Here is a 72,089-nt window from a genome sequence, read left to right on the forward strand (position 1 = left end):
GTCACTTGAAACATAGCAGCACTCAAAAGGAAAAAAGAAATCACTTTACAACAAGGATGTTGTTAAACGGAGATTGCTTTCCCATATGAGGTGAAGGCTCTCTCTATAGCCATTAGTAAATGAGGTTGCATACATTTACATTGCAAGTTGTGTTCAATTCCAAAGTGGGACTCAAATTGGATTTTCTGGATGATTTCTCATGTGTTCTAGGATGAAACTCACTTTATGTCACAAACACATGTAGCCACATACGTCTGTCTGCACTGTTGCTGCTATTGCCTTCAGACTGTCCAGTTGAGGCAACTCAAGGCATCTCACACACTGATCGTGTCAGCGTTCCCTTTATTGCTGTATCTTGTGCGGATAGGGTTTTGCTTAATGTGCGTCTTCCATCATTGCACCACTGGCTCAGGCCATCTGCTGTGCTACCAAACCCAGAATATTCTCATGTGAATGAAACAAGATTTATGTGTTGTCATTCCACCTGTGAAAATTCAGTCAGATTTGTAGTATCCTGCATACCTAAATCAAATACTTTTAATTCAAGAAAGGTCATTAAGAATGGTTTCAAAACTATACTAGTCAAGAGCCATCTGCACCTTTTGTTTAGGTTTTTGAATTTAAAGTATTGTAAATTTATTCTGTAAATGCTCTTCTAACTTGTGTTTATGTTTAAATTCATGTATCATAAGCAAAATCATCCAGATACATTCATAATTTTTTTTTCTCTTATCTGGCATTCACTTAGGCGCTTTAAGGACCTTTATTTACCTTATTGTCATAAATCATAAATTCTTCATCAAATTTAGAGGTTCTCATCTCTGAAGTTACCAAGCAAAATAGCTTTTATAACACTTTATAAAAACAATATAAATAATAATAGAATTTTGTGTGACTGAGTATGTCTGTTACATCTCTAGCAAATTTTAAAGTGTTCAAAATTATGTCTTGATTTATTATTATTATTGTAATTATTTTAGATATTATATTCTTTTTTACTGTACATGTTTTTTGTTTTTTGATGTTGTATTGCTTTATGTTGTATTTTTTTAACGATTGGTTGAAATGAAGGGGAGGACTTTGTACGGGAACTTCTGTGCAACTAAACCAAACTAAACTAGAGCTTGCTGGCTGTATCTTGCACAGAACTGCAAGAACTTGTAACTTCGAACTGACCTACCTACCTACCTGCCAAAGTACTCAAAATCCCTCTGTAGAAGTTCCCTCTACTGTGTCTCCAGGACGACTTTGCCATGATGACGCACACACAAGGTGAAAACAATACCAATATCTGGGCTGTGAGGAAGATTTGGACACTTTAGCTGCACTATGGAAGTGAATCTACTTTTATCATCCTCTGCTGCAGTGTTTGCCCATGAGAATTTTTATTTCTCCTTTGGGCCACACACATAAACATGCAGGCTGTTTAAATCGGCAAGTGGGTCATTTTGACACATCTGAAGCTCGATACAAAGCAATTAAATTCATGAGATCAAAACTGCTATTCATGGGTGCATATTTAGCATTTTCACTCAGTTCCTGGAATGAGGCCTTTATGTCAAACTGTCTGTGTAAAATGGTGACAGCAGCCTGCCAACTGGTGTCCTGTCTCATTATCTCACACCTTCCTTGAACTCATGTTGATAAAGAAAACTACCTGACATCCCCAAAGTCAGATGAAGGGACTTTACTGTTGGATATGTAGTCGAAAGATCCGAAAAAGATTTACAGGATTTAAACAACATGTTCTCACTCCCAACTCGTCATATACAGGCGCCTGGTCAGGACCCCTTGGTGTCAGAGTCCTTAAAAAAAATTGCAGGGAGGAACAGTGTAGGAACCACAAGAGTTGTGATTGGTGAGCATGGGCTGCATGTATTTTCCAACACATTTCTAATGCTGGTAGAGATTATACAGATGGAAGACTGTGTGAATCATTTAGAGAAAAGGCTCAGCTGTCTTCTCCTGTTCAGTAACACACATCCGACAAGGCTATTTCCACTGCAAACCTTTGCCTAACGGCATCCCCCACTCATTATTCATGAATGAAACAAGGTAAATTGGGCAACCACACAGAAAAGACTCTTATTTGGTAATGAAACAAGGCAGACTTTCCCATTGTACCTCATATCACTAAGTGAAGGAAACGATGTAAATGAAATGAAGGCAAAATATGTCCCCTTTCTCGTATGATGCACCCATTTAGAGGTGCAGAGGGCATAAATACACCTGAAATACAATGCTGAACTATACATATAGATAAAATTACAACTATCAATCAAAGACTGTGCAGTAGGTGTCAACCGTGGAAGTCCCAGCAGCCAGGCTAACCACTCTGTGAAGCTGTACTCGGGCACAGTGGTTCTTTTAGTTCACAATGCTCACAATTAAAGTGTTGGTGTTTAGCAGGTTATATTTACCATGATCTCCATCTCAATTTAGCATAAAGCTAATTAACACCAAATGCAACTTAAAGCCTAGGCTGATGGGAATGTCATTAGTTGTTAAGCAGGTATTTGGCCAGAAACTAAAGTTCTATACAAATTCTCTTGGGGCTATTAATGTTTGCTTGCAAACTTTCAAGGCTATCTGTTGTTGAGGTATTTCAGTCTGGACCAAAGTGGTGGACTGACCGACACTTCCATAAAGCCAAGCAGCTAGCTAAAATTATGTTGCAGGAGGTCAAAAAACTTAAGAATCTAATGGACCGTAAACATTTTTATCCTTTAGCACCAAGGTTACAATTCAGTTTTAGCTTCAGGTTTAGTTTTTGTTTTGATAGATAGTAGGGGAGCTTATAGTTTGCCCTGCAATATTCAGGTGTTCAGCCGTGTGTCCTTTAGCAACATGGTGTGAACCTACCTGTGTCATACCTGTCATATTAGCCCATGTGTCTTCATGTAAAAAGTCCTTGGAGGGCTAAAAGTTATTTCGCTCAGTCAACCTTTGTTCTTTCTCTCTCCACCTCATCCAGTGCTTGGGGGTGGGGGGTACATTTTGAAGAGAAAGTTAGAGATGTGAAGTGGAGCATTCAGCCATTGTCAGTTTGTCACTGTCAGCTGGGCCACCAGAGAGTGTCACCCTGCATGGCGAGAGGGGGTTGACACAAGGAGGTCGAGGTATTTCTAGTTTCTCATCTCCCATAGGAGAAGGCATCATGTCAGGAAACCGCATGAGCAGAGAGACAAGCAAGGAGACGCTCTGTGGGTGTAAACGATGCATTTTTCATCACACAGCGTTTATGGTGGCCCTGTTAAGCTCTGTGGGAAGAACGCATCAGTGCAGGAATTTACACCTGTGTTTGCCCACTATTTCCAAGAGGTCCCTGAGGAGGTGGACTTCATCCCCATTCTAAGAGGGGTTAAAGCAGTTGTTTGTACACCTGCAAAACAGTCAGAGACTTTAACTTGGCACTTTTTTTTTTCACAAGATTACATTTAGAGCATTGGAAGGGTCAGATTTGTCTTCCATGTTATTACAATTTGTTTTCCTACCTGCGAGCATATTTATACAGGAATACTCTCCAGATTGTGAGGGGGTTGTGAGTGCACATGTGCATGCAGTGATGCGTGCGTCTCACACTTGTCTGAGACACGACTTCCCACATCTAGGCGGTTGCTATGGAAACAGTCCCACAAGTGTAAGAAACACTCCATCACTAAAGTGATTTGGTGCAGATAGAGAGCAGCTCTGAAAAACACACTGGTTTTTCTTCATGCTTATATTTCACCAGACTCTCGGGAAGCAACAGTTCATCAGTCAGTCACACTCGGAGTATACACAGTTAGAGGTTAGGGGCAATGACAGATAGTAGGGAAATGCAGTGGCTGATACAGTTAGTACTACAGCTGTTGGCATCATGTAGATACAGTAACTCCACATGACAAGACTGTAATTTGAAAAAGTTCAGAGTGAGCTCAGCTGAGGGAAGGAGCAGCATCACTGAATGATTCATCTATTCAAAGAAGAATACACAATATTCAATAACTGTTAATACTGTGATATGTGTAGTCACTTTAAATGAATAGAAGATCAAAATGACTGTCTGGATACACCAATATTCAGATTAATCAATTAATATTTTAGAATTTCTCTTAGAGTGGTAGATACATGGGATATTTTACATGGATGACTTAAACTTTCTCTCAAAATTACAGAAATGTTGCCGTATTTTAACCCAAAACGTGTTTTTATAATGTACAATATAGAGTAGTTAGACTTAAAATTAATAAAGTTAAATTCTGGTACGTTTACGCAGGAAAAACACATATAAAGACAATGAGTACCATTTGAAAATATTGCATATTGGTGAATATAGCTGAATGGTGATAACCTGTACGCAACAATCCTAAACAACAACATATAGTTGTCACTGCCTTTGAACACCACCTATATAACCGGTGGTAAATCTTGCACATTTTGGTTTCTGGCACTAAAACTTCTTTGTTAAGGTTACGGAAGATTGGTGGTCACAGTTCAAAGAAGCAAACATTTACCACTGGAGACAGAACGCAAACCACAGTCTCCAACAACTGCAGATCTCTTAACGTAAACAAAGGTTGTTACATTTGAACAAATGACCTATGTCATCATTTTCTAAAAACTGTCATCACCTAAAGGTGAATCAAGGGATTCCAATTTACAGTGTGCTGTTCTGCATTCAAATTAAATTAATATGTGCTCACTAATGGGGTTTTAAAGCCCAGTGTAAATCAATAGGGAGACTTTATGTACACATCACATAACAGATACTGCAACAATTCTATTTCTTTTTAAATGTCTATATTCATCTGTACTACAGCATTGCTAAACTGGCTTAATTTCATCTCAAGGCCCCTTAAATTGTGGTCTTACTGTGTCTGACAGTCTGCTCCGCCCTCCTGTTGTTTTGTAACATTACTCTCATCCAACCACTAGATGGTAGCAGAGTAGCTCTCTTAAAATGGCCCTACATCCTTCTCAGAGCTCCAGGTGCTGCCACTGAATTCTCCTCATTAATAAACCACTGCTTCTACTGAAGCAGCTTCTGTGAGTTTGTTCAGCTTCCACTGGGACATTCCTGTAGCGACTGACTGGAGCGGATCATTTTACTCTGCCACATACCGATGTTGAGCTCCTTTTGCTCACGTGTTCAGGGTCAGTGGTATGCAGCAACATTGGATATATATCTAATGTGGCTGCAGGATATTTTAAGCTCTACAACCACTGTCAGCCTGAAATGTGATATTTTCATAGACAGCTGTAAATACAGTGAAAAGAGGTAAAAACAAAATTTAATTTAATGATTCTAATGCTTCTAATGGTTTGAAGATTGAGATCAGTCAGGTCTTAGGTGATCAAACAGAGCTGTGCAGCCACAGTGATGTTCTTACCTTGATGTTCTGTTTTAATTTCTCTAGATGGCACTGTTTTCTTGTTTATGGTGGATATTGGTGCTCATACTGTAGAGGACTATGCTTTGTAGTGTAGAATAAAATGTATTTTTCTCTTTCTGTTAAATAAAACAATGTATAATGTGTGAGGAGTTGAATTTTTACGTTTTTCACAGAAACTGACCAAGCCTCTGTGTTTGTGCTAAGGCTAAAAAGTGTATGTCCCAGGACTCCTGTACTGCACACGCATAACTATGAAGTTGTTATTGTTCATTTTAAAGTGGGGAAGACACAACAAGCTTTCTTCTTGAAATTATATCAATGAATAAAACTGTTTTACACTAAGTATCTCTGCTGATACCTCCATGCCAAACACAAATTTTTGCAGCCTCCTCCTATTAGTAAAGCTTATTGGTTTTATTAACTTTAACAACATTTGACATGTCCAGCTTTCTTAAAATCTTTCATAGTTTTTAATTTGAATCTTTAATTTGTAGCTATAATAGCAGATGTGAGATCACTGTGACAAGAGAGGTTAAGAATCCATTAAGGCTTAGAACGTGACTCCTAATTAATGATTAAAAAATGTATTAAAAAATAAATCATTTGATGCAAATGAACACAAGCAAAGTAAGAGACTCACAAAAGGAATAAAGCAAATACACAGTCAAAAATCACCTGACAATGAAAAAAGTCAAATTAAAACCAGGTGGAAAATGAAAACCAGGGGGAGAGCATCTTCCTGCCGGGGCCTGAAGACACAGCAGCTCTGATCCAGACAGTTGTGAATTTGAAAAAGGAAGTCTGCATTTCCTCAGAACTTTTGTAGTTGATGTTGTAAGAATAAAATCAATGTTACAAGTGGCATTTTTGTGGAGGTTTTAGATGTTGCTACCCAATAGGGAGCATACTAAGGGTGCAGCATCTGAGATGTCAGATGTCATAGGTTTCAGATGGGACTTTTGAAACAAGGAGTAGGTGCCACTCACGGGAAATTTTGGGGTTGGGAAGCCTTGGCTGAGCGGGCATCCACCAGTGATCAAACACTGAGATGGATCAAAAAGCCTGGGGCAGAATCATTCCTAAACAAATGCTGTTTAAATACAGGACAACCCATGGAACAAAAAGATTAAAGCTGGTGTAGCCTTACCTGGTTAAGGTCCTTCTAACTTATTTGTGTGAGGTTTTTGGACTGCCGCACTGTAACGTTCATCCCTGCCTGCTCTCCCAACATAGGTGAGGTTCACTGTGTGTGAATGTGTGTGTGTACATGCGCTTGCTGTGCCCACTCGGGCACCATGGGGTAACTTCACTGCGAGTTATTTTCCCTTACCGTTGCTGCTCTGCTTGCGTTTTGAGACTTTTACAGTGTGTAATTATTGTCCCCGCTCTCTCACAGCAGCAGGTACATTACATGAGAGGAGTGCTTTCACCCAGACCATTCGTATTGGGCTTGGAGGAGGAAAAGGCTATGGTGCAGTTTATTTTATCTCTAAATCAGTAGATAGCAACGCTGTCCGTTTCAATTTCAACTTCATATTCATGATAATAAATATGCAATTCAATTAGATGCTAATCTGCTTGAGAAAGAAAAAGGAAAACATTCAGTTACAATAACCATCCCCTTATAATGATAAGTTTGACCCAGAGAGATGTGATCACGAGGAGTGGTTTCCACTGCAGTTATAACAGCAGTGAATAAATACTGGAGGCACTTCTTTGGACCTGTTTCAGTGATATTTAGCAGTTTTAATAGCGCTGCTGATAGTTTGGCATTTTCTTAATGCTGAGGTTAATGAGTGTCTGTGCTGCCCAGAATTTCATGCTACGAAAGATTCACACTGACATTCTCTCTCTTGGCCTGAAGTGTGCAATGAAACTTGTATAATTAAGAAAAAAAATTAAGTATTAATTAAAATGATTATACTAACATGGTCAGGGCATTTATAAGTGAACGTCTCAAATTAATAACACCTGCTCTTCTGTACAAAAATGACAGAGACTGTTTGTAATGTAGAGACATCAGACACACAGAAGAACAGCAACCTGATTTTTAATTGGGAGGAGGGTGTGTGTGTAAAGATATTAATCAACAGCTGATTGCATGATACAGAACAGAAATTGATTTAATTTCAGTTTGAAATAATAAAGTGTTATAAAATTATTATCATTCTCATAAGAATATTGTAATGAAAAAATCAGAGCCGAGGGCACCAACATGTCCAGAGACAACCCTGATGATTGATTCCTTGATGTATGTGACTGAAGCAAACAGATAAGCAAACATAACCTAAGATGACATAGAAGTGTATAAAAAGTTGCAGTAAGCTTCTGTCAGCCACTGTTTAGGAGTCAGTGAAACATTTTCTGAAAACACAACCCAACTGTTTGTGGTTTTTTTGGGCTCGTGATGCCAGGGAGGCTGGAGACTACTGGGCATAACCATTTGATTGAACCCACCGCACCCTAAGGCTGGTCTCAGTCATTTCCTTTCTGGCCCGCTCTGTGTGCCTGCGCAGCCCAGTCCAGGCTGTTCCTGTTTGGATTCCTGCAGGAATGGGTAACATTGACCATGGAAGATTTTGTTTGGAGGCTTGCCTCAGCCACGGCGGTGCCACATTCCTTCCTCTTCCTCCTTCACACAGACTGAAGAGGTAAAACCCTGTCTGGAGATTCATATGAAGAGGAAAGAGCTCTTTTAGATAGGAAAGCAAACATGCTGGTGGAAACTTATTCCATCATGTTTCAAAAGCATTTATCTGCTCTGTGAAGCACTGCCTGTATAGAGTCACTGTCTGAAATCACCTGGAAAATTTGTGTTTTTCAAAGAGAAACAGAAAACATCTCTTTTACATAATAAACTATTGCTGGCACCAGGCTGGTGTAACCAAGCCAAGTCACTCTTGGCCAGTTGTTAATGTCTTATGTGGTAGTCTGTTATTTTATTGTCAGCATTTATTTTTTACAACTAAAGGGTTGCAAGGGCAGTGTACAGTGTTTTCCACAAAAATAGCAGCTTTGATCCAGTTGCTGTGACTCAAAGTCACACTGACCTGAAGAATAGAAGCAAAATTATTTATTTCTTCCTCTCAGACTAATCACACTAATTCATTTCATTCTGACCTCGGCTCCATTTCTGCCATTAAAACTTGATTTGTATCTCCACCACATCACGTCCCTCTATTAGTGACATTTCCTTTGAAACAGTCCTGTCATCTTTGCAGGGAAGTTTGCAGGATGCTAAGAGTTTCTGGCAGGTTCAAATTTATAGCCATTTCACTTGTAAAAGAATTGTACTTCGACTAAGGCCAAGGCTCCCCACTGATCATTTTATGCTCATGGCCATTCCTCTATGCAGCACCAAAATAGCATCTCCTTCAAAAGGAATGGCAGGACTAACTTTATTGCTTTAGCTGTTATCTTGGACGTTAAGACCTCAATAAATAAATCATCCCCATCAGAGCACTGTGTAACTTAAAGTATTAACAGGAAACATTTTCCGCATAAATAAATGCCTGTTTTGTTGCACCTGGTGTTATAAGACTTTTATTACAAGTTCATGGACTATAACAGTTCTACATGGGCTTATGAACATTTTCTGTCTAAACACCTACAATAAGGGGGGGATTAACTCGCTAAGATGATGAATGATGAATGAATATATATGATAATGAATTTTACATTTGCTGAAGCAAAAAGATGGTATTTTGAAACTAGAAAGGATTATACAGTATCAAACCCATAAGATGCAACAGTCTGTGGTCACAGGCTTTAACATCAAAGGAATGATGGTCACCAAAGTTGTTCCCTAATAAAAACAATGATAATAGTGATAATGAAGAAAGATGCAAACTTTCATTGCATAGCATTTAGATGAACACAAAACTTTGAGACAGCCAGTGTTTGTGTTTCCCTCCCAGTGTGTTGTAAGACATTGAACTCTAAAAGTGATTTGTATAGTATATTATAGATCTGGCAGCAGGACGAGGACAACAATACTTTTTTTTTTCAAGTTAATGCAACTGAAATTGGCCTAATTTTACCCAAGAGGATCTGTTTCCTTGTCATCAAGGGTACTGCTCATTTTGACCAGTATTTCTTAAATCTTACAAGTTCCCCAACTTTATGGAAGTGCCACACTAAATCACTGAAGTAGCATCATTGCCAGGTGGTAGGAGACAGAAGACGAAACACCATCTCATCCCCGCCATGAGGAGATGAATGAATGCCTAAGAAGCACCTTCAGTAATCGTTTTATCATTCTAATATATTCGAAAGAACACTTCAAGCGTTCCTTTGTACCAATACCATTTTCAAACTCATCAAACCATTTAGTGACGCATTGTGCACTATGGAATCATTGTGTCAAGGGATTCATTGTCACATCCTGGAAGAGGCCACTTCCGTGAGGATATGAAAGTTTCATCATGGGATAAAGGTGATCACTCAGAACAACTTTTAATGGATTTTCAGTGACCCTTCCCCCTAAGGGGACAAGTCAAACCATGCTAGCATAATGCCCCCCACTGGATCCCCTCTCTGTAGGGATCAAGTATTCAGGCCTTTACAGGCTGTCACTGTTCCTATGGAAACACTATCTAGTTGAGCATCTTTGTGTCAATGTCAGTTAGATTTTTTCCTCTTGCCATCTTGATACAGAATCAGAATCAATGGCCTGCATGATTGGATGTTAATTGCTTAATCGTACCATTGTGGAAGCCTCTGCATTCGTTATGTTTCTCTACTCATCCAGGTTTCTCCTTTAATTTATCCCCTGTTTGCATCCTATATATTTTTATCAGAATGTTTTCATTCAACAATCATTTATTGTATTCCTGATCTATTCCTTATTTGTTATTCATTTACTATTCCTTTTACACATATCTGCTGCTGTGAGACAGAAACTTCCCCACAGGGATCAGTCAAGAGATATCTATCCATGGTTTACTGTACACCTATTCATCCAACCTGACCTCCTTCCTCCTGGCTGTTTCTTTCTGTTGAAGGAGGTTTTCCTGCTGTATATGAGTATACAATTTGAAAGTAGGGTAGGCTGTCACAGTCAGCAGGTCTTCATTCCAACCAACCTAAAATCAGCCGAACGGGAGAAAATGCGATATTTCCTGCTGTCGTATTTGGATAGACTGAAAAACTGCAGCCACACAAGCTACTCTCCCAAGACATGCCATGTTTTCCTTTCCCTGGTATAGAATATACAGTAAATGCCTCCTGTATGACTTGAGATCTTTCTATAGCTCATGGGTGAGGCCCAGTCAAGTTCAAAGTACTGCTGCTGTGACAGTTTTGACCCCAGATAGACAAGTCAGTAATGGTGCAGGAGAGGAATGTTTGGTGCCTCTCTCTTCAGGCTGTTTACGCCTTCAACCAGAAGTAGCTCCACATGGTTGTGTCAGGTTCATAGAGTGGCTTCCGTTAGCCTGGTTTACACTGTCAGAATTGTTTAGCCTTTTCCTCTCCTCTGGGTCCTCGTTTGTTTTTGCTGGGATGTTTTCCACCAGAGATGACTGGTGGATGGATGATCACCAACAGTAGTCATTTACAGCTCAGCCTCCAGGGCTCAAAGTGGGATGCTACTCAAACTGTACACCCAACAGTACATGCACTGAAACACATGCACATGTATGACAGCATTTAATATTTCCATTCCACCAAAAACTGAAAAATAACCCGATGTTGCCTTTGGGTTATTTTGTACCGGGTCTGTATATGCATATACTAACACTTACTCTAAACATTTCTGACTCAGAAAACAACTATTGAGAGAAGTGGTAGTTGAGGACATTCACTAGACTCTTGTGACCTGTTATTTTGGTTTGAAATTAAGGCTTTGTCTGCCAGTTGCAGATATTTTAGAGAATTGGACATCACATGCTCATGAAATGCTGCCAAGTAGAGCAGAGCTCCCAACTGCAAGGAAAAAAAAGTTTCAGTCACCACGCTGTGATACACACAGCCTTTTACTGTGCAGCAGAAAAAAACAGTTTGTAATACTCAACAAGTGACTCCTTAAGGAGATATAATCAGATCTGAAGCTATTAAAACAGTTTTCCCATCATGTGATTCATTGGCAGCTAATGTCTGGAATCATATGAGTAATCATCCTCAGTGGTCTCAGACGTTCAGGGTCTGCTGCGTGCTCTGCATGCCACACCTCTCTCATCACAAGATCTCTAAATATAGAATGTGACATATTCAGCCCACAACTGTTTGATTGCCCCATATATATCTGGGAGCAGATGTTTGAGATGCCGGTCCACAGAGATGCCTTACCCCAGTTTTTATTATGTGCACTCACCCCTTCAATCTCACATCATAGCTGCTCTGGTTACGCTTCAAGTGTGTATGAGTGGTTCAAATTTTTTATTGGTTCTTTTCATTTTACTTTTACTTTCAGTTAATTTTAGTCAAATATTAGTGTCTGATGCTTGACTTCATTCAACAAGTCCTTTATATATTGATCAGTTTTACTTTCTGTCCTTCAGGTCTTCAAGGGTTAGCGAGCAGACAAAGTGGGCCGCTGCCCTGGAGCCCCAGAGAGGGACCCTGAAAGCTCCAGGTTCATTGTGTGTCAGTTAGTTTGAGGCAATTTAATATATTACTATTTGAACTGAGCCACTAAAGCAGTCCTGTAGAGGGATTTCACCCTAGGGTTAAAATCTAGTTTTAAGCCCTTTTTATTATTTCAATTATATTGTGCATGTTGCTCAATAAAGTTGTACAAAGAGTGGGATTTAGTACACTTGTTGCAGAGACATACTATATGTTGTTGCAGTTAACATTTAAGGCGTAAATCAAAGTCTACATTAAGCGTTCAGTGGATTCATGTATCAAAGCCAACATGCAATATAGTGTGTAGGTGAAGATCAAGACTTTTTGGAGGTGAAGTTTGTTGTTGCACAAAACTGCTTTTATCTCAGCTGCAGCTGAATTGACTGTGTTGAGGTCTTGGTGCAGTAAAAAACCTTGCTTCTCTTTGGGTCAGCCATTATCATCATCAGATTCTACCAGGGAAATTATTCCTCTAAAACTCTACAGATACAAAACAAAAGCAGATCAGACATGTGGTTGGAGAGGCTGCCATGTTCCGGACACCTGGATCGATCCCTCCTCACTTTAGCTGTCCTGCTCAAAGCAATACAGTGAATCTGAACCAGCTCCAGGGGAAATGTTCTGCCACTGACCATGCCCCTGACCTGCAGGCCTCCCCTAGAATGAGAAGATTGAAAAGTAAGTGGGAAACAGTGAGCTTAGGGCTGGGTACATGCCACGGGGGAATAATTTATCCATGCAGCTGGCAGGAGCCTCTGCGCTGCGCTTGTCTTCCCTATAATCCAATCATAGATGTGATCAGAGATGCACATCATTGCACTAATTGAGACTGCTCACGCCTTCCTCTTTGTCCATCACAGATGAGCCCAAAGCTATTTACTCTCACCTCTTCAAATACTGTATACAGTATCTCACCCCACAAGAATTTTAAAATCAAAACGATCAACCGGAATCTGAGTTTGTTATTATTTCAGCTTTAAGGTCAAGTTGTTTCTTGACCCACCGCTTTCATTAAATCGTATTTGAAAGATAACTCGTACTTAGTGTCCGTACGCTGCCTCAGGCTATTTCATTTGGCCGCATTCTTACCTGACATAGAGCCTTCTGCTTGAACAGACCTCCTCTCAGTCTGAGCTGCAGGTATGGCTTTAAGTGAACCTTTGGAGGTATTATTCACTTACTTGTGCATTTATCACGTAAAAAAGAAACACAATACCTGCCCTAGGTGAATAAGCTTAAAATTTTTCTAAAATCAGCATTACTACAGCATTAAAACTGTAGCTATAGCACAGGTCGAAGCTTATATGGTTTAGGTGAAACAAACAATCACTATGCCCTCAAGCAGAAACATGCGTTAAAAATGAATGAAAACCAGAAACAACACTTTTGAAGGAAGTATATTTCAGAGATGATACAGAGATCAGATTTATTAGAGGAGGTGGGTGATGACACACGCAAGGGGTGAGAGGTAAGATTTGTAGATGAGATATTTTCAGTCAGGACAGCTGAGTTAAATCCAGCCTCAGACTTTGCTTTTTTTCACAAGGTGAGGTTAAAAGATCCTGGAAGCACGCCAAAGCCTGCAAGAGATGTTTCTACACGCAGCTAAAGATGTAAAAAAAAAAAGACTCTTATTCACCGTGTGCTCTGATTCCATAAATCTTCAAGCTCTGAATTATGTGGCCTTTTAGTGAAACAAGCAAGCTTTGACATGACTTTATCTGACACATGTTGACATTCTTTCAATTTCTCCTGTAAAGTCCTTATCAGCATGAAGAGAGCTTCCTGCAGCAGTGTTTGAGGCAGCATGGCAGGCCATTTTGTTGTGTCTGGTGGCTTTTGTGCTCAAGGAGACAAAAAGGCGTCATTTTGGGTTTTTTTGTTGTTATCCTTCCATGTAATCCGCCAGTGACCCCACACACGTGCTGTGTTGTTGAAACACTCCAGGAGACTCTTGGCAGTGAAAGGAAATGTGTTGTTCTACATTGAAGTTGTAACAGAGTTGTTAAAGCCTTTTAAGAAAACAGTATGACCTGTAAGCTTAGAAGAAATATGAAAGCTGCTTGGGGTAAAAAAGAAAACATTACTCATCAGAAAATTGTAACTACAACTGAGAAAAAGTCAGACTACCCCGAACTGATAACCAATAGATGTACTTTTTAAAAAATAAATAAATAGATAACTTGTGTTGGTTGTGTGTACTTTTGAGAGGAAGTGACAAATCTTGAAGAAATAGTTAGACATTTTGTTAGTAGAGCATAGTTTGTTGTTTCAACTTGTCTCCAGCCTTTATGCTAAGCTAAGATTACTTGCTCCTGGCTATAACAAAATATTCAGCGTACAAATAAAGGGTATCACTCTTATCATTTAACTCCTCGCAAGGAAGCAAAGGTGTGTTTCCTAATATGGGAACAGCAGTGACAAAACTACCTGAAAATGCTATGCACCATCTGTATTGTGTCCTGCCTGTGTGAAATTTGCAAAATATTACAAGATACTGCTTATGTGTGAAGTTCTTTGTGCAGCTACAAATGGAACGGTTAATTGAGAGAAAACCAATTCAGAAGTAAATGAATAAATGTCAGAATTAATAAGTTACTCTAACCAATATTGCTTGTGGGCAAATTTTTTTTTTTTCTGTTTCGATGTGGGTGAGTGGCAAACTTTGCAGCAGGAAATGGGAAAAGTGACATCATGGTAAACCAGAGTGATTATTGGGGCTGAGCTGAGGTCATGAGAATAAAGAACTCCTCTGTTTGGAGTCTGACCAGGCGACAGCCAGCTGTGCACAGCTGAGACAAACTGTCCTGAATTATTCTCATAAACTGCCTCAAAGACAGAATCTTCTAATTTCCCATACCCCTCGGAAAAAAAGATGAAGCTCAACAGCTTTAAATCTGACTAAGAATAAGAAGACAAGGTGAAGAGGGAGCAAAATAAGAAGATGGAGAGTAGGAAGAACAGAGAAAAAGGCTCATTATCTGTGCAAACAAGAGTGAACTCGTCAGGCCTGTCATGTAAAATAAGAAAGAGTCATAGAGAGTAATTGTATACATTTCACAAACCATCCCTGAGGCTACACCCTTGTGAAGTTATTTGAAAACTTTTGCAAAAATAATCCCATTTAGCAGCTTATCAAAAGCACAGACTTCCTCTGTGCTCAAGCCAAAAGCTGCTAAATGAAATGTGAAAATTGAAGTACAAAGCCTGTTGCTCCTCTAATGTTTTAAATTTGAACAACCTGCCTGAGGTGATATAATTTGCAAACACTGCATTTTCCTTTAAGGCACAGAGACTTTAAGTATTAAGTATTTCTTCCTCATTAAACTTTCATTATAGATTTAACTAATTAATGTGTTTGTTTAGGATCAAATACTGATTCTGTGTTTTGCTAAATTGGCCTTAACCCACAACAATGAATGGTGTCAGTTGGATAAATCCATGGTAATGTAAGTATTGTTCAAATATGGCTATGATAATGAGCATAGGAAAGTTGTTATATCGCTGCTTTGGTCCTATAAGGCCAGTAACTTCCTGGAGTCTCTGCTGGTTGCCTGGAGACTGGTCCCAGCCAAGAAAGAGTCCAACACATAATCCCCCATAAAGCGGTGTTGTACATATTGAATAAAGAAGATATGACGTGTTAATTAGTGAGCTTTAGGGGTGCTAGTATGAGGATTTTGTTACCCTTGGACAGAGCCAGGCTAAGTGTTTCCCCCTGTTTCCAATCTTTATGCTAAGCTAAGCTAAGCAGCTGCTGGCTCCAGTGACATATTTATATCATTTAACTCTAAGTGCTGTTCCTCAGAGTGTAAAAGCTTGAATGTCAAAATCCTACTGACTCTATCCAACAGATAAAGTTATTCGTTTTTAATGTCTGGTATAAACATACAGTATAACATAATAAGCTCATACCTGACATACTGAGTTTAACCTATCCAGGGGCGGGGCTTTTGACATGAAGAACTGTTTCTGTGCTTGTCCCTGCGACCTTTCTGGCCACCAATACCAAAAGTCTGTTCAAACCACCATCATAATTGTAGCAGTGTAACATTATTTTTAGTGTTATACTTCTTATCTAAGTGTCTTATTTCACCCCCTTAGCAAATAACAAAATAGCAAAGAGTTTTACTTGGTCGTTCAAGACGTTTTCATTCAGCTCCCCAGATAGCTGTTAATACACAATATCACTCTACAGGAGGCCAAAAGTGCAACCCTTGCTGCTCTGCTGTCTTTGCAGGAGTTTGAACTCCAAGCCAGTTGCCTCTCCCCAAATAAGACTGGAAGAGATTTCATAGATTTTAATTTGGATTTCAACTTTAATGCAACAATAGGAAAATGTCTTTGGAATTGGTATTTTTTCTCAGTACGTGCAGGGCAGTGCTGTTTTGTGCTAATAATAAATACAGCTGCAGACTTTTGCTCACTTGAAGAGAGGACTTTTAACTTCATTATCTGAAATGTGGCAGAATAATATTTTTCATGTGTGAAAAGCTAATGCTTGGCAGGTTGTGTCTGAGTTGACTGACTAAATAGCTACTTGTCAAGTCTTGTTTGTCAATTTGGAGTGTGGCACTTGACCTGTAGAACCGCACACACTGTTTTTACTGTAGTCTAATTACACTGAGTGGGTCTGAATGTGGGGACGTGGGGAAGGTCCAGGCTCTTACGCTTGCCTGTGTGTCTGTGTGCGTCTTTACATATATTGTTACATACATGTATTGGTCAAAAGTCACCTTTTGTCTGTGTGTATGTCACTGTGTGAGAACATGCAAACACACATGCTTGTAAAGAAAGTAAGTTCCGCTGCTGAGCACTCTGGGAACTAGAGAGGTTTTGCTAACACAAACACACACACATGGACCCCACTGACGCACTAATGCGGGTGCAGAGGGGTTAAGACAACAGCCGAGTGAATGCCCGGCATGGACACGACAAAATAACCCTCAAAGCCCCGTCGACTCCAACTCTGAGAGCCCAAAGCACAGCATGAAAGTCAGACACCGGGCTGTAGCTCGGATTTCACAGACTATTCCTGATCGAGCTGTATGTAGGTAGACATGAGGAAAAAATGTCTTTGCTATAGACTGTATATACCTTGTTAGTTAAGAATAAATAATGCACATTTAAAACACACATACACATAGAATGAGTGTCAAACTTTTACATAAACACAATAAAGTTAATGTGAATGAAATTGCGTGACTGACAAATTACCTGAAATCACATGTTGTCACGTTTCAAGCCAAAGTTCAATAAAGCCAAGTTAAAATGCAACGCTAAAGATCATTATCAAGCCCAAATGTTTTACAAATAATTGCCTTTATTGACCATCTGATGCTCAAACGTCTTCAATAATTAGAAAAGAAAGTACAAAAAATAAATAAATACAATGAAAATGGTTATGACAGAAGGAGTTTTTGTAGTCCAACTGAAATAAAGGGTGCATGTAAAAGAGAACAGCACCGTCTGACTCCTCATACTGAAAGATCTTCAGTTTATAATGTACAGTCACTGCCAGTGCCTGTTCTTTCCAAACATGTTTCATAATATGCAATGTTGATGATAATACAGAGAGTGATGTACTGAATCTTAAAAGCATGAAATTACACAGGCGAGGATACACTGAAAACAAGTAAAGCATCTTAATGGTTTTGTTTAAAAGGCAAAAGGACATTTTTTAAGACTGTACACAAGATATACGAGATTAAATAACTAATTAAAATCGAAATCTTTTTTCAGTGTAATAATGCGCGATGCCAGTCAAGCCGAGTGGATCCAGGCTGTGGCTTCTTAATACAAAGACGCTTTACTGACATCTTAATACTTGCCACCCACTGGAGGAGCGGAGGAGAAAATAACTTATCATGTAGTGCATTCCCATCATACACAATGCAAATTACACGCACTGGAAGGCCTCGGAAGGATAAAGGAGTTATAACTGCAGCATGTATTTACATAATGACAAAAGCACATTGGCCTCTGGGAGAGAAAGAAATAAAGACTCGAAAGAAGAAAGTAAACCTAATTAGTTTCCTTAAGTAAAAGTTAGGCTCTCTGTAAATATCAAAATTAGTCAAATTAAAAAAAATCTCTCAGTGTACCACGGGTTTATAGATGTTTCCTTACCCAGTCATTACTTAAATGGTTTGCTATTACAGAGGCAACTTTATAATAATCCTTCATTAGTATTATTTTTTTAAATATATAAATTAATGAATCCTGTTTCATTTTTCCTGAGGATTAGGGTCACTTGTACTTGACAGCATGTGCTCTCACACTCTTGTGATACAGAACAATATTAAACAATTTGCATAACTTACATTATATGTAACATTTTTTCTCATTAGCTGATGTTTTTATCCAGATCACCTTAGAAAACGTAAGTGGACAAAGCTCCAGTGTCTTGTAAAAGGACATACTAAAGTCACAGGGATCAGACTGTTAATTTACTATGTCTGTGTCTAAGTAATTTCACTCTTGATTGGTGTAAGCCTCCTCACACATTCATTGTGATGACTTTGATCCCATGGGCGTTGATGTAGGTGAGGAGGACCTTCGCCCGCCTCTCGATCACATCGATCAGCTTGTCGATGCCCTGTCGCCCGCCCTGGCTCTCCCAGTACGTCTGGTCCAGGAACAGAGACTGGAGGAGTTTCTCCCTCAGCCTGCTGCTCCTCAGCACTGATACCGCCTGCTCTGGAAGCCTGGGAAGACACAGAGGTGAGAGAGAGTGAACTGAAGTTTTAGTTACAGACACATCTGAGAAGCAGAGGTGTCCTTGGCTGGGAGCAGAAGTAATCTGATTGGCTGTCACTGGATGAAGGTATATTGTCCTTTTTTTTTTTTTTAGAGGTGGTGTAACTCCAGCAAAATGAAACTTGCCAAAAATAGAGGCAGCGAAATATGAAATTTATATCAAATTTGTCTTTGCTGCAAGTTTATCTCGGCTGTTTCTTTGTAAACTCTGCAATACTGAGAAGGTAACTGTAACCTCAGAGACAAAAGCACAAAAAACAATAACAACAACATCATGAAAGAACAAGAAGGTGATAGTCGGAGATAACTTTCTATCTTCAAACTACAGTAAACATTTTATCCCTGTTGTAGCCTCCAACTATTCAGCAAACTAAACACATCTCCATGAAGGATTCAAGGTAGGAGCTGGTCTCAATAAAGTTTGTAGTGGAAACAAATATCAAACTTAAATAAATCACAAAATATTCAATGATTGTTGTTACAATCTGAAAAAAGGTACTGTAACATGGCTTTTTTTTTCTGCAATTTATACTTTTTTATGAAATATTGGATAATTTGACCTGTGGGCCTTGACTAGACATTACTCTTTTGTAAGAGGCCACAAGCCAGAATGGTTGGAAGTGAAGAAGTATAAAGTAGCATAAGAAGAAAACACTCCAAACTACAAGCAACTCAAACATACTGGAATAAATGTACTTAGTTACTCTCCACCAGTTAGCCAACTTGAAATCAGAAAAACAGTGGCTCTTTACACAGCTGCAATTACACTTTTGGTTTCCCCTGTTAAAACTTCAGCTTGAGTGAAATGAAAGGTTTCTCATCAGTACAGGCGGAGAATTACAACCTTTTAACAGCTTTCGAGTGGGTAAAAGCTCCGCTCAAGCGAATGAAATATCGGCACGGTTTAATAAATGAGACGAGTAGGCTACATCCTGTGAAGCCGTGCAGCAGCTGGCTGCAGCCGTCGGGTTTGGAGTTGGTCCTTGTTGTTTTCTCTGAAGTGTGAGTGACGGCGAGTGACGTAATTTAATCTAGAACAAAACAAATCTAAGTGGGTTGAAGCAATGTGTGTTGAAGTATGGCTGGTGCATGGTTATAAATGAAGAAAACTAAAAGTGTTTTTTATTGCTTTGACTCAGAGATGCTGTTTTGTGGCTTGTCTGACAGAGTTTGAAATGGACGATATTAATGCCTGATGCGTGATCATGTGGACTTTGAGGACAACTGGAGAAGAGCCATGAAGAAACTGTATTCACTGTATTATAAGCTCAACCTTTCCAATTAACTGTGATGATTAACTGTATGACGTACACATCTATTTGGAACGTGCCTGGGCAAAAAGTCAAATCTCAGTTTAATTAGCTTTGATAATAGTCAGAGATAAAACCCTCTCAAACCTACAAAGAATCCAACGTAAGATCAAAAAAAAAGATCAGGTATTAATGACGCCCTGTGATCTCTAATGTCATCTGATAGCATCTAAATTTAGACTCAGGTTGCCTTTTTATCTGATTGGAATACCAGAATAGAAGCTGCATTTTTGATGAGGATCACAGGGATCTATGTTTGGAGGAGATACAAGCGTCCGTGCCAAACCACAGCTTCTCTTCTGTCGCCACTGATTTATTGATCAAAAGATGGATGAAATGAAAGCAATGTCTCTGCAGCGTGGTTTGAAATTACATATCCACACAGATCAGTGGGGAACAAACAGAAATAACACATTGTCAGGGTGCAACGCTTGCCCGTCAGATTTATCCAAACTTTGTTGAACTGGAGCTAAATATTTCTTAAAATGTTTGTAACAGAAGGTTTTAAAGTAAGTGTTTAAACTGTGGTTTAAAAAGTCCAAAATGGGATTTGAAAAATTAAAAAATGACATTCTTATAATCTCTAATAGCTGCTTTGTACTTATGGTTGCAGATTATTGTGTGCAAATCTTTAAATCCTGAGTTTCTGAACAGGCCTGGCAGAGATTCAATACAAATTCAAATCCGCTTTTTCAGCTTTGCTTTCAACCGTGTTGCAGAGGAGGGAAAGACAAGCTGAAACTTTGGAAAATAACATCTGAAAACAACCCACCAGTCATTTATGCTCCCTCCTTGCTGTGGACAGTTGTTACGCCAAAACATTATTATTAATAAATGATCCTGTGGTGGTCCTGACAACTCATTCATTATATTCTTAGTCTACAAACATTTTGAGAGTTGAATAACACTGTATCTGACACACTGAAATCATCAGTATCGATCACATAATGGTTTTTTTTTCAGCCTTCAGTGTTGTGATCCAAACTCACTCCTTGATTCCCTCCAGCAGCCTGAAGTCCAAGTTGTCCTCATTGCGGTCGAAGAACCCCTTGTTGTTGGTGAAGACCAGGTGTCTGGGGTCGTGACCCCTGTGGATGATGTTTGCCAGTTGTATGTGGTCCTGGCTCCCACATTCGGCATGGAGGCCGAGTTCCACACAAGCGTCTTCCTGCCGGGGCCTGAACCCACAGCAGCTCTGGTCCAGACGGTTGTGAATCTGAAAAAGAAAGGTCACATTTCTTCAGAGCATTTTTGTAGTTGATGTTTTCTCTTGTTTGAGCTGTTTGGTAACCCTGACAACCGAATGTTTTTTTTTTTTATTTCCCTGAGGATGTTTATTCTGCAATAGATCGGACTGCTGATTGACATGATTGCACAGGGGACTTTCTTTACGCTGTCAGGCAGCACCTCCTCTCAAATAACTCCTGCCTCCTCCACAAGGAATGGCAACTCCAAATCCCAACTATGGCTCTCATCCATTTCTTTCTCAATATGCTAAAACACTGGATTGGTGGTGGTTTTAGGTGGTGCTAACAAATAGGGGCAAGACATACCTCCAGGATACCTGTGAATCAAGCCAGCAATCCCTTAAGCATACCCCTCTGTAAGTCCTAATACCTTCAAAAAACCAAAAAAGAACCTCTAACCCCTATAAACCCCCATTGTCATGGACTTCAATATTTATTCATCTCAGCTAATAAAAATGTACAGTTTCAAAATTTGACTTTGGCCCAGTGATTGTTGTTCTCACTTGAGGGTAAATTCAGGACAAGCAAATATCTATGATATGAATAGAAATGATTTGTCTGTGATTCAGTACCAGATAAACTGGTGTAATAACTTCACTATATTCAATTCACTTCTCTCTTTGATGAGATGATTCATGTGCGCTTTGGAATCCGTTTCTCAAAACTGCACAATAGGAATTTCATGTTATTTATTCATTAATTTCTTTATAAGGAACTTGAAATAAAGAACTAACAGGACTTGACTCTACAGTCTGTGCTGCTTCATGATCAGGGAATGAATTAAAGAGTTCTCAGGGGACGTGTCCTCAATGCCAAAATGTGATCCAGTGAGGCATCCCACACAGGAAACAAGGCCTTTTTCCAGCCAAAGGACAAAACCTCTGAGGATATTTAACCTGTTTTTTTCAGCAATAACAGCTGTTGTGAGAATAATGCTGATGTCAGACAAAAAGGGGTTTGCAAAAGTAATCTATGAGGCATTTTTGGAATTTAAAGAAGTCTGGGAAGGTTTTAACCGTGCAAAATCAAATACCCAAGAACGGAGAAGCTGCAGATGTATGTGTCTGCATTCAGAGAAATGTGGAATTGATCAAATCGCAGTGTTAGTCATTGTCATAGTAAGTAACAGCCTTTGTTACCTGTAACAAGAAGTCAAACAGAGCCAGCTTGCTCCACTCGTAGTGATGAATAGTGGAGCAGCCGGAGTCGGGCTTTGGGCTGATGTTTTTATGCCAACACCTTTGTTTCAGGGAGCTCTGGTAGTCCCCCCATGTTAACCTCACAGTGGCCCAGCCTGCAGCAAGGCCTTCTGGGTACAGCGATGCATCCCATGACACCACTGGACAGGGCTGACCATCTAAAGAGGAAGGACAGAGGGATTTACATGGTCAGGTTGGAACAACTGTTCAGTCTCATGCAGTTTTTAACCTATTTTTATCCAGGAAAAGCTTACTGAGCAATGCACGCACTTCATCAGTAGTGACCTCATTGGTATTTTTTCATAACACAGGACTGGAGGCTGCACAGTGTCTACCTTGTGTAAATCAGCACGGAGATGGAGGGATTTTTTTGTTTCCCACAGTGTCAGAGAATTACAAATGCTTATCCGAGTGTTTCTTGCTACAACAACTCCCTATCCTCAGTGAGGGTCAGAGCTGGTAATGGAGTGATGTGTTTATTTCTGATTTTGCAATTTATCAAACAAATCAGCAAATGTTGTTATTGCAGTGTTTTCTCTGAAACATGGTGGAATGAGCCGAGGCACCTAAGAGCACAGAGAACTGGACTACTACATCTCAGTATGTCGATAAATATTTAATTTTACACAGTCTTCATATCAAATCAAAGCAACAACATCAACAAATCAAACTCGCAGACACATGACGGTGTGCTATCTTGAGGCAGAGTGGAAAAAGCTTTTTTATGCTTTGAGGACTAAAAACAGACATAGATGTACATACATGGAATAACGGTGGTATAAGGAAGTAGGCGAAGGCTCTCAGTCACCTTGAAAGAGCTCATGCTAGAGTGTGGTGCCATTCTCAAAGTTTTTGAAGACTATAAATTTGAATTAATAAATTTGAATGTCCTTCATTTACTTCCCTGCGAATCATAATGCCTTTTAATACACTTATGGCTTTTGTAATCCAATCAGGCCTCCAGACAATTCTCCTGAGAAAAAAAGAAGTTCCTGTGCTCCCACAACCTTGAACAGGTCAGATATGCAAACGAAGACCCTCTCTTAGAGAGCACTTGTTTGCCAGTTTTGGCCTTGACAGGACAGGCCTGGTCTCAGACTGTTCTCCTAGGAACATATGCTGACTCATGGTTGTGACTGCAGACTACTGACAATCCTTTATCTAGAACAATGTGCGATGTATAGCTCAAGAGTACAGGGTTGTTGGATTATCAGTGCCCATCTCTCCCACCACCAGACCATAACTTCAGAGTTCCACATTCACTTGAAATGACATTTAAGTCATCCATTAAAAAGAAGTTTGCACTGTGTGATTAGTTTGTAGGTTACAGATAATCACCAAGTCACTTCTTGTGCTGGAGTATTTACCTCCAAAACCACCTGATCTGTGACAAAGGTAAACAGATTCACCTAATCAGGATAGTATCCATGTTTTCAGTAGCACTGATTACACTATTGTGATGTTAATACAATGTGTTTTGTTATTTGGATCCTTGGCAAATAAAAATGAGTTCTACTCAGACTGAGGAAACCGTCCAATCAGGTTAGAGAATGTCATTTATCTTCCTCAGACGGAACCTTCCCCCCCTCCCAAACCCTCTCTCTCTCTTCCAACCCCACACCCTCCTTTTCTCGGTTCCTCGCTGGCACACAGTTGTGCTCAGTGTTTGTTATAATGACTCCGTATTTGTAGTGAAATACACTCTGTAATGATCCAACTTGGTTTTAAAAGCACCCGAACTTTAATGCAGCTTGGGTCAGATAATCAGACTCACTGTTCGGGTGAGTGGTGACCTACCGTGGAAAAGTCTGAATCTTCTACTGACAGCTGCTAATGTCCTGTTCAGCCCCAGCACCCTGTCCAAGTGGAAAGCAAAGACCTCAGTAGTGTCCACGGGACTGTGTATGACCCCACACTGCCCTGCGCACACATTGTTCGGTGTTGTGTGGTTTTGGTTGGTCGGTGAAACCCTCGTCTCGCCCTCAAATATCAGAAGTGATGGAGAGTCTCCGTGAGAAACTTCTCTGATGCGCAAAACTTTGGCATCGGCAAGAAAGCGCATGGCTTTCACGTCCTGTGGGCTGAACCATGGCGGTGCCCTTTGGCTGTAAATTCTGATAGAACTGATGTGAGAGTCTGCAGTTTCGCCTTTATGAGATTTCGGGATTATATCTAAAGATTTATAATCAACATCCCTGCTTTCTCTCCAGGAAGTCTTGGGTTCAAAGTTGGGCTTAATTTGGCCCGCGTCCCGCTCCAAAGAGCCAAGTTTGTTCTGTGTAAAAGCTGAATTGGCCGTTTTATTCCTTCTCACTTTTCTCCTCAGTTTTGGTCTGATTGTGCCCCTGATGTTTGCAGGTTTCAAGCGCTTAAACTTGAGCGTTATGTAGACCACGTTGGACCGGGTCGGTACCACAAAGCTGGCACCGGTCTGCAAATCCGCTGAGTCTGGATGGACACCATTAGGCTCCAAATTATACAATCCACGGGTGTGTCGGTACTTGTCCTTATCAGTCCTTCTGTCCCAGTGCTGCTGCGAGTATCCAACATGTAAAACCACCAAAAGCAAATAGACTACACATACGGTCGCAATTAACAAACTCCTTTTTGAAAGAGGGCACCTCCGAAAGCTGCTCGTCAGTCTTAAAAAAGGGAAGCACAGCCCGTGAAAGCGATACTTCCCCATTAGAACTTATGTTATTACCATGGTTGAGTGTCTTTTTTTGCGTCAAACTCAAAGCAGGGAGGAGCGCACAACTTCCGAAAGTCATTTTTGGAAGGGAGGATTTGTGGCCACATACAGACAAGTACGCAGTGGATGGAGGCGCTGGGAAACCACCCTCCAACACAAACATGAAGCAACTTCAGGTTTCTTGTTTTGTTTTTCAGATACAAACTGGATCTATGATAAAATATACATTTATGCATAAGCATAAGCACTTATGGGACACCTTATGGGTGTGTTGTATAATCCAGCTCACTTGTTGCTCACATCAGCCTGCATGGTGTCACTGGAATTTATTGAAAATGTATTATTTCCGTTTACACTGCTTGGAAACAAACAAACAAACAAACAAACTAAAACAGTCTTACAAATGTTTTGGATAGCGCATTACTTTTATCACACTATAAGCTCTTCTAGAAATATAAGATCATGAGTGATATATTTGCCATTGGTGCGAAAATTTATTAAGAATTAGTGGTCAACACATATGAAACTATACGGACAGTGTGGACTTTTTTATTATTTCATTAAATTTAAATCCAGGGGTTAGAGGTGAGGGTGAGAAGTTACACATTCTTTACAGTGAAGACCTAAAAATATGTTCATCTTATACATCCGTGCGTTTTAGGCGACATCTGCTGGTCCATTACCCTAATTCTGAATTGTGTGAGTCCGGGGTAATCATATAGAATAGAATAGAATAGAATAGATTGAAATAGTGAAAAGGGAAACAGTTAACATCAGGAAACAAATATTTCCTCTTGTAGTAGAGAGCAGCAGCTCATTCTACAGGATTTCCTGACCTGAGTAGGTTTAAATATAGAACTATTGTGTTGTGTCCTATGAAGACTGATGTCTGGTCTTTTGTTCACCTTAGTAAACCCAGGGTTGTCCGGGCACAAGCGCGGAAGAGGTGGAGTTGTTAAGTAGAAGTGGGCTAATATGAAATGAGATGACACAGTGATACTAGGAGAAAGCGACACGTGGACAATATGATCCCAAGAGAAGCTGTAGAAGTAGTAGAAACAATTCCCAAATGCTGAGTTAAGGCTAGCCTATAGATATCTACTGCAAATAAATGCTGGTTCTTTAGTGTAGAGGGACCATTTTGTGTGTGTGTGTGTGTGTGTGTGTGTGTGTGTGTGTGTGTGTGTGTGTGTGTGTGTGTGTGTGTGAGAGAGAGAGAGAGAGAGAGGAACTTAACTTAAGTAGGCTAATGTCAGACAGTTTTTCTGCGGAGAGGAGAGATGAAGTCTATCTGTCTAAAACGCTGCATTTATAATCACACATTTCACAGCGTCTGGATTATTTTTCTAATAAAAGACAAACCGCTTTGGTTTTTATTTCCAGTTATCGTCACAATGTCTCCTCGTGTTATTCTGAGCTGCGGATGGAATGAGAGTGTAAAGGCACCTCAGACACTATCAGGAATCCTCTATAAGCGTCAGTAAGCAGCTATCCTGTGGCCCTCCGTTTGTTAGAGGCTCTGTTTTAAAAACAGTGACAGATGGAAATCCTGGAACTGGAAAATTATTCTATTACTATCTATTGGTCTTTATTATTTTTCATTTTATTATGAGTTCTGTCAGGGTCTTCTGTCAGCTTCCTGCGGGAATGATGACTCAGTTTTCCACTTATCTGGTTGATCAATGATCAGATTGTTGAAAGGTTTTTGTCAGATCCTCTAAAGTTAACCTGCTCCGGAGCGGGCATAGGTTACTATGGTGACCTGTACCCCGTTTAAAAGTGAGCCCTGCTTCGTGACAGAGAGGCTTATCTTTATATTTATTTATGTTCATTTTTGCACTAATTCTGCACTTTTGCTGTTTCACTGCAGGCTACAAATATGAGCGTAAAACTACAGCCTGTAAACAGTGATGAAGTGGCCCACCAAGACCTGATAATAAAACAAATAATCGATTAATGAATCATTTGTTTTCCTATAGCTTCATTTGACTCAGTGATAATAAAAACACTCATGAGGTCACTTTATGATGATTCCTGCCCTGACAGAGACGGAGGCAGCCGTCATGTTCTTTGTCATGTGTCCTCTGCAGCCGTCTGTGTCAGACTGAGTAATTAGATAATTGGCAGCACCTGGCTGACTCTGTCTTCCCCACGACGGACACACACACACACACGGCATCAGCGTGTTGCAACACTGTGGCCTGGCTCCATCACAGCAAAAATACCAAAAAAAAAAAAAACGTATTTAGTTTTTAGTATTTAGTTTCAACATGCTTCAACAGAAATACCCGCCTTTGCTTTTATTTTTTGCTGCATTATTGATGGTGAGCTGTCACAGCACTGAACAGGGTAGGTAAACTATAATTGGACTGTGAATGGATGAATTAATGGATGAATGTGAGGGCTGTGTGTGTTGTTGTCTGATGTCTTTTCTGCTTTAAAATTCCTCCAGGTACCAGAGGTGGAGAAAATGCTGCAATTGGAAAACTGGAAGCATTTGATTTCACCTTTAACTCAACTAATATGACTCATTTTGCCTATGGAATTGCTGCAAATGTAGTTGCTGTGTTGTTGTATGGCAGCAATTTTGTTCCTGTCAAGAGGATAGAAACAGGAGACGGTAAGCACACAGCTTTCCAAAGACTTAATATCATTGAATATTTTACTCAAGAAATTAGATTTAAATATATTTTTAAGAATTTTCTAGAGGGAAAATCGTTATATGCTATTAAAACCTTGATGGCCTACATAAGAATTTGCCTGTGCTCTGTTGACAGGGATGTTTTTTCAGTGGGTAAACTGTGCATCCATATGGGTCGTATCTATGGTTGGAGACTTGATGCTGCAGTCGCCCAAATTCCACCCGATTGCGATGCTTGGTGGTGTGATCTGGGCAACAGGTATTGTACCATCAAAGCAAAATCTCAAGCTCTAATCATTCTTTATGCGGTTGGTGTGGCTGAGTGCCGCTTGATCCCACAGGATCTCTCCTTCAAGTGTCCAGCTGGACATTGGGCAGCAGCAGATGGACTTAAAGCATCCAACATAAAGAGCCCATCTGCTGCAGTCCGCCTTAAAGTGATGATGTTGGTACACTTCTGTGAGAGATGAGACGACCAACTTTGAGGACACTGACAGTCTGTCCCAATTTCATACTATTTACTGCTGCGACGGAGCGCACTTCATGTGCTGCTGTCTGCGTAAATGACTTGTTCTGCTTTTTCACACTTTATGCTCATTTTCTCCATCTGTGAGTAGATTGTGTCATTGTGAGAAAACACAAAGGATAATGCAATTAGCTCCCAAATGTTTAATAAGGCAACATTTCAACCATCAGCAACCTCATCCTGTGAAAGAAAAGCAGGCTCTACAGTCTTTAGTGTATGTAACTGGAAAAAACCAAGTGTCTATTTCTCCTCTGTTGCCTTAAAACCTGTAATACTGTGGATATCTTGAGCTCACTGGCGCCTGATCAGAAAACTCTTAATACACAGGGGTGCTAATCATGAGGCAAATTTGTGCTTAATGTTAAAACATGTAACATTTCCCCAGTTTGAAATACCCAAAACATTGTGCATTGCATGTCACTGCTGTCTCTAGTGTAGGTCGTCATACTGTGAGTCATCACTCCATCGGGAGGGTAAAAGTGCATGGGAAGTTTACACTGTCACGATATGAATGTTGCTTAACTGTCCATTCGTGTCATCCACAGGAAATTTAACAGTTGTTCCAGTTATCAAAGCGATTGGCCTCGGCCTTGGGATTTTAATTTGGGGATCCTCTAGCTTGTTGATGGGCTGGGCCACTTCAAGGTGAGTCAGAGTAATGTATGGTCTTCCACCCAGAATGGAAAAATAAAGTCTTTCTTTTGGCGAGTTTTAAATTAACTGGAACTTTGAAAAGGTTATTCTGGGACATTAAGAGCGTGAAGTCAATTTTTTGGTCCTGTTGTAGAGATGTCACCCAGTATCATGAGCATTGTTTTAGTTAATTTTTTTCTTAATTAGCTAATTTATTCAAAAGAAACACTGTCACTGTCTTTCACAGATTCGGCTGGTTTGGGATTGCTGCTCAGGATGTTTCCAGGCCAATATTAAATTACTGTGGAGCTGGGTTATGTCTGTTGAGGTAAACTGTGAATCTGGAAGTAAAGTCTCCCACAGTATTGCCAGTGCAGTTGCCTAATAGCTGTTACATGAGCAACACATTTGGTCATAACTGCTTGCTTTGTCTTGTTTTGGATAATGGATGTGAATTTTCTGTGTGTTCCAGCGGGCTGATCTTTTTCTTTGTGAAAACGGACGTGGAGCTGCATCCAAATTCAGAATCCATTCCATTACTTATTGACAGGGTGAGCGCATTGATTGGATGCTAGTTTATTTTTCTCACCTCTTTTCAGTGATTTAAATTTGCCAATTTTCTCAAGTAAAATGAGTCGATGCTCGCCTCTTGATTTTTCTCAAAGGAAGTTGTGATGACTTTCTTCTGTCTCGTGTACTCTGTTGGTGTCATTGTTGTAAAAGACAACATGGCTCAATATTAGGACGATATGTCTTTCTGCAGAGAACAAATTCAGGGAGTTATGGACCAAGTTCTTCTGAGTTCTGGATAGACGTCATCGGACCAAAGACCAGGCGGTTCATGTGAGTTCAGATCATTAGCAGTCCGTGGGCTGTGTGCACAAATATTCTAAAACCAAAGATAATGAAACTTTGATTCTGATCAAATTGATTATATTCCTCAAGGATGGAATAAAGTTACATATTTTTACGTTAAGCACCAGACTTTCACCAGACACCTTTTAGTTATTCAATCTAAAGCTGCTGGTTGGTTTGATTTAAATATAACCATCTCTTAGCAAGTGTGACATTTTTCGACTTACTAAAACTATTTATATTTAGATTAAAGGAACTCACTAATACAATAAGTAGCAGCAATAGAATACACAAAGCAGGGGGAAATATAAGCACTCAAATACAACATAAATGAAGCAATCAAACTGTAAAATACAAATTCGATCTTGACAATCAATTTTTATCATCTTTTGTAAACAATGCAGAAATTGGCTTTAGAAACTGAACAATGTGTGAATAGAGATTTTAAAATCCTCTGTTATGCAGTTCTGTAACTCATTCTCTTCCTTAGAGGCTGCCTGCTTGCTGTCATGTCGGGCCTGCTGTACGGTTCCTCCTTTGCACCCATCCTCTACATTAAGAGCCATTCATCATGTCGTGACAGCATATTCCATGGAGCCAGTGTCTATGGTATGGATTCAGTGTTCAATAACTACTATTATTATTGTTATACCCAACTTGAAGAAAAGACGGAACAAAAATCTAAAAATGATTAAAAGGCTGTCTCAGTGTGATGAATGTGGTCCAGTGTTGGTCTATAAATAGCACTGGACCCTCCAGAGGATTAGATTTAATATCCAGCTTCCTCAGTGTCTCTCTAAAGTCGCCAAGTGGGGTAGCTCAAGAAATTATTTGACAATAAAGCATGATACTGCTCTTTTCTTTTTCTTTTTTTTATCACTTCAGCTCTAACTTTGTGAATTTATATTGACCGACCACTTAAAAAAAAAGCAGTGCAACTGATCTTAGCTTTTTTTGCTGTAAACCCACAGAGAAACACAAATGATGTAAAACTATCAATTCTTGTGTCAACTTCTTACAGACCTGGACTATGTTTATGCGCAGTGCTCTGGCATTTTTGTTGCGAGCACCGTGTATTTTGCCATCTACTGTGCTGCTATGAATAACAGGCCCAGGGTTTACTCCAGAGCCATCCTACCAGGTAACAGTCTCACATAACAAGTTTTGTTCAAGCTTGTGGCACGACCACAATCTGATAGCATTCAGTTTTTAGTGACACTGGCAGTAAAGTCTTGATTCAACCTTCAGCCATTTCCCCCTGTAGGCATTGACTGTGACTTGATAGTTTTTATTTTAGTTAATTTTGTGACAGAGTTTGGCTGTTGCTGTAATTAAAAGCCTGGCTTTTAATTTATTATATTTTTTTTCTGACAAGAAAAATGCTAAATTATGTTTATTTTTATTCCTGGCATTTCTCTAAATTCTTTGTTTTCCTTGTCAAATGCTGGATATCTTCCCCTCCTCAGGTTTCTAAAGTTATGAAAACTGGTGCACCCTGTGCCATCAGTGCAGAAACTGCAAGCTGCTGCCTCAGAACTTGCATCTGGTCTATAACACTGCTCTGCTCAGACTGAGATTCTAAAAACTCAGGGCTGGCTGTAACACTATTTTCCACCAGCTGATTACGCCTGTGAACCGCTGAGCTGCCATGCACTAGGGGCAACCAGAGTGTCTAATAATAGCTTCAGTTTGACTCTCACCAAGGCAGGAAGCATCAGCTGTTGTAGAGGAACTGCAGCAGCTTCCTTTGCTAAGCTGCATGTGCAAACACATCCACTCGGGGAATGGTTGAATGTGATGATTCAGGGGGAACTGCCAGGGCTAAACATGTCCACTCTGGCCCAAAACCTAGCATGCAGTGTGGCTTGTGAGTTTAGATCTGTCCTTTGGTTTACAGCTGGGTGGATGGGCCTTTCCCAGTGGACCTTAATTTCATGGCACCATGCAGTGTCCTCATTTGCTGTGCAGCTTCTAACTGTTTTAAACCAGTTACTAGCTCCTGTAGCTGTCTGAAGTTTTTTTTCCTACTTGATGGACCCAACTGTATTGTGAACTCTGCTGTGTATTGGCACTATTTTGACTCGAGCATTTTCTCCTCAGGTCTTTTGTCTGGACTAATGTGGGCATTAGCTACATACTGCTGGTTCCTGGCTAACAACTACCTGAGTGCAGTCATTACCTATCCTATTGTCACCGCAGTAAGTAAATCAAATCCTGACAGTTGAGTGGTAATGGAAGTAAATACAGTCTGTTTACCACCACTTGAACTCAGACTTCCACCGATAAACACACCAGCATGACAAATGAATCAGGTTTTCCATGCAGTTGCTAGTGGTATTGGATGTTTCTGTTGAGATTTTGATGTCTGCCTCTGATTGTGATTTTTTTTTTTTTTTTTTTCATGGGGTGGTGATGATACTAAAGGAGAGCTTAAAGTGTATCGAGAATGCAACGTTCATTTCTCAGACTGCTCAGTAATGCCATGCCAATCTTTACATTTTTTTGGCCTGATGGTGACGTAAATAAAATGTCACACAATCACAAAAAGCTTTTATTGAGAAAAGTATTGGTTAAGGAGTAAACGAAAAGTGACAGTGTCATCAAAATCATCAATAGTTATTCTCTGGAGCTACTTTTAATGGCAATTTAGCCAGTAGCTGTTGAGACTTCCTGTCAAGGATTGAGATGTTTGTCTCATTATTCTAAATCCCCACAAAAAAACTGTAATTAGTCAGAAATGTTGAAACGGGACCAATTAAATGCATTTGTTAAAATAGGCTTAAAGAAAAGGGTGCTTGTTTATGCTTGTTAAGATAGTACAGCCAGCCTAAAGTATATTGGTGATTGTAGAATTTATGTGTATGTAAAGCATAACAGAAATAAAGAGAGCCAAATGGCCTCAACTTTTTTATCCCTCTTCTCCTTCTCCCTTGAGGTCAAATAACCAGCTGTGCTACACTGCTATTCACACACTGATTTACTCAGATTTACTTATTCGGCTCCTTGAGATGATAGGTCTGCCTAGGATGTGTGTAATTCGAAAACCTTCAAATTTTCTACAAAGTAGACACAGTCTCAAGGTGAGTGATTTTAATCACCGGTCTGTACTCAATAAACGGCTTGTTGTTGTTTGGTTTCTCCTCTGCAGGGATACGGTCTGGTTGCAGCACTGTGGGGATCCTTGGTGTTTAGAGAGATTAAAGTAAGGATCACAACACTGATCACGTTCAGTATTCTAGATCTTCTCAGTCAATGGTTGTATATTACAGTGGCTGTAACACGGGCTGTACTCAGTAAGTGTGCAGCCATAGCTTAACAAGGAGAGTGTGTCTGCAGAGTGTTTCTAGAGAATTTCATTAGACTAAAACAGCATTTTAGAAACTGAACATATTTAATGCTAATATTAAACACCTGTTTTTCCCTCAGGGGTTAACCAACTGCTTTATCTTCTTCTTGGCCTCCTGTGTCGTCCTGACTGGCTCCTTGCTGACTGCCATCTCAAAGCTCTAATAATGTTCAAGTCTGTTGACTGAAAATATCTATTGATTGTCGTTTTCCTCCAGCTCTCCAAATGACTTAAAATAATGTCCTCGGTTTTATAAAACTCTTTGATGCCATGAGATTAAATCCAAATACATGACAGATGAGCTCAGTGTAAGTCTTTCTTAGAGCTCCAAAATGTCGTTTTGAGCCAACAGGGTTTATTATACTCTGAGCTAACATTGGGTGGCAGTGTCTCACAGGAACCCCTCACTGTGCTGTCTGGTTGGTTGTTGTACTAGTTATTGAAAACATGCTTTGTCACCTGTGCTTTGTTCAGGTTTTAGCACCAAAATGCCCATACAACATGTTTAAATGTCTTACTGAGATACCGAACATTTCTATTTATACTGTACAGATGTGGTGATTGTGTGTCAACACTTAACATTTATTTGTATTTTTGCAAGATTAAGCGAATAAAAATATTTGATAATATTGTCCCCAGTTGTCACTGTTTTAGTCTGTGGGCATGGTGACTAAACAAGTGACAGTAACTTAATATTTTTCCCAAATCCTGCTCTCAAAACACTGATATACCAGCACATAACGATGTACTTTGCTCCTACAAACAAGATTTTAGAAATGTGCCTGGCATGCTGTATTTATATTACTCTATTTATGGCTTCATGCCTGTCTTCTCTCCATAGAGCTCAGCCAGTGTGTTGGTGCTGTTGTAATATTAAAGCAGTGTGCTGTGGTTGATTTGGATAGTTGGGGCAACATGGATGAGATCACAAAGTTGGCAGGAGTGTAAATAAATATCTGATACTAATGAATGTGATCCTAAATCATACAAGAGGTGGATGTGTTAGTGATGTTGTGATACGTGTTTAGCCAAGTAAATGCAGTTAGTCAATTAAAGGTGCAACTAAATATAAATGAAGAAAAAAACTTTTGGTTTTGAATTAAAAGGTAGCACAGAATTTATTTCTTGTTTTTTCATTATAACTCAGGTTCATTTTTGATTTACTACAGTTAAAGAAGTCTTTGACGACCTTAAAGCCAAGTCTCTTTAGAATTTGAAAGTTTACAACTGTGTTTTTGTGAAAACACACACAAATAATGTGACTGATTACGCATGGACTTTTATAACCGGGAATGAAAATCTATAATAATGGAACTACTTTGCACAATCAAGTTAATTGAGAGGACATTTCAATCATGTTTATATCTGTAAGAGAACTTTTTACAGCGCCAAGCCCCCAGACTTACCATTTCTGAGGAAGTGCACTTTATATCGACAATGTTTTGGCATTTATGCTTCAGTAGACGGATGACAGTGATGAGAGAAATGAGAGATGACGCTTGCATAAACGGGTTTTCATAGAAAAAGCTGACATTTGGCAGGAACATTTTACCCAACTATTATGCCTTTCTTTTGTCATGATTTTTAATTGTCAAACAGACAATCTAAAATGTGATAAAATGTCTAAGATGCTTGTGATTGGCTCGCAAGTTCTGCTTAGTTCCTGATGCTTAAAATGGGTAAAATACTGAACTCCACAGCTGTGTTTTTCTAAGGCTCCACAAAGAGGAAATGTGTACACATTTCCATTAAATTCAGTTCAATTTTATCTGTATAGCACCAAGTCACAACATGCATTATCTCAAGGCACTTTACAGAATGGTTAATATTATAGAGAGAAACCCACCCAATGACGTGCTGCTCAACCCAATGAGCAGCACGTGACAACAGCGTAGAGGATAACCTCCATTAAACAGGAAGAAACCTCCAACACAGCTAGGCTCGGGGTGAGCAGCAGTCTACCTCCACCTTGAGTTCCACAAAGTTCCTAATGAAATAAAATATTCAGTGCTATTTTTTGTGTATCTTTCATTTTCAATCCACTGTTCAATCAGAAGGTTGTAGAGAAGAGAAAATGGGATCATCTGAACTAAACCTGTTCAAATTAAAATCAGAAAATTACAATTACAAGTTTTTACAATCTGTGAACTATTGTGATGTCACCGATTTAAATCTTTCATGTTCAATACATTTTAATAGCCAGTTGAGCTGGAACCTGTTCTTTTTTTCACACTATGGTGAACTTGGCACACAGCTGTGCTCTAAACCCATTGAAAGCATCACTTAACAACCTGCTCCGCAATACAGCTAAGCAAATCAAACGCTAACTCAAAGCAACAGCCCCCTCAACTCCAGTTTGTTTCTAACGCACAAGGTGATGTGAGCTGACAAGTTCAGAGATGCACGAAGCTTTCTTTTGAAGAGTTGAATTTTTGCAGACAGGGACTGAGTTCTCAGCTGTTATCTTCAGTTTCATTCATCAAAGTTAATCCAGAATCCAAATGAACCCATTACGAGGATCTGAGCAGCGTGTGTAATTCATTGCAAAACATACTTAATCTCCAAAATTGAGTGGCTGACTTGACTATCCTCAACTGTTTCAGTGTATCATTGAAGTTTACAAGTGAAGTGAAAAGCTAAAACACAAAGTGGGAAATTGGACTTGACTAAGAGATTCTTTCTTAATTGAAGTAATTTATCTGCTGTTTCCAGCTGTGTCCTCTACTCCAACACAACTTAAGATCAATATAGTCTAAGAGGAAATTTAAAATTTGGTCATGAAGTGTGAACACTTGAGGGCTCACGGTACACAAACAGCTTGGTATGCGCATTTGACTTTAAAACCACATTCTGCTCCTCCTGTCAGGCATGAAAATGAGCATGACTGTTGTTGAAACTGGAGCAGTGTCTGCCACACTTAGTGAGGAGCTTTAGGTTGAAAAGAAAATTTGTCATCATGCTGTTATGCTCTTAAACAGGATTATCACACAGGGAAAATCCTATCCCTTCTGTGATGTAAATCTTGGATACACACAGTGGCAGTAAAATGCTTTGTCAGCTTGTTAAGGCACCTTCATTTACACACACACACACACACACACACACACACACAATTAGAGTGTGCAGCATATGTACACATGATGCAAGAGGATCAGATGTTTTTTTAGACACCATAGAGGAAAGAGCTGTTAAATAGGTACAAACATACCCATAATGGCTTTAATCTATTTGAAACATCAGTTGGGTCCTATTTAAACATATACTTGCAAAACTGCAATCCACATAGTCTCAAAATATTGAGAATATTATTATAATGATGAAAGAAAAGTACTTTTTTTGGGGTGTTTATACCTGTTAAACAAGACATGTTTATATCTAACAGACAGATATGAGGGTGATATTGATCTTCTCATCTACTTTCGCCATGAAAACAAACAAACATATGACCTAAATTGTAAAACTATACCATTGACATACATTCTTTCTGACTTAACGTTGTTTATTTTCCCATGTGAATTTCAATACAAATGTGTCTATGTGGATCCAAACAAATTCTGGCTAGATAAGAAAGGATCTAATTTATACCTTGATGTGTGGTAGTACAAAGTACTTCTGCATTTTCTCCCTTAGAGTCTTATTATCTTTCCAATTCCAGTGAATATCAGTCAACCAGATTGTTGGTGTCTTTGCACAATTAGGAGCCAGAGAAATCACAGTCACAATCACAATTCTAAATAGGGCACTGCATGTAACGGGTACTAAGATTGTGGGTTTTTTTATCTTTCTTTGTAATGTGAAAACAGAGAATAAAAGCAGGTATGATTTGATGTTTTTAGCTATAGACATGCCACATAGTTAATGGGTTAAATTGTAATAATTGATCACTCTGTGGTTACAAAAAAAAATTGTCTTTAGATGTTAGAAAAGGCAGTTTACAGTCTTACAGGCTAGGCAAACAGACAGTCATCAGGGCAGATGCTGGCAGGTAACTGAATGATGGGTGGACAGACAGCCTGGGAGAAAGAGACTGATAGCTGTCCTCTATATGTACACAGGAGCTAGCCACAAAAGAGGAGAAGCTGGGACAGGCAGTGGAGGAGGTCAGGTAATGAGATGAAGTGAAAAGATCAGTAGTGGCAGCTGCTGGACAGGTGTGGAATAACAGGGGAAGTTTGTATGAATAAAACAGATGAATAAAATGAAGAGGTGAAGCAGCTGTCTCAACAATATGCATAAGGAATGAGGATCTTATGCTTGCATCAGTGTCACTGTGTAATTAATGATTAATGGGAGGATTACGCACTCTAGCTGCTGCATGTATAGGAACGTTTTTAACATAAACTGTCAGCTATAATTTATACCTTACACAAACAAGTTCTGACTAAGTTTTCCACACCTGTCATCCTATCATACAGATTACTGTATTGGATAAAAAGTCAAGTTCAGATTCAGGAATCCAGCAAAGTGACAGGCAAGAGAAATGAAAAACGAGCTCAAGATAGATGTCATTCAGTTAAGCTTTATTGCCCTCCATCTCCATACTTCTGTCAATAAACCTCTTGTCTCACTGTAAGATGTATTCAGGGGCAGATTAAAGCCCATATAAGACCAAGGATTGATTTAGATGGTCATTTTGAAAGATGAAAGGAGTTTCATTATTATGAAAGGCTGCACCGTGTAACCCTTCAAACCAATCAACCGCCCCATCTTCTGTACACAAACTCAATAGAACAGTATTACATGACTCATGCAATCAAAATTAAGGCGAGAAGCCATGTTTAATTTTAAAGGTATTGTCATTTTGATCGTATTAACAGTCATAAGTAACCACGACTCTGACTTGACACTGTCCATTCATTTCAGTGTCTCAATTTATTGTAAGTGATGAGCAAGTGTTTTTCCTTTGACAACCACCTTTACATCATTGGTGAGGTAGTTGCTGTTTTAACAGGCCGCTAAGGCTTCCCTTATCAACTGGCAAAGTTTTTTTGTTGACATTCCCGTTACATTGTCTCTTTCTTCTTCTCTCTCGCATCATCTCCTCCTTTAAAACAAACAAAGCTGTGATTGGACGATCAACTTTACCATGGCCTCTGCTGGGCAAGGAGGCCGGAATTGTTTTGCATTGTGAACTTGTGAAACTCATTTGGCATGGAAGGCCAGTTCTCCTCTGCGCTGTGTAAATAGCACATCGGAGCAAGTCTGCAAAAGGTCTTTTTGTAGGTCACCTTTTGGCAAACTTCAAAAAGGTGCAGTTTAGAGGAACAATGCAATTAGTTCTGCTGATGTTTTCAGAGTCTTAATTAAAAAGCTAATTTCCTGCCCCAGTATTACCTCCAAGCTTTTGATATTCACTATATCATGACTTAAGTGATTTAACAGCACTTTTATACTAATATACAGCAGTTAATTTTAACACAGAGTGGGACCAGCTTTGTTCTCCTTCATTGATTTAATGGGGAACCATAGCCATTCTTTTTAAGTCACCATGGGACTTCAAGCTGCTGCTAAATTTGCAGCTGCATGTGTCTCAGTAGAAACTGCTATTGTACCCCGGGTTTCATTAAAATGGTTATGGTTATATTTCTCTCCCCTCATCTCATGCTCTTTTCTGTAATGTCTCAGATGAGACCAGAATCTAGTCCCCTGCTGAGGTCCTGCAGAGATTCTTAACCTAGGGCACACTTCAAATCAGTCCCTTCAAATGCGCAGGACTTTATTTATAATGCTAGAGCCCTAGTATGTGAATCCATGTAAACTCTTTTTTTCAAGGCCTATCATCATTTGGGTCAGTTTTTGTAATGAGAATGATTGTAAAAGTAACAGTGGCCCTATTTTACTAAGTGCACCATTTTTTGTATGAAAAGAGGTGGGTGCTTTGTGTAAAATGCCCTGGTGGTAATGCTATATTGCAATAACAATAATCCAATTATATAACACTATGAAATGGTCATGTCACCTATGAGCATTTTTATCTTTAATACTTAGTACATCTTGCTAGTACTACTGTTGTACTTTTACTTAAGCAGGGACAATGGACCTGCAGAACGAGGGCAACATGCCATCGCTAAATGCTATAATTGGACAGTAATTGTAAAGTGCAGTCCTTCCAAAGTGCTTATGTTAAAAATGAAAAATAAAAAAAAGACGATAAGGCTGTGGTATTTTCAGTCAAGATTAGACCTTATCGAATCTCTGTTTAGACGATAGAGAATGAGAGAGGTGATATTTGCCTAAAATCAATAGATCAAGTAGTAGCCCTGTAGACAACAGCAACAGCTGTTAGCAGAATCATAACAACTTCGCAAACAAATTTATAGTTTGAAGATATCAAAAGATAATTCAACAAAGAGAATTTAATCTTCTGTCATACCATGTTACACTATTAACTATACATGTACACAGAACCACAAACACTGTCAGCTGGTCAGTGTGGTCTGCTTTGTCTTTCCTCCTGAAGCTGTCATGGTGTATTTAGTAACCGCTTTAGAACTTTTGATTAACTGACTCCTCAGCAGATTAAGTTTGCCCAGTCATCAGGTGGTTAAAGTCCATTTTTCTGAGCATTTGAAGGGCATCTTTTCTGTTTTGGCTTAACCATGCTGTTTCTTTAGGTTGGAATAACCTCAAAAAGTCCATTTAGTAGCTGTTCTAGTGCCCCAATTTCAGGACAATGCAATTTAGGGTTAGGGTTAGGTCTTCACTTAGCCGTGTATCTAACCACAGTTATCAGAATTTTTAACTGCACTGCACTGCACAGCTTTACATGGTGTAATGCTATAAAAACAAAAGCCTTCAGCTTGACGTTTCCTACTTTGGGCATGGGTACTCTTTTGGCAGCTTCTGCAGCTTCTGGGGCAGCATTTTACTTCAGATGTTTTATGAAGTAGATGTATTTCATTTATAGTCATGATGCATGTGTTTAACAAAAATATATTCAATAAATAATAACCCCAGCCTCAGGCGTGTAAGTGCCATTTGATTCTGACAGTCTGAGAGAATTGAAATGAAAAGTGAAGATTTTGTGAGTTGAATTTCACCGGTCATTCTGATACTTAAACACACCAGTGTGAAGCAGGCTCCAGTGGAATTATATGCTTCATAAGACATCCATCTGCTGTTCAGACAGATGCACAGAGGGATCGTGCGAGAGAGCTAGAGTTGGGTGTTCAGCAAACATTTTGTGTTTAAAGGGCTGATGTAACAGCCTGTGCCAGTACCTTTTTGTAAAGTTGGGGTCTTAACTGCTTTTAAAAACCCTTTGAATAAAAGTCTGACATTCCTTAACGCGTTGTCACACCTTTGTGCTTTCTTGAGTGGATGTTAAACTTCTTAAGTGTGGAAGCAGTGGGGCACATAACACCCAGACAAGCTGATTGCAGTTAGACAGGGGAACAAACTGATAGAAACGTTTTAATTAAATAAATAAATAGTTCTGTCTACTTTCACTTAAGTCCTTCAAAAACCTCGCACATGGATATTCATTGTCAGTCATTTTACAATGATAGAATAAAAAAAAGCTCAAATGTCTCTGTTCCTTGTTGTCTTACTCAGCATAAAATATTTTACCTTTTAGACCTTTACCTTTTTTAAACAGAATTTAGTCAATTGTAATATGTTCCAACACTTACTGTTATTATAATTGGCTACACAATTTTTGGGCAACTATCAACACCAGGGCAGAACAGTCAGAAGTACTGCTTCAGAAGTATCAATTATCACATATATAACATACTATTTGAATGTTAATGCAATAAGATGTATTATGTTCAAATTGATTAGTTGCTAAAGGTGAGAGAACTCTGAAGGTCCTGCCAACTCTGCTTCTCCATCAATCTCCATCCATCTACAAGAGAGGAGGAAAGGTGTTCAGACCTACCGCTGAGGATTCCCGGAGGTCATTTATTGAGCCTGTAAGTTTTGCTTTACTTTTTCTACTTTAACAAGTGTGGAAGTTTGTACTGCTTGATATGCTTGATAACTGTGAAGGTAATTTAGGGCCAGAATGTTTGAAAGCAAAAAAATAACAAACCCTGAATGTAAAACGAAACCCATTAATGATAAAATCCAACTATAAATATAAAATGAGCCAAAAAAGAGGAATTATCTGTTACAAAAGGCAAACAAAAAGAAACGGAAAGTGAAGGATAAAATCTGAAGGAGAAACAAGACAACTGAATTAAGTCGTCCTGGATTTTTTTGGGCACCTTAATGTGTTTGCACATAGTCTTCCTGATTTGGACAAAAAGCAAGTCCCCTTAACATAAACCATTACATTTTAAGGTGAAGACATGCTTTAAGGATAGTGTTAGCTTAGGTTTTGGTTTAGGTTAGGGTAAAGGTTAGGCAAGTAGTAATTAAGATTAGAGTAAGTCTCCAGGAAGTGAGTGCAAGTCAATGTAATGTCCTCTGAAGTCGTGGAGACATGACTGTGGCCATGTCCACACTGATAGAGTTTCATTTTAAAGCGAAAACGATCTCCATCCAGATGGTCATTTTAGCTCTGTATCTGTAACGATCTTCATCCATACTATCCCACCTGAAAACGCAAATACATACATGACCATTCATTTACACTGAGCAAACTTGAGCCAGTGTAAACAGGAAGCAGATAGCTTACTCTGTACTTGATTAGTTGCATGAAATGCTATGAACGAGGAACAGCAAAGGCAGTTGTAGTGTTAAAATCCAGAATTTAACTGCACAACAGCTGATGGCAAAGACAACACAGTCTGGCCAGTAATGCTTGTAATTATTAATCCATGTTGCTTTCACCACTGATGAGACCCAATCAGGGAGTGACTGTGGGTGTCTACGTCACTGTTTCCAAAGGTCCCAGTTTTAGGCGTTCAAAAACTCTGGAGTAGTGTAAACGCCAGGCATAAACGTAGCAAAAGAGATTCAATAAAGTCGTCACAAATTTATCAGACAGCATTAAGGCTTAAACTACAATGTGTAACATCCTTTCACAACAGTAAGAGGTGCAACAAACAGATTCAGTGTCCTAGTATTGTAAGTAAAGTTTCCTATTACTTTCTCTTAACTGCCAAATCAGAAGCTGCAAATCAGAAGCTAAATTCATGTTGTCTGTTAACACCTGTCTGAAACTCACGTTGTTTTCAATCTGGTGAAGGAACTTAATAAACACTGCATGCAAGAAATATATTGTTCACTTGTATAGCAATCCAGCACCTGCGCACCTATTATGAATGCCCTGATTCAGGTCTGTGCCATCAAAGAGGAGCATTAACGGTCATTTCGGGTCAAACGAATAACTGAAATACATTGTGGCATTAATGTTAAAGTTAGTCTGGAGCCCTACGATAGTAACATGCTTACATGTTCTCCTGAGTGTCCTCTGCACTGTGAGGTTGATTAGTCTAGTCACAGTGATTGACACAGTCTGGAGGTGCCTGGAAGGGTTAGACATCTATCTGGAAATTGTGTTCTGTTGCTGTGGCCTCTGGCTGTGAGTCCAGACCCTGAAGCTACAAGTCCCGAAGCTTTCCACTGCATAGTGAGTCAGAGCTGAACAGTCGAGTTACCTCAGTTCAGATATCAAATGTCTTATGTGTATTAACTCGGGAAGATCCAAAAAGAATCCAACAATCTCTTTGTCCAGACAAACATCACCAAAATAGAGGCAATATGTTTCTTTATAAATCAAAAGCAGGTAATGTCACGATCTGCCCCTCTGTGTGACTTTGCCTTGTGTGTGTGTTGGTTGTTTTACTTCCTGCCCTTGCGTGTTTCCTGCCTTTCTAATTGCATTCCCAACTACCTTTGCATTCCTTCTGTGTTAAGTCTCTGTGTTCCCCCTCAGTCCTTGTCAGGTCATCTGTGTATGACTCCTCATGTTCCTCATATATGTTATATATGCTATGTTAGTTCCTAAGGTTTGCTGCGCACCTGCAACCTATTTATTTTATTTCCATGTCGTTTGTTCCTGGATTACCTACCTACCATCTTGTCATCACATCTGCCAGTAAGCCTGTTTTATTGTTCATTAAAAGCTGCTTCACTCCTTCAGGCTGCCCGTGTGCCCGCGGGCGGGGTCCACCTTTGCCTGTGCTGCTTCCATCAGCCGTAACAGTACGAACTGACCAATTATAGACACAACAGACACCTGATGGGTGAACTGTGGACTGTCATACACTCTCATGCTCCTGCATAGTGAGTGGTTAAGAGATATTTAATGGGAAATACCAACAGGCTGCTGTCAGCAGGGCACACAGGGAAGAGTCAAAAAAGCCATGGTTGAAGAGTTTGTTGCCTGACCGCCTGAAGGACTTTGTTAACACCACTGATTCCCAGCCAGTCTCTCAGCCGGTTAGCCTCTAGTCCGCAAGCAAGCCGTCAGTCTCCCAGTCTGTAAACCTCGAACCTGTCTCCCAGCTAACAACCCACAAGGCTGTTACAGTGTCTGCCACTTGTATGTGTCAGACAGGTCTTTCCGGGGAAAAAAGATCTTAAATGAAACACTACCAGAGAGATCTTGGAAAAAAATGTCGCAACACTTTGCATAATGACTATTGTTATGTGACCATTACATAAAAGTGCGTGATCACTAAGTAAAAGATCATTTAAGATTTCCAATACATATCCTTCACACTCGGTGAAGAGCAGCAGGAGTTCTTTTATCCAGCACTTTAATAGATGAGCAAACAAAGACAAAGATGGAGCTGCATCCAGTGTTTGGTACTGTTATTGCTTTACCGCTGTGCTCTCTGCTAATACATTGTTTTATTGCATTTGCAGTAATAATATACCTTCAGTTCTCAGTTACCCGAGAGAAAGCCTGCCACTGATTGCATCCAACATTATTTTCATAGCAAGGACGGCTTTCATGTGCCTCAAAAGGTGGTCGAGCACCTGCCGTTTTGCCTCCTACAGAGAAAGTGTTGTTTATCTGGGGTGTTTTTTTTTTTTTTAATGAATAAATACACTCCTGTTTGCACACATTCTGCCCTGGCTGACAATAAATATAAAAAAAATAAAAATATCAGGTCAGAAAATTCGGTGTTTCCAGGCAATGCGTTCTACCGTCCTTCCCTCTTGGTTCCCTGTTGCAGCAGCGAGCACAGTGTGGACGACACAGACGATTAGTGTGTCAGTCAGTGTGATGGGTTACTTTGAGGCAGACAAAAGATATGGTGACAAAATATATAAATATACTGTTCAGTTTCATTTTATATTGATATTGATGCCCGAATTTGACACTATTTGGCAAGTAGGTCCAGTCTATCTATGCTTGAAGAATTTAGCAGCTGTAAATGTGCTAACTGTTGTTAGCGTCGATACCTGTTGCTTGTAATGTGGAGATAAGTGGAATATGGTGAAGTTCTTGTGCCCCATCCACTGAAGGTAAAAGAATGGTCCCATCACACCATAGCAGTTTTAATGTTGTCAAGGTAACATAATTTTGATTGTAGGGTTCTAACTTAACCATTCATTCTAGTGGGTTGTTGTAGGGATTGCTCATAGATCATCAGTGACAGCCTACAGACAGGCCACCCTCCCTCTACTAATAATACATTCTACAATATAATAAGTCAGTTCAGTATTCTGATGCATGGGAATAGAAGCTAAAAAACTGCCTTTTATAAATTTGGGCCCCTGACCCTCTCATAGCATTTTTTAACTTGACTGTTCAGCTCTGCTTGCTTTTGGCTCCAGGTATTTCTTTTTCTACTGCGCTTAGTTCCCCCTCAGTGCAGTGTCCAAAGCTATCGTGACGTCATCTCAACACGACACACACATGAACAATGGAGAATATCAAAAAGGATAACAAAACGTCTGCACCTCCTCAGTCGACCATGGTATGTTTTTAATAGGTTGCCATATTAAAAGTATAGTACAGTAACTAACAGAAATGTAACAGGCTACAGTGAGAGGTGTACATTCACTTGGCTGTTTAAAAATGGCAGGTTTGTTCAAAAACTTTCCATCTCGCTCAATGATGATGCAACTCTCTCTGACCAATCCGTAGTCCGCTGTGTCTTCACATCACCTTTTGGTATCACCTCAGCTCACTTGGAACCTGAGCGGAGGTGATGCCAAAAGTAAAAAGTAAAAATACCAGGTACTATCCAAAACTTATGCCCAGTGGAAACGCAAAAAAGACGAGTAGAATTGAGCCAAGTAGAGCCGGTACCATGTAGTGGAAAAGGGCTATCGCATCCTCTGCACGTCCCTTAAGGACAGTACGAAAATAGAATGTAATCATGATAAGAGTTCTGCTGAAGGGCTTTATAGAGAATGAGCAAGTTAATGCTGTTTAAGATCTTTACACGAGGTGTTTCATTCACATTATTTAGCTGAAATTACTAAAGAATAGATTAAACAGGTTGACAGAAAACTACTGCCAACTACTTTGATTTATGGATAACCATTAAATGAATTTTGAAGCAAAAATTTCACACACTCGAATTCCAGCTTTCCATTTGGATTTGCATCTTTTCCTCATATTATGTTATTGTAAATTATATATCATTAAGTTTTGGAGTGTTGGTTGAACAAAACAAGTAATCTATCACTTTTTTTTGTGATTTGGCATTTTTCACTTTTGTCACAGACACTTCAAAGGCTAAGCAGATTCATAAATGAATTAAGAAAATAATTGTCAGATAGATTTAAAATGAAAATAATTGTTACTTGCAGCCCTAATCTGATTATTAAAATAAAAAGATGGAAAAACCAGATAAGAAAAGTCATGACATATCAGAACTTTCTGCTTCAGGGAGTGAGGGAGCACAATATTCTCTTTCCTTATCATGTGATCCTCCTCCTCTTTACACCGAACAGCTTTGCAGCCTCCTCCAGAATACATAGTTATGTGACTTGTGAGTGGTATCAGACACTGCCGTAACAGCATAACCTTAGCTCCTTATCTTTATACTCTGTGCCTTCTCTTTTGAGAAAGATTTGTTTTTTTTCATCAGTGTCCTAAAAGCAAGAGTGACCTTTTCTGAAGCCATACACCAGGGTATTAGAATTTAAATTCAGACAGTTGGACAAAGGCAGTTAAGAAATGCTGAAATAGGTTTTAAAATTGCAATTTTTGTATCATGCATAAAATTGTAGAGAACAATGGATATCCAGTTTGAGAACAGGGCCTGTATTGAACTTTTTTTATCTCTGACTCCTCTATTTCATAGGGATATTGTACTTTGATGTTATTGAAATTCAGCACTCTCCATTAAAGCGCTCTCCTCTCTGTGTCATAGTATCAGGTGTCATACCTCCAATGAGACATGCACACACTATGTGGTCTGCATGTATATATACTGAGCTACAGCCATGGTGCATATCTTTGCAATGCAAATGAACATCACACAGATTGAAAATATATATAAAATACTATGAAGGGTGTTTGTCCAAAGTAAATTTCACAAATATTATTCACAAGAAAAAGCTAGATTTTAAGAAGTAGGAAGGAAAAGTAGGAAGTTACAATAAAACAGCAACACTTTCAGAAGTCAGACATCCTTTTATATTTGTCTTTTACTTTTTCTACAGTACTTATCATGAGCAGGTCCACAGAGTTTGAAAATAAGCGATTTAATCTAATTGGTAATATGGGAATACAGCACTTCTCTGGATTTAGAAGATAAAGTAAGTTTAGAAAAATTGCATTTGACCGTCTCTTTCCCAATTTGGATTAACATCAGAATTTAAATGCTTTGTGTTGGATACACGTAGCTGTAAAAAAAAAAAAGTACAATTTCTCTTCTGTCTGCAAAATATACAGATGGCCACTGTTTTGTATCTGGCGGAGTCTGCAATAATTCTGCTTCCAGTCAGGTTGTGATATAAGCTTGTATTGCTAATCAGAATTCATTAATATAAAATATAATTGCTGAAGAAGAGGAGAGTCTGTCAGATTATTTGTCACCTCTTTATTTGTCCCCTCTTTTTATGTGATTCCTAAAATGTAGCTTTGTCTAAACCATATCAGTCATGCTGGTTCTGTCTCACACTCACAAAAGTAAAGGGTGACATTTAGACATAATCCACGGGCTGGATCAGCTGTTTCAGTAGGAACATGACCTTGCAGATGAATAACTAGTTCAAGCCTAATATGAGCTTTTATTTGACCCGCTGTAATGTCCCTAAGTGAAATGCTACAAGCTGTGTTTTCCGTATAAAGCAGAGAGGAATTGTAAGACAGTATATTTACGTGCGCAGTGTATGTGCATTGTTTTACAATACCTGCTGTGCATTCTCCCCAGGCTTACTATAAAAACTCCTTTTACTAACACAGCCTTGCTTTATTGCAGTGTTAGTGTTGTATTGAAAAACTAGTGGCCAACACATGCATGCATGTCCTTCTCCTCAAAAAAAAAAGAGAAGATAAACAGGATGTGCCGGTATGCAAAGCACACATGCCAGTTCATAAGGAGGTGTTCTTCCTCATGAGATTAGTTTATTGTACAAGGAGTGACCTTACCTTCCTCCTGAACTCCTTCAGGGTACCACACACGTTGGAAAATGTAATTAAATGTTTTTATGTATTTGTTTTTCTTCTGATTTTTACTCAATATGCATCTATTCACCCTGGTAGCAGTTGTCTTGTTAGCCCAGCCCTTTTGCAACTTAGCTGGTCCAACTCGAGCCCAAACAGCCTGACTGCCCTGAAACACCATGTAGCCTGAGGGTGAGACAAACCACATCTGAAAAGCCACCACAGGAGCTAATAGTGGTGATGGATGATGGTGAATGCAGGGGATCTAATATAAAATAAAAAATCCAAGGCAGATAGCACCAGTGCTTTGAGAAGGTTTCATCTGCTGCATGGTCTTTTGTTTCTGACATCTTGTTGTATTTTTTCATTCATTTATTTGAATTTCAAAAGATCCAATGTAATTTGGTTTTAAAGCTGCTTTGAGTAATTTCACACGTTGGCGGCTTCAAAAGGCAGAAAGTATGAAATGTTTGAATTTTAACGACTGCATTACGTAGAAATCCTGTAAAGCAAAGCCGTAAACTGTGCATTGGTTGGATCTGTAATAGCGTGCTGGTGGAGTCGGTGAAAAGCTGTTTTTTCTCACCGTAGCACTCGCATGCTTCTATGAGTTTTCTATTAGACTCTCAAGTTTTAGTTCATTACCTCCAGAGCAACATGTGGGCTCCCCATCAGTGACAACAGCCAAATAACACAGAAAAACTAAGACAATGAAAACACAACATAAAGCAGGACAACAACACATTTAAAGTCCCACTTCTTGGACCCACGGTTCAGGCCTGTAATCCTTATTCAAGGCTATAAACAAACTTTAATTTAAAATTTATATTCATTTACGGTACATATGTAAATTGTTTTTCTGTCCTCATTTGGGAACAGGCAGTCCAAAAAAATGAGTTGTGATGGTGGCACATTTCTCTCTCTCAGTTTAACACCAAAATCCAATCCTCAACTCTGACTGTGACATCAAAGTGGCTCATTGCCACTCTCAGTATTTTTGCATTCTCCTACTCTATTGGAAAGGTCCAGATACTGGTCAGTATTTGTGTGTGTTTGAAAGTGACGGAGAAAGTTGATTTTCTCTTAAGATTACAAATGAAATGGAGACCAGTTGGCATGCATCATTTTTATGTTTAGTCTTTATTAATGTCTTCAATCTCTGCAACTTTTTTGATTAATATTATTGCCTTTAAAGACGTTTTCTTTCGTCTAGTTTTTGTCTGTTTTCTACACTGACATTCAAGCCTCCATTGTGTAGCTGCAGTGAAAGGTTTTTGACATTTGTTTGACACCTATATGTAGTTTCTATCCATCAGTACACTACTGTGAAGTTACAGACATCCCTTTAATTTGACATAGGGCAAACTACTACCTGACATATAATTCACTTCTATAGCAAGTTTAAAGGCAATTTTCTCTTCAATGAAAGTGACAGAAGACGTTAGTCCTTCAAAACAGCGAATCAGTGTCTGGCATTTTGACAATATATAGGTTGTATATAGTGAAGCACACAACATATGATGGGATCAACTATATTATTTATCACCAAAGAAGAACAGTTAATAATCCTTGAAGATGTGCTCTGGGAAGACAGAATGTTTCTTCTTTCCTCTGAGGATTTATGACCTCAACAGAAAGTAAATCCCTTTTGTCACAACTTTAATTTTAGTTTGTACCTTCCAAAACTCAAATGCAGCAAAACCAAAATAATAACGACTTCCAGTTGCATTCTGCTAGTGCTGCTGCTACTTGTTAACAATGTCAGAGTGCTATGAAAAGATTTTAAAAAATATATATATATTAACAAACAGCAAGGTTTTAAGATATTGCACCAAATAAATAAAGTAACAACACAGCGGCAAGGTGAAGAAAATAAAAAAACATCACGAATACTGCCAAGAATAATAATATATCATTAATGCTGTCATTAGAGGCTCATATCTCATTTACCGTTGCAGAAAACTATTTTCACTTCATCATTTATATGCACGTCCATAATGTTTAAATACCTCTGCGTCGTTAAAAATCGTTGCCGTGAGCTATACTCATGTTTTATGGAATATTGTTACATTTGTTAAACATCTCTTCAGTAGTTTTGCCCTCTAGCTTGCACTCACCTTTTAAGAAAGTGCTGGAAAAATATGCACAAGTACTTTGTCATTCCTTCATTATGTGCAATATAACAACAGTACATAACGGCATTTCCTCTGTAGTACAGTTAAACAGATGTGAAGAAGATGTAAACAGAGGATAAACCCAGCTGTCCTTGACCAAAACTGTAAAATATACATCAAATCAATCCATCTCAGTCCTCGAAGAAGTTCCATCAAAGGCTACACAATCAGATTTAAGGGAATATTCATGACGTTCAGGCATAATATCAGCAAATGTTTGCAGTCAGCCGCTGCAAGTAATTTGCATCATACACTCATCATATAAATCAGGTCTCCAGTGCAAATGACAGCAGCATGACATTTTCAAATAAATAATTGACCTAGTTGGGTTAAATTAGTAAAATACAAGTTTACACAAAACAACATGTTCTCTTAAAAGAACAAAAGTTTTCTAACTGTGTTATACTCACACAGTAAGTGTTTAGAATGGGTTGTACCATTTAAGTAAATGGAACCTCTTTCCACCAACTATTTTGTTTGTACAGATTAGCGTGCACACACACACACACACACACACACACACACACACACACATACAGACACACACACACCTGTTCTATTACTGTCATCAGCAGAATTAAGGTTCAACCAAAACGAGGAATCATTTTTGGTTATTACCACACTTGGAAAAACACTATTTTAAAAGGAGCAAGACAGAGTTCAGAAAATAAAGATACAAACCTCCACAGAGGAAATATTTTTCAAGTCTGTACAGTCTGCAAATCTTTGTTCGATAAGTTTTATTTAAATAAGTTTAAATAATAACATTTTCTTTAGGCCTCTATCTTTATTTAGATACTGTTCAAACATTAAAGCAGATTTATGTCATGAGTATTGTGATAAATATTCATATCAGTGTATTATGATAACATTTTCATTTAATTTCCATATATTCAACTCTATTTTATAACTACTTGCCATCCATTCTACCAGCCCACCATCACTATCACTTCCCCAGTCACATCAACAGCTTATTTCACACATTTTCACCATTATTTTATCCTTGAGCCTCAACATAGAGACAGCAAGTTCCGCTTTAGTCTGAAGTCAGCTCAGCTCCCAGGAGGGAAACACTCCTGAAGGCTCCCTCATGTCAAGCAGACACAAAGCTGGACGACCTGCCCAATACAACTAATCACAGAGATGGCTGGAAAGTCTTCGAAGGAATAAGCGATCGGTCCCCTTCAGTTTAAATAAATTTAACCCTTACTCTGTATAAAATAATCACCAACTGCTGTCAGCCCCTTGACGGCTCAGAGTTAGATTTGCATATTCGGTTCCACAGGATCATCCTTTATACAGAAACCTATAATCTATTAGATATGGAAGCAGAATGTACAGCAGACAGCTGATCACATATTAATGTACCGGGCACGTGTTTGATTCGCCTAATTTATTATACATTCAGCTGAATGCTTTTCATCCTGCGGCTACAGACACCGTGAGTTTAGAGGTTTCATGTATTATGTAACAATGTTTAGATCAGACAAGACAAGTTACAAGAGTTATCTGTTGCTGTATGGGAAGAACAGGATTTAAATACATTTCCATTACCTTCTTATTCACCAGAATTGAGCTGTGAGGTCCAACTGAAGTTATTAATTACATGCCTTTTGGCAAACATTAACATAATCATTTTTAATTTTAGCAGCCACAATGCGTTATTTTCCCCACTTGTGATAGACAGTGGTGTAAAGCACCTTTTTAAGAGGAGAACTATTCACTCCCATTTTATTTGTTTTACAATTACTGGAGGGAGAATACTTTTTATAGACACTGTAAAGCTCAGTATTCTACAGGTCCTGTGTGTGTGTGTGTGTGTGTGTGTGTGCGTGCGTGCGTGCGTGCGTGCGTGCGTGCGTGCGTGCGTGCGTGCGAATAGGTAGTTACAGTGATGTATTGTGCCTGTCTCTTACTGTTAATTTCAATTCAGTTTCTATTGTCTGACAGCAGTGATGATGTGGAGTGTCTCCATCAGATTTTCATCTGTTTTGACAGACACAAAGTTCAAAACATTTGATCTTTTGCTGTGCGATAGACTTGGCACCAGGCGCTCGGAGGCAGTTCCTGTCTGTATTTTAATTATGTTAAAGCCACAAACAAAGAGATAATGCACAATAAGAGGAGGCATAACTGCTCCCATTTATCTTTGAATGTCCTTTTAATGGAACATCTAAAGAACGTCTGAGCAGGTAGTTTGCTGGACCTGACCTCAACTCAAAACTAAGGTTCAGGCTAAAGACTAATCCACTCAAAATAAAACATAGACTTATAATTGTAGGTTGGGTTAAAGTTGTGATTGACCAAATAGTTGACATTGGAATACCAGACCCAAGTGTATTTTAATAATCAGTGTTTCTGTGTTTTCATAGAAGAATATACATAATTAAAACAAACTGGTTTGTCTGTAGTCTGTTGAAAATGCAAATTATTGGGCATTCTGAAATCCTAAGAGATGTGCCACCTTGACTAAAACGAAAACCACCTCCACTAATGCCAAAAAAAAAAAAACTAACTTATGAAATAAAAACTTTTATTTTTACTTCTTTACTTTTCTTTCTAACAAGGTTCTCTTCTAAAATGTGAATGGTTCATTTACCCAGGACCCAACCCGTCCAGGCAGACAGCTGCCCATCAAAAGCCAGGCTCTGTTCGCAGTGTCTGCCTGTTAAAGGGCAGTTTTTCCCCGCCACTTGCCTCGCCAAGTGCTGGCTCATGGGGGAATATTGGGTCCCTGTAAAACATATTGTGAAGAGTATACTGTCTAGACCTGCTCTATATGAAAAGTGCAATGAGCTATCTTTTTATGATTCAGCATTATATAAATGAACTGAAATAAAGTAAATAACAAGTCTCCAGTATCAGATCAGAGACAACATATCTGTCATTTCTGTCAGGGTGAAATGTCCAATCACCGTGCCTCTCAATCTAATGCCATCTACTGCCATCAGCTGCTGAAAATTTAACTTGTGTGCCCTTTAAATCTGTTCCCATCCCAATCCCTGATGTCCTCCTCCGTCACTCACTCCCCACAACAGGCATTTTTCAAAACTGTGTGGTGGGCTGAAACAGTGAGCATAACTTCTCTTTGACAAAATAACTTCCATTGAGCTTGAATATGTGGTGAAATGAGACATTGGATAAATTTCCATTTAGAGATTGATGTTGAGACACGTTGTTCTACTTTCCCTTGATATCAAACGTAAAAAGTTATGGCACAGCCCCACTGAGGCCTAATTTGGCAAATTACAAAGTAAGAGGATTTTTTTCCGTCAGGCTGTGAAAAGAAATTGGCACATTTAAATATGAAGAATTCGAGTTTTTCTGGTTTGATTTTAATTATCTAAATATATTTATGACTCAAATTGACATGCCCAAGAAAGTAGAAAGTTTGCAGCACAAATTCTTTTGTAGTTTTCACTTGGATTATGTTCCTTATGCTTCAAACTACATTTGCTCCAATGCATTTCTGCCTGCATACAGCATGAAATAGTGCCCAATGTGCAGGTTTAACATGTGCTTGGCCTAGAAATGCATATAGAACAACACAGCACCTAAACATGAGAGCAGTCACAATGAAATGTCCTGATTGCATCAGTTATTTTTCAGTAGAAATCTGTAAATTGCTGACAACGTATGCTCAAACAATGACAAAGACTGTGATTGCCTGTATGCAAACTGTAGATGCTCAGACACATTATAAAAATAGAAGTCATTGTCTAACTTGCACCTGTAGGTTAATCTCTGATAATCTCTTTCTACAATAGAGATTTCACAATGTTTAATTTGCTCTGTAATTTGCTTTGGCTATACTGAGTCCTTAATCTAATACTCCCCACACTTAGTATTTCTCTGAGGAGAAACTGATGTGTATGTGGAAAACAAATCGAAGCTATTTTATTTTTACTTTGTCAGATAAGTTTTACTTCCTATAATATACAGTATAAGTGTATAAGTGTTTTCATAAACAATGTCACCAGCGCTCCATCATCCCTTTTCACCTGCTGGCTTTATTTAAGAACAGCAACAGGCTTACATTGTCAGGTTTTTTATTTATTTTATTTTTTTGGAGATCCATTATATTATCAGAGCAGAATCTTACTTTATTTAGGCACTTGAGGTGCATTTGAAAATTGTTTGGGGTTGTCCCCTCCTTTTCAAGTCTGAAAACACAGTTACCAGAGAGGACAAAGTGTGGTTTGTATTCACAAACTTCTGCTTCATTTACCCCAACTAATGCAGTGTCTAAGGTCTCTGAGTGCGCTCCACTTCTAAGTAACATCAGGCCAGTCGAACAACTGCTACCTAGGACCGAGTGGCTTTTGATGCATGTGTAATAGTGATGTTCTAAATATGCATTTATTAATCTATGTGCCGATTTTGAGTATTTCTATATTAGGAAAAGATAATGAACTTTTTCTATATTAAACCAGACCACGGTCTTTTCCTAATCTGAGCCAACATGCCAAATATATTAATTAACAATATTTCCTTTTTATGTCCATAGAAAATATAATCTGGTTGACATTACATTTCCTTCAAAATACGTATAAGCTTTGTATAATAGTAATTCCTAGGAGACAGGATTGAGTCTGACTGCAGGAAGAGATTATAGTTCAGATAAAAAATGTGCTTTTTGTTTTGGAAATTAAGTTTTTGCAGACAATACAAAGACAAAAGGAAAACAACATAAAGACCAAATTTGATCAGCTGATTCTTTTTCTAAGCATTTAACCTTTGGCCTTTTTTTTTATTATACCTCTACAACATTAGTGTTGTGTGTAGCTGCATCAGCACAAGTGCCCATGCAGTGCATTTCTACCTCTCTGAAAGGGTTCACTACACTGTATGACAAAGTTGAATGAGCTCCACAAATTATATTTAAACCAACAAGAAAATTAGATTTTACTTGAATTTGACAAAATAAACCGTCAAAGGTTGTATCAGTGGACATTCAGTGCACTCAGTGGCTCTACTTAAGTATGCTGGACCTCAGTGAAATAGTCCCTATACAGTGCAAGTCCCAACTTTCAGCTTTAATGGTGTTTAAGGGTTGATCCCATCTCCTTCGGGTGAACACTTAAAAGGAACTAGTTCGAAGTTCAGTTCATACAGATGAAATTAAACTAGTTTGATGCAGTGGAGAGAGTGTTGAGCAACAGTCGATCACTACACCCATGGATCTGAGGGCCACACCATTTCCAGACATTAAGAAGAAGTAGCTAACATCAAAGGGAGCTTTATTAAACCTGTTACTGTGTATCTCCAAAGCAAAGCTTACTGGGTCCGTCACCACTGTGGGCTTTTTCTGTGTCTCTCTGATCAACTTGAGGTTCATAGGAAGCTTCTCTTCTTTGGTGTACACTACTTCAATCCTGTATTACTTTCAAATGGAAATAGACATTTCATCAATGATTTACATAATTAATTTTATTATTTTTTTTATTTATTTTTTTATTTCATGCATCCCTGTCTCCTAATAATATGTATACAACTATTGCATTAGTGAATAACTTTTTGGGAAATGTAATATTGATCAAATGGCTTTTTTAAATTGACATAATGAGGAAACTTTTATTTTGAACAAGTTGACATTTTCAATATTAAGCCAAAACCACAATATCTCCCTAACTTAAACTAAATGCTAAAGTCCTGAGACTTGTAGACTCTTCTTGATTTGAGCATTATAAGGACATTTCTTCCATTGCCAGGGATCCAAGCACAGAATCGAAACAGCAATTAAGTTTCCAACAAATAATATTTGCCTAAGAAAATTAGTAATATAAACATAAAACATAGAAACATACAGTAGGTAGATTGAGTTTACTCGTAGCTAATAACTTGGAAAAATGAGTGAGGCCTGTTCGGAAATTGGAGCTGACTTGCTTTCAGCTTAGTGTCACAATTACTTAAAGTAATTAAAGTTAAAATTTAAAAATAACAATTTTGTGTTGGATTGGTAGAAACACAAACCAACATTTTGTTCACATTAACTGAGAGTGACAGAGAGAATAATATAAGATGACTGTTTATTTTTATATCATCTATTTCTCTTTATCCTGCTTATGTTATGATTAATCACCATCAGAAAACTAGTTCTGGATGTTAACTATTATGTTAACTCCCTCCATTGACTCCCTGTGCGCTTCAGAATCAATTTCAAAATCCCTCTGTTTGCTTATAAATCCCTGAAATGGTCTCGCTCCATCCGATCTCTCTGACCTGCTTCATCCTTATGAACCTCTGTGGTCTCTCAGGTCTGCTGATCAGCTGCTCTTAGTGGTCCAGAAAACTAGGTTGAAACTCAGAGGGAATCAGGCATTTGCAGTTGCGGCTCCCAAACTCTGGAATGAGTTGACTTTACACATTAGGCCAGCCTGTCTTTAAATCCCTTCTTCACCTCTTTCCCTTGGCTTTTTACACAGTGTGAGATGTTGCCTTTTTATTGCTTAACTGTTGTTGTTTTTACACGTGTTTTATGTCTTTTTGTAATTTTAATGTGAGATTTTTTGCTTGTGTTCCTTGTCTTTTTTGTATTTTATTGTTATTGTATAGCACTTTGGTCAACTGTGTTGTTTTTAAAATGTGCTTTATATATAAAGATTGGATTGGTTTGGATGCTAACACTACCACATTAACCACATTACCAAGTACCAACCTGGATCTGACATGAAATCTCATTTCTTGTCAGACTTTAAACCCAAATGCTTTAGTTCATACCTTGATGCAGGTTGTCAACCAAAGACACACAAAAAGAGAACGACATAGTTAATCTTGTTTTGTTTTTTTCACACTGTAAATCTTAATTACCATTAGATTTATTCAAGGTGGTTTGGAACATGATTCAGACAGCAGCTGAAAGGAAACGTCTCCACAATTCATCATCATTATCTGCCTGTTTGCACCTGTGAATGTGTCGCGTTAACTATGAAGATGCATTGCATAGATGGGACTTTGCTATCCTTTCTGTTTATAAATCACCTGTAGTCATTTAGTCAATAATTTAACTTTAGATTCAGTAAAAAAAAAAATTATTTGATGTATATATTTGAATTGTTTTTGTTTCAAAATGACATGTAAAATAATCGATTAGTTAATTAATAATAGATTAATTAAAATTGAAGACACATTTTTATTTAATATTTTTTGCTCCACACAGTAACAGTATTCTCTCCAAACTGTGGGTGTTTCATTCAGGAACGATTGTTGTGTGGTTTAGTAAAGAAAAAAGTTCATAGTGACTTCAGACACAATGTCTTTATTTATATTTATCCAAAACCACAATCTTTCCCTAATCAAAGTGGTTTTGTTGCCTAAACCTAACCTCAGACAGGATTCTGGATGGGAAACCCAGACTCTCATGTAACAATCGTGCATTTTGTTCGCCAGTATATGCTGTGGCATCTTTGCTGTCTTTAAATGTACTTCCTAGGAGACAGGGTTGCCAAATTAATACATGTACGGAAGCTGAGTCTTTAAAGTTTCTTCCCAAATCCATTAAATAATGATACATTTTTAAAAAATCCAGCAGTCTTGATTAAACAGTACATCCTGTCTCAGCCTTATGAGCTTCCAGAATCAGAGCGCTTCATTATGTTAATGTAATCTGTCAGTCAGCCCTGTCGCAATGCTACAGATCACTGCGTAAAGATAAATGTGTGATTGAAAAGGTTGAGGTTGTTTCACTCATCATGACCCCGGTGCCTACTCGCTATCCCCCGAGTTCAATTTCAGTATTCAGTATCTCTCCTTTCTCTGCTGCATTTGCAGAGATTCTGGTAAAACATTCATCTTCTAAATATTCTTGTGCTCCACTGTAAGAACTGACTTTAGTCGTATGTTAATGTGTGCTTAAAAATGATCAGTGCACAGGAACAGATATGCAAAACTACAACAGATAAAACATGTCAGCTGACTAGTAGTTACCTTGATGCATTGAATTGTTAATTGGCCAGCATGTACCTTCAATTTTCACTTTGCATAATGCACACCAAAGACCTGCCTTCATAAAGCTCTTTTAAAGGCTTTGAAATTAAGAAGTAAAGGGGGTAAAGGCATTTTACCTTAGCATCTTACCATGCCCTGAAAGGTGAAAATCTCCTGCTAATGAGCCTTTGCAGTAAGTAATGCTGCTACTTTACAGGCCAATAGGTCATAAAATTGAAAAATGAAAGATAAAAGAGAGATACATTTCAGACAAAAGACCATGTGCTTGTAGTTAACACTGCACAGCCCCTAAGAAAGCAGTGCCTAAGGTGGCCTTTCTTGTCTTTCAATAGTGTGTAAAAACTTGTGACTACTTGCTAAATTAGTTATGTAGATGATTGTACAAGAACACATTTTTAACAGCATTTTCAATATTTTGTCTTTTTCTGTGGATGCATAATGGCAGCTGCAGATATGCATCAAGCTGTGCAGCATGTTTACCACTGCTGCACCTGCTTACCTTTCATACCAGATGATTGAGGAGGGATTGAAAGAAAGCTGCAGGACATATCCCATATTCAGGTATGTGGTTTGCATGGATACCAAGAAACCTAGTAATTCATATCCCCTTGCACTTTCGGTGAACTTCTTTTCCTGGTCTCCTTGTATTCACTGAATAGATGTAGTGCTTAGTACTTGCATCAAGGTCTGCTACTGCACTGAAGCTTTAGTGATGTCCCTCACTTTGTCGCTTGGGTAAAACCATCTGCAAATGTAAATAGAAATGATCAGTTTCAAAGAAAAACACCTGTTAAACAGAGAAATATATCACAGTTAAGGCTTTACTGCCTGACACGCGCTGACTGATAAGGTCTACTGCTGCAATACAATTATGAATCTATTACTATCATCATAGGCTGTGGATAGAAATGACAGAGAGTCAATAAAAATTGTTTCATTACAGAAAGAACAAATGAGCCAGAAATAATCAACAATAAATGTTCTAAATACATTTATTTTAAGTTTGTGAAAGGCTAAGTAAAACAAATCTGTACTCTTCAAGTTAGATATTACACCATAGGCCTTAATAAAGAAGCAGTAGACAATGTTGCAAACATTTTTTTAATGGTTTTTTAATGACTTTATAACAGAACAGCACTAATATTACAGCCACTGTTGTGTAGCGTTATTCCCATTCCCAGGAATAACTGTGCCAAGTTACAGCATTGCAATAATGATACAATTACTAATTTTACAGGACTGCTATTTACAGAAGCCAGATGCTTGTACAGTCTCAATATACAAAGATACCCACTGAAGAGGTTTTGCCTTCCAGTAAAAGACAATAGATTCGATACACATGTGTTTCCTCTCTCTAAGATCCTCCACATGCTTCTCTGAGGTCCATTTGATTGATATCTGGGTCATTGGCTGGAGGGCAAATAACCGAGGGTAGGATGATTCTCAATCAGAGGCTGAAGAGCGTTAAGAGGAGGATGATGTGGATGTCATAATGAGACGTTTTGATTCACCTCTTAAGTTGCCTTTTAATATAATGCCACCTGAAAGTAAAATGTACCACAGAACCAAAACAGCACATCCCTGAAACAAGAACTGAAAAGCTTGAAACGGGCAGCGTATGTTGCAGGACTGTTACATCATGCAGGTGCCTCTGTTTTTTGTGCATCGCGCTCCTGTCATAATGCCCTTGAATTGCACACATTACTCACAATCTCTCACAGAGCTTAAATGAAGAAGAAAGCAAAATGATGAAAAGTTAATGAAAACACTTTCTGCCATTACGTAAAAAACAGGACTGTTTTATCACTTCTTTGCTGTAGAAATGTTACACATTTTGGAATCTGTTTTGCCATGCAAGGGGACGGGGGCGTTCTTTAAGTAATTGACAAAGTAATTGACAAAGATAATCACCTTCTTTCAGAATTGTCATGCACAGAAAGCTATGCAGTCTTCTAGGAAGTGGTAAGCTCACATGTCTGATTCACAGACTGAGCTTCTGAAACAGGGAAAACAGAAAAACTGTGGTGTGTAAGGGGCAAGGTGAAAGGAAACATAACTGCAAATTCAGCTTGTAAAAATATAATAAACGTGGCCCCTCCTTATCTAATTTTAACCCTGTCTATCTCAGGTTCCCAGTCATTTCAAGTATATATGTTTGACTTCAAATTACATCTAAAAAACAAAGAATACATGTACAGTGTCTGGCTAAATTGTTTGTGTTTTTTTTGTTTTTTGTCAAGATTTCATTACATATAACAACTATTAAATAAGGGGGTCCTTTTTTGGTACTTTGTTTTCTGGTCATTGTCATTTATGTATCTCCAAATTGTCAACTTGTCAGCACAATTCTATACTGTATTTTAATTTATCAAATTAAGTCAATCAATTGATCATTCAAGCTAAGAAGAACATTTCTGTTTTCAACTTTATGACAATGCATTTTTCAGATAATGAAAAGAGTTTTTAATGGTTTATTTGGATTAAAAGGTGGAAGAATTTTCTCACTCAATCCTTCATTTTATCTGAGGAATTCAAAATCACCACATTTGGAGATGCATGGTTCACTGGACAATGATGGGATATTTATAGTATATGCATTTGAGTCCATCTAAGGCGCACAGAAAAATCTATCCTTTAGAAATGTAATAACATCGTGAGGGTGATGAATGCCATTCCGCTCCTTCGATCTGGCAAAGAGCAAGAGCTCTTGGCAATCTGTGGATGGATTTGCTCCACAAAAAGCGATTTAAAATGCATTTGTGACCTGAAAACTGCAGCCACGATATAATAATGTCGACTTATATTTGCCCCTCAGAACTACATACATTGTTTCAGAGTAGACGCACACCTTCCCATTTCTGATGCATAAAAAGCACAGAATTGCTTTGACCCAATCCTCTATAAGACTATACAGTATGTACAATGTGCCAATCTTGACAACAAATGTACTTCACCCATTGTATTAACAGAGAATGCTAAAAGATGTGCACAAAGGGACAACAATCACACTAGGACACTAGATACTGTCAATTTCAACCTTGGAAATGATTTTTTAATTTATTCTATACATTTTTTTTTTCTTTTGTTTTCCGAGATGTTCCTGGAGCTGTTTCACCCCATGAATAACATGTTTTCATTTCTTCAAGCTGTCAAAGGTTCCTCTATCTCTGTTGTGCATTGCACGATGGGATAACAGAGACCACCAACAGCTAACTCAACAGTCACCTTTTCATTGTGAAAGCACATAATCAAAACCTAGAGGTTTATTTTAAGTGTCCGTACAGCACAATGAGTGCACAGAAGCACTGTATGTTTAACAGTCACACTTTAACATGACCGTAGCGCTGCTCAGAGGGCGTATTATAACTTCTTGTATTATAAAGACAACGACGGCTGAAGCTCTTGTGAGCGGCAATCACAACCACCCTCTTCCAGCAAGAAGCTACGCTCAGTGGCATACAAAACTTACGAGTAGACCCTTTCAGCATTTAGTGAAATAATCTATAATTCATTTTCATTTCCAACCCTGTCTCCTAGAAATTAGCTTTACATGCAACTAAATTGCAACAGCAAATGAGTTTTGTAGGAAATGTAATTGCTGGCTGGATTATGTTCCCTGGTACCTTCTTTTTGAAGTGCTACATTTATTAACGGTACAAGTAGGTAGTTGGGGTGGATGGTGGATATACAGCACACATGACTGTGAAACCATAAACTGGTGTTCGCCTCCACAGACCTGCCTGTAGTTACATTTAGTGGACAAAAGTGCTTTGGTAAATGTTATGGAAAGATTGTGATTTTTGTGAAATGTAAGTAAATATGTTTTGTCCAAAGTCACTGTAAACTTGTTCTGTATAAAACCAGACTAATTATGTTTCCTACCAAATGTATTTGCTGTTGCAGTTTAGATGTAAACATCATTTCTTAGAGACAGGAGACTCTAAATAAAGGTTTTGACAATCATACAAGTGAACCTCAGTACTGCTTGAGGTGTGAGCTGCATGTGTATCTGTAGGCTTTATTTTTTGCTAAAACTGATGTATTGGCTTGTAAAATGTTCCATTTCCACACCACCTGCTTGGCCATTGTTCGAAGCTCCCACTACACAACACCCTGAGAAGATTTTTCAACCTTAGCTTGATTTAGTAGGTGCTAGAAGAAAAACAACCTCACATTAAATTGTGATTATTACAAATTCTACAAATATTAGTATAATCTTTGACCTGAAAGTAATCATGTGACCTATAGAAGGGAAGAAATATGAGCCAGGGTGAGATTTAATGTACAATACTTTATTTTGCTAACTATCTTCTGCTGTTCTGCGAACACGATTCAGCTTTCCAAGACGAATAGAAATAGATGTTATATTTCCAATAAAGGAAGGCAAAAGCATGTGATGACTTCCTCCAGTTGTGATTGTTTCCCTTAAGTGCCCTACACAGTTTCACAAAAGGTTCCCATAAGAAATGAACTGGACAAGTTAAAGTGCAATATCAACAGCACTCATTCCCCCTGCTTTATATCTTCATGTTATTTAAATGACTACCTTTTCATTTTACCTGCTGTGTGATGGTCAAGAATTCACATCATTCAAAAAAAAAAAAAAAAAAGAGAGACACAAAAGGCAGCTGACTTCGGTTTCAGATTCCCACAAATCATGACAGATTAGTGCTGTCCCAGATATTAGGTCTATTATGTTCAGATAACCACAGCTTTTCAGCACATTAAGTACTGGAACCAATGGAAATAGCATGCCCTCATTACTCTGCAGCTCTATCTTAATATTCATCGAAACATTAGCTGTTATCATCAGCTGCAGAAACTAGGCCTCTTATCTGCACATCACAATTCATACTTTTGCATGTTTTTGGATGTATTTCCATTCTTCCAGGCTTGAACATTCCCTGTGTTGTTGGAATAGCGTCAAAGCTATAAAGGAAAATGCTTTCATTTCCACATTATACCTCTTTATTCTACACATGCGTCAGGTTGATCAGGGCTGAAATGTTTGCCAATTCCATGTCATCCAACATCCAGGATACTTGAACAGTGTGTAAAATAAAAGAATAAGGACGGAAGTTTACATGCACTGTAATATCCTGGTATTACATACACTATAGCCATTTTCATGCATCTGGTTGGTTTTCACATTAATCTGATTTCATTGTCTTTTCCCCGCAATTCAATCATTTTCTAATTGTAATTATTTTAAGTCTCTGTAGTGAGAGAATGCACTTTTTTTTCTTTTAGTGCCAAAATATGTCCTGCTTTTGCAAAAAAGTGAGCATAATTACTTATGTATAATTGTATAGATTCTACTTTTTCTTATTTTTGTGTCATTTTCAGTTTTTATTACATTTTATGTAAAATTATTTTTATATTATTCTTATTAAGTCTGTCATGCATATACACTATTGTAAAACCAGGTTTCATGTATACATGACCGAAGAAATCTGGTTTCTAAAGCAGGAATTTCGTTTGTGTTAAGCAGGTTTCTCTTGTCTAAAAACTTTATTAGAGAAAGCGACTTTCTTGTCTACTAAATCTGACAGAAAGCTGTGTGAGGTGATATTCTCATTTTTCTATTAACAAATCCTGTATAAAGACCAACACCAGCAATTAATTAGTCCGGATATGAGTATTGTCAGTGTACTGTAGCTTATTCTTCAGCGCCGTAGAGCTCCTGTCCAGAGCTAAAAAAACAAGCATCCTCCAGGTGACAGATGACTTTTGACCCTTCATGGCACCCGCTGTTTGTTCCCACTCTGCATTGTTTCACACGATGTTGCTTTATTGGCCAAAGCTTCTGCTTCACTGCATCAATTTCTCGTTTGAAGACATTTCTAAATTTTTCATTTTGGAGATGTTATGAACACACTTGATGTGTGTTGGCAATTTGCATCCATATCCTCTTTAAGCAATCATGAATTTCAAAGTTTCTGTTTCTGTAATTTATGAAACCAAACCTGAAGTTCTTTGGTTGAGATTTAACATAATGAGATTATTTCAGAGCCAACAGAGCTGCCTCCCCTCTGAGGAATGTTTATGTCACAAAAACTACAATCTTACGAGAAGGGTTACTGATGCGTAAGTCCAGCACAGGCATTCGCAAAATGTAATTATTTACCAGTTTTCATGTGGGTGAAAAACCTTTCTTCAAATGAGAAATGCGCAGCTGAGAGACAGCCTTGTCTCTTGACTTTGGTGTGTGTGTGTGTGTGTGTGTGTGTGTGTGTGTGTGTGTGTGTGTGTGTGTGTGTGTGTGTTTGTGTTTGAATACATTGACATATTTGCTTTGAAATTGGTGGGTGGTTAATAGGTCTTTCTGTGCGAGGACGATGAAAACCTATTATAAAAGAAGGAATACCTTCATGACCTATATGCATTATCAACAACAACAGCCTTACAGGAAAAATCCCACTGTATAATAACAATAACACTGCTTCCGAACAGCTGCTTGTTCTCTGTCTGAGGCCAATTTAATGTCTGCTGTATTTTTTCTTACTCCTGTGCATATCTCAAAATATGACAATACATTAAGATATTCCCAAAAGACTAAAGATCAGCTTTAGTGTCCATTGATAATGAGGATACAGGGGTAAATTAATAGTAGAAGACAGTTGCCCTGGCAATAGCCTTTGTGACCTAGAAAGCAATGCAGCACCGCACATTGCAGTCTGAGTGAAAGATAAATCACGTCTTTTCAAACTCCAGATTCATCTGAATGTAACAAGTTCACATCTGCTGGGGTTGTGCAAAATAACAAACAATAACTTAATGTAGAAGTTATGGAATTGAAGAGGAAGTGGGGACACCAAAAATGATAATGATTTTTACCAGAAATGTGAAAAAATTAAAAAGTTATAAGTTTTGATGGCAAGTAAACAGTGCTGTCAGTTACGTCAGACCAGATGACATGCTGCCGTGACAGCCTGATATTGAGGTTGGCTGCAGGAGATGTCTTTGCTTTCAGCTTATCTGTCATTGCTGTCTTGTCCATCACGTGTATCTCCCTTTTGTGACTGATTATTTTCTGCTATGTTTCTTTTTTTGAAGTGTCTTACACAGACCAATCCACTCACTTTGATCATTCTGTTCGACTGTCAACGTGTGAAGTCAGATGGAAAAGCAGGTGTCAGAGATTACAATAAAGGAGCGCAGGCAGGCAGAGACAGAGGGGAAAGTGATGGCAAAAGTGAAAACAAGAGAGGTTTGCACATCAAAGACCCCCTCTTGGATTTTAAACAGCACTTGACATGTTGATGCTGAGTCTCAGTGTTTTAGCGGAAAACCTATGACTTATCTTTCCAAATCCTATGAACACTTCAAAGGTAGGTGTGCCTCTAGTTGGAGATTTAAAGATATCATTTTGAATTGTGTAGTGTTGTCTTGTACGTGAGAAATGCCCAAAACATTAAGAGTAAAGGGAGGAGTGTTGAGCAGTTTGTAGCATTTGTTTTGAATTAGCATTTGTCCCAAGTTATGATATATGAGATCAAGTTGCAGTCTATAACATTATGTTTAACAGAAAGATAAACACATAAGGTGCAGTAAAGTGCAGCCATGTACCACTGGTGATGACGACCAAAACTCTGCGGTAAATTATTTTAACTGTCAGTTCTTATAACTTGTTTTGTCTGAAATAAATGGTGTGAATACAAATTGAACCACTGCTTAAAGGCAATAATCTGCTTTTGCACGTTAATGTTTCCATTCGTCAGTATGCACTGTATTAGTTAGGCAAAAGATGCTATTAGTATCCAGCCACGAATCATATTACAAAGTGCTCAGGGGAAGAGCTCACACATTAGTACATAAGAATCTGCAGTTTTATTCATTAGTGCCACCCCAAGTTCTCAGAGAAAACATCCCTGAGCCGCCACCTGCTCATTTATTGTGAGTTTCCCTATGTGAGACTTTTGGCTAAATACCAAGAAAGGGACTTAAACTTCTGTCTTTTTCAGTGACTTTCATTGCTTTTGTCTGTATCTGCTCATGGTTGGTCTCCAGAAGAGTCAAACTCCAAACTGTGGGTACTGTTAATGTCAATATTAATCCATACAAGATCATTTAGCAAGGATAAGTGTTACTGAGCCGCAGCAGGTCTTGATCACTACCTGTAACGTTTTGTTTTTTTTCAGCAGGTTATCACTGGTCAAATTATTAGGTGTGGCAGCCAACTGGAGCCCTGTCCAGGCTCATCTCAGCAGCCATTTGTTTTTTTCAGACTAAGACTTTTGTATTTTGTTTTGTTGTATTATATAATGTGAATGTGTGCTCCAGTATTACATTTTTATGTAACAGAAAACCTGCCAGCTCCTGGAGAGCAGAGCCACAGTGGTATCCCATGGCAGTTAGTGGTAACCCCGTTTCAGCTAACGTAGGTTGGTAGAACTCTTTTTATATTGAGACTTTTCTCTTGCAATTAAGCTGTCTCTGTCTCTTAAGCTCGAGCATTTCAGTATAAGATGAATGCATGAACTGAATTATGCTCCTACATGCAAGTTAAACACTATTCATTAAATGTCTAACTTACTTTCAGTTGAAAATTCCAAGCTCCTGTAATGTGTGTAATATGAATGAACTCGATGAGTCACCAAGAAGCATAGTAAGTAATAATATAAAATCAGTTGGCTAACTCTTCTGTTATACAAAGCCAAAACTATGCTGCTATGCAGAGAAGCTATCTGCAGCTCTAGTACAATTTAGGGCTGTGGGTGCCATGCCTTATGTTTCCCTATTTCAAGATATTCTTTTAGTCAACAACAAAGCAGGAGAACCAAAATGATATTTCCAGCTATTTTTTTCAACCTTTTTCTATTCAGTACATTCACTAGCAAAAGCTATTTTTGCTGCAGATTGTGCTGCAGATTAAACAAATGCAACAAGAAGACAAAGAACCCGAGCGAATGCTGCAACATATTAAAATGCAAAGAACTATGCATTTCAGCTTGAATGAATAAACCTTCCATGAATCAGATATTCTCTGTGGCTCGCCCTCGCTATTTCTATAAACAACACAGAGAGAGAAGAAACAAAGAGAAATTAATTCAGATAACCTCATAAACCTCTGATGACAAAGAGGTACAGTTCATGACCACAATTAAAAATGTGATGAGAAAATGTTCAGCATAATAATGATAGCGACAAGCTGTGCTACTCCCAAGACGTGCACAATATATCCTGATAGCGACACACTGCTGCTCTCCCTCAACACTTAAAAACTAGTGCAATTCATTTTTATTTTCATTCTGCATCAATTTAATCTTTACGTGTTTCATTCATGGGGTTTCAGGAAGTGAAAACACAAAATGTATTATTTATGAGCAACACTGACAACAGACAAACTTGATCCAATCGTACTGTTGGGGTTTACTATTTACTAACTATTCCCTCTCCAATCAGTAATTCTGTTTCAGGCCTGAGCAGCACCTCTTTTCTCCTGCAGCATATAAATGCAGTGAACTGGAAAAACAACTTCAGTCACTAAATTTACAGCAAAAACTCTAACCTGTCAAATGTCCCCTGAGAATAAAAACTGCTTTAATTCCAATTCTCTAATATATGTTTTAAAGTCATTACGTGTAAGATGCTCGTGCTCTTTAATAACTAATATTTTTTTATCTTCAACTACAGGATCCAAACTCATTTTCATACACATTTTGTCAGCCTTTGAATATTCTCTGTGTTAATAAAAGCTTAGATAATAGGCAAATCAAGTTTTAAAAGCGTTTTTTTTTTCTTCAGCTAAGAACATGCTTTTAATTCAGTATTGTAAAAACGGTATGTGTATTTTTTTTTTTATGTAGTGAATATGAATGTAATTGTGTAGCAAATAATTACATTATTTTCTATATTCAAACAACAAGAGCAAGTCCCTAATCCATACATTTTTCATATTTTATTCATTCAAATTCATTTCATTTCATTTCCCAACAGGAAGGTCTATTTACTGTTCCAAAGTCCTCAGCACAGTGCCAGGAATAAAGGACAGCAGCACGACAGGCGCCCGGTCAGAAGAACTACAGCTTGGAGCACAAATGCCCTTGAATACTCTTAAACTTTTTTTTTTTTTTTTTTGCTCTTCTAAGTGTTGGAATGAGACAAACTTTTGTGCCACAAATTGAGTGTTTTTCTTTGACAATATACTGTCAAGTTCAGGAAATGCCCCTCAAGGACAGTTCAAGGGGCAAAAAATAGGCTACTCTCCTGCATGTGCGGATAAGGTGGAGGGGACTTCAGAAGGGGAAAGTGGCGGGAAGACGGAAGCACAAAGGAACGCAAGCAGTATCATTAGATTTTTTTGGCCAGAGCGGCATCAGAGACACCAGGAGGACAGCTTGACCGTCATTTATTCTTCAAAAAGAATCCGTTGAGAAATGATCTAGAATTTTTGATGAGACAATTAAATAGACATGGTGCATATGTAAGAAAGCTAGCCAACTTGTACTTTACACTCCACCAGCAGCATTATTTACAAAGTAGCTCTGTTCATTCTCTACAAAAGCAATGGCACAAACTTAAAGAAATGTAATGCTTTGTTTCCCACAAAGACAGAAGTGAAGGAGAAAGAGAGAGAGCAGGCAGGAGAAGTCAGAGAGGACACGTTTGTTAAAGCTCATCTTTGAGTTGAACTAAGCATGTGGACACAAAATAAACTGGTACTCTTCACACAGAAGTGTTGTAGAAAAAATGCAGTTTCACTGAAGTTCATGAATGAACCATCAGACGGCAGCAACAAGTTGGATGAGAGGGAGCAGCAGCAGGGCGACAAGGTGGAGGAAAGTAGTTTAATAGGTGCAAGCCAGTAAGACATGGTGCATCAGGAAGTTCAGGCAGTTCGGATTCTGAAAATGATCAGGACAACAGAAGAAATGATGCTATCCCAGAATGCTGGACAGAAAAAGCAAGTTAAGTTGAAGAAGGATCAAGGTAAAGCTCTTGGTTGTTCAACCTGCAACAAGGTGAATGCTGCTTGACCAGAGATGGGTGGAAAAGAGAAGCATGTTGCAGAGATCAAGGCAGAGGTGGTTGCATCATTGATATCAAAATGTGCACAGCAACAGTCGCTCCATAAGAAAGTACATCGCCTCAGAACCTCAGACTTTCACAACACAGCTGAGAAAACAGTAGAAACCGTGACTGCTGAGATGGTGAGGGATCAGTTTCTGACCACTGCAGGGTGTTTAGGACTGTTTATAAAACTGCAAAATCTGGAGGGAATACACTGACTTAGAAACGGACATAACCATCCAAGTCCTGTATGGACTGGAACTCGGAAGTATTTTCCATTCAGAAAAATATTATAAATATAAATAAATATATAAATATATGCAAATATTGGCCATTCTGACTCCATTCTGGTTGATGAGTCACCCACCATCAGGAAAAAATCCGTGCTGAGTAGGAGAGATCTGTGAGAGGATGTGTAGGCAACAGCAAACACTCACTGACGTTATATAATTTTATATAATAGTAGAGCTTCCTGCCACCACTGTAGAGGGAAGTGTTGCTCAATGACCTACCTCACCATGGCTTCACAGAAGACAAGGGAACAGCTTGTTTTTTCTGAATGTGATGGGGACTCAGTCATGCTTAGAAGCAAGTCAGGTGGGTCACCCAGTTTCCCTACATGTTTATCTGGCACTGTATGAACCACCGCTTGGAGTTGAGTGCAGGAGATGCTGTTGAGGAGGCTGCAGGTCTCAATCACTTTCAACCTTTCTTTGATAAAGTGTTAATAAGAGTTGACTGGGTGTTGTAAGACACTTTCAATTCAGTGTTAAAACTTAGGGTGAATTTTGAGCACATGACAGGTAACTTCCAGCTGCAGAACTGTGAAAGCTGCATAGCAACAGTAACCCTGCCCTTTACAATAACTTTTCAGAAGCATCTATGGACCCAAACAGAAACTCTACAGAAAGGGTCATGTTTGGTGGTTTATGCCCGTCGGCTCTGTGGTCCAATCTTTGTGCTCAGACTCGTGTTTAATGCCTTGAAAGATAAGTCTGATTTCTCCCTCTCCCTGCAAGACAGAAGTATTACGCTTCACAGGGCAGATGTGTCACTCGGTCAACTTATTTGGGTGCTGAAATCCTTGGCTGCCTCCCCGGGTCTGAACACACAGGAGGCACAGAAGGCAGTGGAGTTAAACATCTTTAAACAGTTGCATTAGAACAAACAATGTGAGACCATGCATTTATCCAGGGGTTGTTTCTAATACCCTGGCTGGAAGTCTTGAGCAAAGAAAGGGATGTCTACCAAGCAACCAAGCAGGCTGCACGACAAAGACATATATCGTCAGTTCCTTGGCCATATCAAAATGCTGCAGCCTTCCGATTGGCCAGAGGAGTGTGGGGTGGGATATGCTGAAGCAGAAGTGCTGGAGCTCTGCAGCTTGAGAGTTGAGAGGGACAGCAAGGCATGGGGGAATACATTGACACAGTCAAGGCCAGGGCTGAGGAAAGTAGGCCTCCAACACAGCTAAAGCCTCTGCTACATCAACATACTTCAACATACTTGTTGTCTCCTCTGCAGAATGAGAATGTGGCTTCAACTAAAGGGGCAGCCATGGCTCAGTGAATGTGGCTCAAGTTCTAACACGCAGCTACTAGAAGGAAATTTAGCATAGGCCTACTAAAGCAGCAAAGCCTAAAATGAAGTAAGTAATCCCATTTTCCAAGAACAAAGAAAAGATTTGAAGATGTGTTTGAGGATGCCTTCAGTGGTGTAATTCAAGTAATTCATTGACTGCCAAAACATTACAAGCTACTGTAGCTTATTGCACCCACAGGGCTTGTTTGTATCTAATGATCTGACAATCTGAGGCTTGTCAGAGACAAACACATGTAATGAATTTAAAGCCAAGTGTTGTGGAAATTTCTAACACAACCTCAAACAAGCCCTTGAAACTGTTTCAGCCTGCTTTTCAGATAACTGTCAAAAGGCCCACTATATCCAGACAAATGTTTTTTTGTGGAGAAAAAGTGTTAGTTGGTGAAGCTTTTTTCCAGTTCACTGCATATATTTCATATATGAATATAAAAAAACGACATGCCTATATTCTTTATGATTTACATAGCAAGTAAGACATGCCATTTAATGAGAAAAACCTAAAATAATAAATTTGCCAGTCATTGGAAAAAGTAAACACAATTTATGTTTACAGTCTGATTCCCTGGAGGACGTGCTGTACATTTTTGTGCATCCAATCTTTTCATTGTAAACAGCAACTATAATGAAGGAAGACCTTTGTGGGCATTTTCTTTTGAATTAGCTGGTGTTTGTGTGGGTGGGTGTACTGCATAAACAAAGTTCTTTAAAGCAGCAATAATTGATGTTTTTTAGACACTTGAGGGCAGTGGAATAAGCGGTGAACACATTTTATTACCAAATGAACTTGTTAGCACACAGTTTACACACCCAGCAGACATGGAGCAACATTAGCATTTATTTGAAGTTATGTTGGCAGGTGTCTCCAATAACTCATGAATAATATCTGGCTCTTTAGCTGCTAAATGCTCCAGTGTTCACTAACATCTCGCTAACTTTGTCCATCTGCTGTTTGGTTCTGAGCAGTTACTATACAGTGGGTTTGTCTGAGCTTTTTCGCTGAAATAAATTACCTGATTTAGCTGAAAATGAGACTGAGCAAAAGAAATAGTGAAGTTACGACACATGAAACCAAAACAATGAGCCGAAAGACAGTAAAATGTTTCACAGTGCTGAGGGTTATTGTGGAATTGGGTCATAATGCTTTTTACTATGAATGGATGAATACTATGAAGTGATCATACGGTCCATTGTTAAAACCACTTCCACTTGCTTTAAAGGTGCAGTGTGTAGGATTTAGGAAGAATCTACTGTCAAAAATGGAATATAATATTTATAATTATGTTTATTTGTTTATGTTTATATTACGGTATCATCACCTGAAACTAAGAATCGTGTTTTTGTTAGCTACATAGGGAGTGAGTGTTCTTCCACAGAGCTTGCCTTTGTTGCACCGCCATGCTTCTGCATTAGCCCAAAATGGACAAACCAAACAAAGGCACTAGAGACAGGCTTTTGGGTTTTTACTTCTACTCTAAGTTCTCCTACAGGCTTTTAAAAGGAGGGTATAGTTGGATGCAATGTGCAACCTCACCGCTAGATGCCACTAAATCCTATACACAGGTCCTTTAAAAGACTTGTGATGAAAGTACTTCTTAAACAGGGCTGATAGACGAAAGAAACTCGGTTACAGGGAAATAGACTGAGGGGAGAGATTGTGTGTGGGGGGGGGGTAAAATGAGTCAATTAACACCTAGAATAAGATTTCAGGCATAGATCATCCTGCCTGTCAGACCCAACCT

General features: G+C 38.7%; 2 protein-coding genes across 2 annotated transcripts; one reads left to right on the forward strand and one right to left on the reverse strand.

Annotated features, from left to right (window-relative positions):
* Positions 1-17,245: 17,245 nt before the first annotated feature.
* Positions 17,246-25,196, reverse strand: gask1b (golgi associated kinase 1B). Its single transcript, XM_023398191.2, has 4 exons — positions 24,255-25,196; positions 22,398-22,615; positions 21,001-21,227; positions 17,246-18,649 (listed from the first exon to the last, which is right to left on the reverse strand). Exons 1-4 carry the CDS (start codon positions 25,141-25,143, stop codon positions 18,442-18,444), a joined length of 1,542 nt encoding a protein of 513 aa, XP_023253959.1. The 5' UTR covers positions 25,144-25,196; the 3' UTR covers positions 17,246-18,441.
* Positions 25,197-27,312: 2,116 nt separating this feature from the next.
* Positions 27,313-33,784, forward strand: tmem144b (transmembrane protein 144b). The gene is made up of 12 exons (XM_023398168.2): positions 27,313-27,498; positions 27,602-27,769; positions 27,927-28,049; positions 28,862-28,961; positions 29,197-29,277; positions 29,422-29,500; positions 29,713-29,792; positions 30,295-30,413; positions 30,826-30,945; positions 31,905-32,002; positions 32,953-33,006; positions 33,231-33,784. The coding sequence occupies exons 1-12, from the start codon at positions 27,420-27,422 to the stop codon at positions 33,312-33,314; spliced, it is 1,185 nt and encodes a 394-aa protein (XP_023253936.1). The 5' UTR covers positions 27,313-27,419; the 3' UTR covers positions 33,315-33,784.
* The last annotated feature ends 38,305 nt before the right edge of the window (positions 33,785-72,089 follow it).

This window comes from Seriola lalandi, unplaced genomic scaffold (assembly GCF_002814215.2).
Source record: "Seriola lalandi dorsalis isolate HSWRI2012SDOR001 ecotype SW California unplaced genomic scaffold, Sedor1 jcf7180002054972, whole genome shotgun sequence".
Classification (NCBI taxonomy): domain Eukaryota; kingdom Metazoa; phylum Chordata; class Actinopteri; order Carangiformes; family Carangidae; genus Seriola; species Seriola lalandi.

Bases quoted from the DNA above. Each gene is read 5' to 3' on its own strand.
- gask1b (XM_023398191.2), bottom strand. From the start codon at position 25,143: ATGGGGAAGTATCGCTTTCACGGGCTGTGCTTCCCTTTTTTAAGACTG. The intron at 22,616-24,254 runs GTAGGTCACCAC...CTTCCTCTTTAG, and splicing joins AAGATTCAGACTTTTCCACG to ATGGTCAGCCCTGTCCAGTG. The intron at 18,650-21,000 runs GTGAGTTTGGAT...GTGTCTTCCCAG, and splicing joins CTGCTGGAGGGAATCAAGGA to GCTTCCAGAGCAGGCGGTAT.
- tmem144b (XM_023398168.2), top strand. From the start codon at position 27,420: ATGCTTCAACAGAAATACCCGCCTTTGCTTTTATTTTTTGCTGCATTA. The intron at 29,793-30,294 runs GTGAGTTCAGAT...TCTCTTCCTTAG, and splicing joins CCAAAGACCAGGCGGTTCAT to AGGCTGCCTGCTTGCTGTCA. The intron at 30,414-30,825 runs GTATGGATTCAG...AACTTCTTACAG, and splicing joins CCATGGAGCCAGTGTCTATG to ACCTGGACTATGTTTATGCG.